Source organism: Rhodamnia argentea, chromosome 3, assembly GCF_020921035.1.
Source record: "Rhodamnia argentea isolate NSW1041297 chromosome 3, ASM2092103v1, whole genome shotgun sequence".
In the NCBI taxonomy this organism is placed as follows: Eukaryota; Viridiplantae; Streptophyta; class Magnoliopsida; order Myrtales; family Myrtaceae; genus Rhodamnia; species Rhodamnia argentea.
The window spans coordinates 18563109-18635197 of NC_063152.1; the positions used below are offsets into that span (position 1 = coordinate 18563109).

The 72089-nt window shown below is 40.6% G+C and overlaps 3 protein-coding genes across 4 annotated transcripts in view; 1 reads left to right on the plus strand and 2 right to left on the minus strand.

Moving 5' to 3' along the window:
- Nucleotides 1-217: 217 nt before the first annotated feature.
- On the minus strand, nt 218-1906 carry LOC115727123 (berberine bridge enzyme-like 13). Its single transcript, XM_030657282.2, has one exon. The coding sequence runs from the start codon at nt 1880-1882 to the stop codon at nt 233-235; it is 1650 nt and encodes a 549-aa protein (XP_030513142.1). The 5' UTR covers nt 1883-1906; the 3' UTR covers nt 218-232.
- A 16727-nt stretch (nt 1907-18633) lies between these two features.
- Nucleotides 18634-29184, plus strand: LOC115727124 (berberine bridge enzyme-like 13). 2 transcript variants are annotated; one of them, XM_048276590.1, is made up of 2 exons: nt 18634-18659; nt 27537-29184. In XM_048276590.1, the coding sequence occupies exons 1-2, from the start codon at nt 18634-18636 to the stop codon at nt 29137-29139; spliced, it is 1629 nt and encodes a 542-aa protein (XP_048132547.1). In that variant the 3' UTR covers nt 29140-29184. The 2 variants fall into 2 exon arrangements, with proteins under 2 accessions (XP_048132547.1, XP_030513144.1); XM_030657284.2 differs by lacking the exon at nt 18634-18659 and having other exon boundaries at nt 27523-29184.
- A 40348-nt stretch (nt 29185-69532) lies between these two features.
- Nucleotides 69533-72089, minus strand: part of LOC125314131 — a 2698-nt gene continuing 141 nt past the window's right edge. Inside the window, exons 1-2 of the mRNA XM_048275611.1 lie at nt 70671-72089; nt 69533-70471 (exon numbers count right to left, since the gene is read on the minus strand). The exon at nt 70671-72089 is cut by the window's right edge and continues 141 nt beyond it. Of these exons, the coding sequence (XP_048131568.1) occupies nt 69533-70471; nt 70671-72089 (2358 nt within the window). The remainder of the gene's footprint in view (nt 70472-70670) is intronic.

Consider the following 72089-nt stretch of genomic DNA (forward strand, 5'->3'; position numbering starts at 1 on the left):
TGATGAGCTCCTTTATTTATTTATTTATTTTTCTCTCTCTCTAGGAATTCTAGAATTTGCCTTTTAAAGCTTAGGAAGGAAGACATGAGATAAACGTAAGAAAATAAAAGTGATAGCCGTGAAAACAACAGTCCATTTTGAGCTATAAATAAAAAGACAAAAGGAGTACAACCACCAGCCATCAAACTCCGAAGTGGACCAAGCAAGTCTTGCCCTAGTCAATTGCTACTCTCTAATTCCCTTTCTTCATACGAAGATGAGTAGGAATGCTCTGCTCGTGCCTAAAGAAGTTATCGGGGTCAACCTTGGTCTTGACCTGAACCAACCTGTGGAAATTGCTCTTGTAATACCTCAGCCCCCAAGAGCTCGCCTCCCTCAAGCTGTTGAAACCTTTCTTGTTCATGCCCAAATCAAGGTCCCTGTAATTCACGTAGGCCTCTCTAGGATTCTTGGACACGTAAGGAGCCATGTAGTCATACAGCTTCCTGATCCAGCTCATGTGCCTGGCCGCGTTCTTGGTCCCGTCCTGCCAGGCCGTCACATATTGGATCTTGAACAGCGTGCCACACCGGTGTGGAAACGGTGTTGCCCACTCCGGTACCCGGGCCATCGCCCCGCCGTACGGGTTCCATATCATGAATGGGACCTCCTCCTCGAAGTATATCTTCCACAGTCCCATAAGGCCCGTCTCGGGGATCGGGGTCCTCACGAAGTCGGACTTGGCCTTGAAGTAGTTCCGGAACAGGGCCTTCCCCTGGAGGAGGACCTCCGGGGCGGTCGTGTTCGGGTAACCCGCGATGTACAGGACGGACCCGATCCAGCTCGTTTCGACACAGTCGGACCGTGTCAGGCCCAGCTCTGGGAAGCCCTTGCCTGTGATCCCAAGGAGGGTGTCCGGGTCTCCTAGGAACAGGGCGTTGTATGAGGTCGTCACCGTCCGGTTCGCCGTCAGGTCAGTGCTCGAGGCCTGGATGATCACTCTGATGAAGAGCCTGTCGTCCAGCTCCGGTGCTATCTTTTGCCATTTGTACAGGATGTTTGTCGCGCCCTGTTCGAGGGTCTTGGTGACTGTAAACACAGTCACAGTCTCAGGCACATCGACCAATTTCAACTTCCAAGCCAGGATTATGCCGAAATTGCCTCCGCCACCTCCCCTGAGTGCCCAGAACAGATCCTCCCCCATTGCCTTCCGATTGAGAATCCTCCCCTTGGCGTCGACCATCCGGACGTCGACCACGTTGTCGGCGCCAAGCCCAAACTTCCTCATCATTGACCCGTAGGCCCCGCCAGTGATGTGGCCCCCGATGCCCAGGCTCGTGCACAGGCCCATTGGGAACCCGTGGACCTTGCTCTTCTCAGCGATCCGGTAATAGACCTCCCCGGTCGTGGCCCCTGCTTGGGCCCACACCGTCCCCCGGGGGATGTCCACGTTGATGGCGCGGAGGTGGGCCAGGTCGATCACCACAAAGGGGCACTCGATCTGGGACACGTAGGAGACCGCCTCGTAGTCGTGGCCTCCGCTCCGGACACGGAGGGCGAGCCCAAGCCACCTCGAGCAGATGACAGCGGCTTGGACATGGGCCTCGGACAGCGGGGTGAAGATGATCACGGGCTTTGGCACCGTTGGGAGCAAGTACCGGAGGTTGTTCGCCGTGGAGTTGAGGACGGACGTGAAGGAAGAGACATTACCCGGGGTGTAGTACGAGGAAAGAGGAACAGAGTTCCTGGAATTGGTCGAAAGGCAACGAAAGAAGGTCTGCTGAATCGGATGAGTCGCAGATGTCCACGAAGACGATGAGACCAAGAAAAGCAAGAGAATCTGTGAGAGTAGCAGAGAGCTATGAAACGCCATTTTTGGGGTCGGTTTTTGCTCTGCTCTCATCAATCGGTTCAATTGAACAACCCTTTGGTGGGGCGAGTCTATATAGTGGATTTTCATGGCATACACAACGTGTGGATGATCTAATGCGAACATCACTTTGGGTATCCAAGGCCTTCCATCAATTAAGCGTGGGGTCGTTTAATGTAACTATTGCCAAAAACTTAGCGTGAAAATGCATCATTTGATTGATGTCTAAGCTTCGAACCAAGTAAAAGGTCACATGCCTCCCAAGTTTACGTGTCGAGACGAAGACATGACATTCTTTAGGTGATTATGAAACTTTAATATGTTGTGAGCCCACGTCTTTTTAAGAAAGTAAACCCATAATAATTTTTAGTTACTTATCATTTTTTTTGCTCAAAGCGAACTCTTAGTTTTATCGTCACCCAATATAATCAATTTTCTTTTCCATAATCTACAGTTTAGGGGTTATTCCAGAAACCACTATGTCCTTTACTCTGTGCTTTTCCTGAAAAAAATTAGTTGCTAGTTTGTACTAACATTCTTTACGACTCGTGCTTTTTCAGACTTTACGACTTGTGCTTTCCCTCAAGCAACCTTCAACAACTAAATGTCTAAATTTCTACGGATACCTCATTAATGGTGAATACATAAATTGTCCTTGAACTTTCATCCACTTTAGCTCAATGTATAACATAATCCTTAAACTTTATATTTGTTTAATATGATTCATGAACTCTAGTTCAATGTGTAATGTTGCCCTCGAACTTTTAATTTGTTCAATATAATCTTTAAACTTTTGGTACATATTCAACTGGAAAATGCTTTCCCGACAGTATTATTACGGACGGTATAATCTCAACTGTAAATTCACACACCATCACCTCGTGTTTTACATAAAACACTCATTGATTGGGAGATTGTGTGATTAGAAATAACTATCGATCTTGTTAGATTATCAAGCTAGCAGATCCATGTTCAATTTGCATGAAAATGTCAAACAGTTCATGGACTAAAAAGTCCATGATCACATTGGACAAATTTAAAGTTTGAGGATCACATTGCATACGACTAAAGTTCAAAGACCACACTAAACAAATTTAAAATGTAAGAATCACATTATATATTATGTCAAAATATGAACCATTTATATCATTATCTCGTTGTTATTTGATGGATTGAAGACGCTTCTAAGAAAATGTCTAGTGTTAAAAGTTCTTTGATTTCCCCTTTGAAAATGGTGAAGCAGATGCCATTTATTTGACGCATTCTCACAGGAGGCTTTACATTTTGTTCATTACCATCTCCATTCTTCTGCAATAATAATGCTCCCTATAGGGTTTTTCCCCTCAAACACAACCGTCGCTAGCACCTTCACTGACACCCACCTACCATTCTATCTCGCTAGCTTCCAATTCAAAGAGTCCTTCTTATTAGGATGAGCACGGTTTCAAGATAGAACCTAGAACTTGAAACCGGACTGGTGGGGAACTAGTCCAGTTTTACATTTCAAGGTATGCATGGTATGTTCTACATTTAAAAATATGAAACCTATTCCAATGGTGGGTTCTAGGTTCTAGGTAGATGGAAGTTGAAATCTGAAACTTAGAACTTGAAACAAGTTTTTGTGTTTATCTTAGTAGATGGTTTCACGCAATCCTGCGATATTCCATGGTGTTTGATGATAAGTGTATAAAGTAAAACCATTAGTCCGAGGTTTCATTTTCATTTACTTTGTTAATGTTCCGCATTTATTTGTGTCAAATATGAATTGTTGTTAGTGGATTGTAACAGTAAATGGTTGTCATCAAATGTGATGATTTACTGTAATTGTTCAATTAATAATACATGTAAAACCTGAATAAATCTTGGACACTATTACGGGGTAAGTTTCAAGTTTCAAGGCATGTAAGGTATGTTTCATGTTTAAAAAAAATGAGGAAACTATTTCGATGGGTACGTTCGGGCTCTAGGTGGAACTTGTACGGAACTTAGAATGACTCACCCCTACCTCTCATTATATGTCCTACCATTACTAATTTTAATTTTTATAATTGGGCATGTGAATATAGGTCTTAATTTACTTCAGTAACTAAGTGAGTTTTGGCTTAAAGTTGATCGACTAATTAAGTCACGTGTACTCTAAGGGTTATATATCAATAAATTCAGTCTTGACAAGTTTAGTTTTCAACAGTTAACAAGGGCTTATTTAGCAATAATTCTAATTCTCTGATTCTGTTCCCTAGAACCAAAAAGGAAAACGTAAATAATTCTAATTTTGATTATATTCTCGAGAATAGTTTTGGAGCAAAAATCAGAATAAAAAAAGTTAATTATGAAAAAAAGAATTACTTTTGAGAATCATAAAAAGAACAAAGTCTCAGTTCTTTTAAAAAGATTAAATCCACGTGGACTTTCGAACTATAAAAATAGTTAAAATGTGATTTGAAAATTTACTAACAACTATTTTTTTTTAAATTAAATTTAAAAATAAGCTTTAAAATTTAAAAGGGGGGAATTACAAAATTAAAAAAATGCAAAAAACTTAAATTTTTTTTAAAAAAAAATAACTGGTAGTTCCCAAGAATAGAAATTTTGTACAGTTACCAAACGCGTTTATGTTTCGGGAATAGAAACTTTATGCAATTACCAAACGTATTCTGACTATCTAAAAATTATCTGGAAAACGGAATCAGAAATTGTGATTCTAATCAGAATAACTTTTTCGGATCAGAATCGTTGCCAAATAGATCCTAAGCTTCTCAAACCATTACTTTCGTTAGCAAAACTAAATGGAACAACATCTCACAATGGTCCCAACTAGGGCATAGGGTTAGACTAGGAACAAGATTTTCTTGCCAAATTGAAACTTGTCATGGAGATTTCTCATCCCAAGATCATATCAACCTAACAAAATTCCCACAAAACTAATGGTGGAGTAATCATGGGGGCGGAACGGGTAATTGGTATTAATATTACCAATCTCACACAGTAGTAGTAGTAATAATAATAATAATAATACTAATAATAATAATAATAATAATAATAATATGCGAAGCCAAAAAATGGAAAACAAAATAATGTACTCGAGGCGGAGTATAGAATCCATTTTCTTTCGTGTCCCATGAGGTCGGGGCAAACATTTAACCTTCCATCCAGTCCTCGTTCCTCGCACAAAGCGAGCTCGGGCCGTCCCAATATAGGTGAGACTCAGCCGCTAGGCCTCGTGGGGCAAAGAAAAAATTACTGTCGCCTTGTGGTGGAGAATTTTCGCACCCTTAACGGGAAACACAACTTATTTTGGCTTTTGTTTTTTCTTCTCTTTTAGACGAAGATTTTGCATGATGAGAGAAACCGATTGTTGACACTTATATTTTGGCTTATATAGACCTAGCATTTGCCGCATAAAGAAATTTAGGACTGAACATGACCCTGAAATGAAACTACTAATATTCTTTCTTCTTTTGATTCCAACTTCATTTTGACCACATCATTTTTAAAAAATTAGGTTTGGGGAATAGTTATTCGCAATTTACGGCTTTTCATGCCCAAGTCGAATCAAAGTACGAATTGAGGCTTTTCTAGCCATGTTCTTACTTTGGATCAGTTTTGATATTTGATCCATAGAATTTTAATTACATTTCAATCAAACCAATTTCATGAACCGAGCACATTCGAATTTTCACCTAATTATGGGACAATTTGGACCAAATTTGGGGCTTTTAGTGAATTGGTTGTTTTCATGCGACACCAAATCATTACCCAAGTGCAACCGACCTTAACAAACACACTGGCAAAGTTTGATTTGCACAATTTTGACATTAAGGACTTCAATTGGTCAATTTACAAGTACATTTGTCAAGAAATTTGGGGTTTTCACACACAATTGGACCAATTGATCGAAACCTCCCTAGACCCAAGCCCTAGACATGTTCCCAAGTCCAAGTCCAATTTTAATTTTAATTTCATAAAAATAGGTCAAATGGGCATTGAATTGGGTCGAAAACACGAAACCGGTCAACTATTAGAGGGGCTCAAAATACTAAAATACCCGATCATCATCATCATCATCGGTCGTTTGTCACCTAATGTTTCTTTGGTCTCCATAGGAGGCTCGCTATGCTCCGTCGTGATCTTCGGCTGATCAATAAGAACAAGTGCTTCTTGGGAGGAAGGGAGAGTAAGTTGATGAACCACCGGTTCTTTAGGACTTATACCTTTGATAGCCACTGGAGCAGTTCCATCTTCTTTGGTTGAGGATTTTTTAGGAGATCTTTTAGGAGAATTTTCAGGAATATCGGGAGGGAGAGATGACTGATCAATATCACGTTGCAGCAGAGTGTTGAGATTTATTTCTCGAGTTTGAGTCGTTTACAACTCGATCCGGTTAGAGGATGTAAATCAGTTTGCTAAACTATGGGAAACAAATCCAATTAATTTCTTGAAGCACGTGTAGAGATGTATATGTTGGGATTTGTTGTGATTGAATTGGATTAGTATCCAAGTTTAACCGCGTAAAGAAGTTCAAGAGAGGGAGCTTCAATCACTATGAAAGAAGAAGAAATCTCTACCACTACAAGAGAGAACAATGGACTTCTTTATTCTATTAATGTTTATAGTATTTATAAAAAGGGAAAGAGCTCGTTGTTTAACAAGAAAGAAAGAAGTGGACGCGAAAGAGATTTTTCTAGGAAAAGTACACTAGAAGTGCCATAACTTTTGCACGGCGTTCACTTGAGTGCCATAACTTTCAAAACGTTCACTTAAGTGCCATAACTTTCAAAAATCGTTTACTTGAGTGCCATATTGACCTGGCCACCGGAAAAACTGACGTAGCACACCGAAAAAGTTATTGTAGTACGCCGGAAAGCTGATGTGACAAGCCGAAAAGTTACCGTAGCATGCCGGAAAACCGACGTGGCACGCTGAAAAAGTTACTGTAGCACTCAAGTGAATGATTTTGCTCCGACGTAACACTCAAGTGAACGATTTTTGAAAGTTATGGCACTTAAGTGAACGTTTTGAAAGTTATGGCACTCAAATGAATGCCGTACACAAGTTATGGCACTTATAGTGTACTTTTCCCGATTTTTCTTGAAGAGTGGATGGTCAACAAGGTTTGACTGTGAAAGGAACACATGCAGAAATATTCTCTGTTCTTTTACAAGCGAACAATCGACTCTTCCATCCGAAGTCGTCGCACGAAGAAGTACAAATAAAATGTGAACGTCGTTCTTAATTCAGCCGTGCATAGAGAACACAAGATAAATATCGATTTTCTTTGTGAATTTTCTAAGTGAGTTCTCCGTGAGAGATTGTGAAATATTACTTATGAGTTTGCTTGGATTTAATCTAGGTATGAAAAATACTCGAGTGTATGAACAATTGTAACTTTGATTCTCCGATAGTGGACTATTTATTGCTGATTCTCCCATGGATGTAGGTATCGATATTCGCATTGAACTATGTAAGTCTCTAGTGTATTTTATTGTTCATCGTTTATTTGATTTTGGATTGATTTATTTGCAAGATTCATTAGCATTTCCATATTTTTATCACAAAAACTTTGGATTATGAAGTGTCAAGATGGAAGCGTTATTAACGACTCAAGGTTTGGTTAAAGTATTGGAGGGAAAGATGAGTTACCCGAAACAATGAAAGATGTCCAAAAGGACGTGTTAATGAGGAAAGCAATGAGTAAAATCTTGTTGAACCTATCGGATGAGGTGTTGATAGAGGTGGTTGAGGAGAAGGATGTCGCAGCACTATGGGCTAAACTTCAAGCACTCTATGTAATGGAGGGCTTGAACAATCGCTTATATTTGCTGAAAAGGATGTTTCAATTCCGAATGGTTGAAGGCACATCCATAAGAGCCCACTTACATGGGTTTAACAAAATCATGATGGACTTGAAGAATGTCAATGAGGTATTGCCTCATGAGAAACAAGGTATGATGCTATTAGTATCTCTACCGGATTCTTTTGAGCACTTTATGGATTCATTGGTATAGGGGCGTACTACGATTACCTCGGAAGAGGTAAAATCCGCTTTATTTTCTAAAGAGTGTCAAAAGAAGTTAAGAGAAGATAATGTAGTGCATAATAGTGCACAAGGTTTGGTTATCTGAGGTATACGGTGCGGGACATATATCCTCTAACTCAAGGTTTGAAGAGCCGTTTTAAATCGATGTCGAATTGTCGAAACCATTGATGTTATCACTATAGTAACGTAGAGCACTACAAGAGAGATTGTTTGAAGTATAAGGGTAAAGGAGTTAAGGTGAAGTCTGTAGGCGATGGTAATATTACTACCACATTAGATAATAGTTCTAGTGATACCGATGTCATATTAACATTTGCCATGAGAAATAATAATTTGGGATTTATCGAGATTAATGCTACGAACTTTCGGAATCCAATGGGATGTCCGTAAAGTTGATCATTATGAATGTGATAACGAATTGGATGGGGAAATCCACTAGCAAAAAGAAGGAGATTCCTTAGCTCGCTATTTAGTCCGAATTGATGAAACGACGGAATCCATAAAAATTAGTCAACGGGCTTCATATACACTGGTTTACTATCTATTAGTGCATAGAGGGTAGTAATGTGCTTATAGGCGACATTGCTACTTGTGAAGTAGTGGGGTTCGGAACATCTCAGATTACGATGCACAATGCAATGGTGCGAACGTTGACAAATGTAAGGCAATGCTGGAACCGAAAAAGAACCTTATCTCATTGATTGTTCTTGACAAGTTTGGATGCCGAATTTCCATTGAAGGTGGAGTTATAAAGGTCTCTTGAGGTGTACTTAAAATTATGCGGGGGAAGATAGATTGTGGGATATATATCCTTTAGGGAAAGATAATGATTAGCTCATATGCTAGATTCTCTTATACTTCGGGTCAGGATACAACACGGTTATGGAATATGAGACTTGGATAAATGAATGAGAAAATGAGTGAGACAAGATGGTTGTTTTGAGTCAGAGGAGTCTATTGGGAGGTCATTAAATTAAGAAGCTGAAGTTTTGCGATCACAACAATATGGGTGGGCAGCTAGCGGAGAGTGAAGTTTAATATGACGGTTCACTAGACCTCAAAGATTGGGCTGCATACACTCGGACTTATGGATACCCTCTCCGATTTCATCCTAGGGTGGTGCAGGTATGTATTGTCTTTTGTTGATGATATTTAAAAAAAAGTATGGATTTGTCTTTTTAAGCTCACGAGCGAGGTGCTTAGTCTGTTCAAGTTGTAGAAGGCAATGATCGAAGAGCAGATAAGAAGGAAGATCATATGCTTGTGGTCAATTATGCATAGAAGAAGACATAGTGAGACACCGTATCGTTATCGATATACCATAGCCGAATAGAGTTGTAGAATTGATGAATGAAATTATATTGGAGAGAGCTCGCTCTTTACTCTTCAAGCTGGATTAGTTGAAGATTTTTGGGTTGAAGCAGTGAATACCGCTCTTTAGTTATTGAATAAATCTTCATCACCAGAAATTGATAGGAAAACTCCTAAGGAAACATAGTCAAGTAAGTTTTCTGATTGCACAGGATCGAAAGTGTTCGGTTGCTCTGCTTATGCTCGTGTGAGTGATAGTGTGTTGGAGTCGGGCGTAAGGAAGTGCATATTCCTAAGCTATGCATATGGGGTGAAGGGATACATGTTGTGGTGCACCGAGGAAGATTTGCCCAGTCTTATGTTTAGGAGGGATGTTACCTTTGATGAATCTACTCTGTTCGGAATAGGAGTGAGGAATCAACAGTGGAGAAAGATTTGGACGATGTTTAGAAATATGTGGAGCTTCAGGCAGAACCTAGAGATGTTCAGAGTGTAGTAGATGTGACAAGTTTGCAAAATCGCTCAATTCCACAGCAATTGATAGTTGTTACGAGGTTACAAATGATGAAGCTTCGAAGGTAGATGAGATAGACTGATAGTTGTATGCAGACATTAAAATAGATCATTTCGTTGTAGTAGAGATAGCTTTGGGTATGAAGAGGCAAAGAGAGCCCATTGGAATATTACGAGTGACTTGGAAGAATTACGTCGAAAAAACGTCAAGGCACTTCAACATGTAGTTGAGAAATTCTATAAGAACTTTACTTACTGTATATTATAAATTTTCTAGTTTGTCACCATGTACTTGGATGAAGGTGGAGTATTTGTCCTATGCTTCACATGCCAGTATTGCTGATTGTCATAATTATGCCATGGATAGTACTAAGCTTGATCTACCACATGCAGTTAGGAAAATGTACACAATTAATCTATTGAGAAAAATTCCTAAGTGATTTTGAAGTGGACAAAACAATTCATAATCTCTTATATCTGAGTTAATGCGATGAAATACTTGTTTTTTAGATCATCCAAAGGTGTGAGATACACATGATTGAATCTAGCAAAAAGGCTCGGGCGTTATTCTGAGGAGTTCAGATGCTGTATTGAGCTCGGACGTTGAGTAGGGAGCTTAGACTTTGAAGTGATGCTCAAGCTCTGAGAGAGTATTTTATGCACAACGACCAAAATATCAATAGACATATTTAAGATGATTTAATTGATATATTGCAACGGTAGGTAATTGAGCTGAATTGTTCTTGAAGATTCTCTATCTTGAAGATCAATCAAGGACACGGATTAAGGGAGACGAACGTGACTTTTCTAATGAAGAACCCTATCTATGGAAACTCAAGATCACAATTGTATGGGCGATTTGATCCAACGGGTAACTCTTTCCTTTGTCGACCTCAAGGGCTACAAGATCTTCTTGAGATACGTAATCATCCAAACAGGGAGTTTTGGAGAGCGATCCGCTAGGGGCCTTGAATGGGTAGTTGGAGATGAATGACTATAAAAGGACATCTCAAGGCCGAAAAGAAAAAGAGGAAGCGGAGACAAGCCCGAATCAAGAAGCAAGTATGCTAATCCCATAATCATATCATCAATGTCAAATGTATGGAGACAGAATCAATGCACCTCCCAATGAACTCCATCGGATGTCCGAAGCTTGGCCATTCTCTATGTGGGGGATAGATATTATTGGACCAATTAACCCAGCTGCTTCGAATGGTCATCGCTTTATTCGGGTTGCGATTAATTATTTCACTAAATGGATTGAAGGTAATTCTTATGCAAATGTCACTGCGAAGAATGTGGTGAGATTTATCAAGAAGGATATAATCTCTTGCTATGGGTCTCACCAAGCAATTATCACGCACAATGGGTCCAACTTAAATAACAAGATCGTCGATGATCCGTTGGATCATTTTCGTATTCGACATCTTAACTCGTCCCCTTATTACCCACAGATGAATAGAGCAGCTGAAGCGGCAAATAAGAACATTAAGAAAATCCTATCAAAGACAGCAGAAAATTATAGGGTTGTTTAAACCGTTCGAAAGGATGTTTGCTCGGACGAGAGGTAAATCTGATCCAAACACGTCCTATACACACTTGAGAGATGAGTGGAATGAAAGAATAGTGAAACCTTGACCTACATACGTAGATGTTATTCGTAGCAATTACATGGATTGAGATGACGGAGGCATTCATTTCTCTATTATAAACACTATAGGCGACCATTGATAACCCCTTTGAGCCGTGGTTTCATTCTTTACCCCTATCAAAAGCCATCCCAAGTTTGGACCAAATGGAGGTAAGTTCAGCAGCATCGGGAGGAAAATGGTTAGAAATTTTCTTACTTGAACTAACATCAATCTTCGTGTGTTGTTTATGCGATGATTCAAGTACTTTAGGATGACGAAAAGCATTTCTTTCTCTATCCTATACACTTTTACCATTTGCACAACCCAATTGAACCTGCATATTCATTTCATGAACACCATTGGTGGTCATTACGTATTCCAAGGTGGAAGTGATGTCACTTTAGGAACGGAAGAGTTCAAGAGACAGGATTTACGAGAAATTCTTAAATGAATACTTGAGCATGCTAGAACTTCAAATCGAATGTTTAGCACAATCATTGAAAATCCAATTTCCAAAAAGAAATAAAAGGGCGGGATTTTGACAAAAAAATGAAAAAAGAAAGGAAAAGATGATCCCAGGTATTAAGAAAAAGCAAAATGCCTGGTAAAAGCAAGGCCAATGCCAATTCAAATACTTGTGCATTTATGAATCATGTGTTTGATCTTGTAAGTGTCAATAGATCGCAGGATATCTATATATAAGATTCTCGGTGAAATCTGGCCATAAAAAGAGAAAATTCCCAAGGGAGTAAGACCACAAAAGGTACTCCCTAGTTACGTCATATTCAGGAGACAAAAACATAAACAAGAGCTTGACATAATCTTAACACGATAAATGTGCACTCTCGGAAGGCTGATGATGCTCTCCAGAAATAAGATTGAAAACGTTCTTCGAAGGATAATCCAGAAAGGTCAAGATCGGTGATAAATCTGCAATGATCACCAACGTCAAACCCTTTCACATATTCTAGGCCCAAAAATAAGCCTTTTTTCGATCCCCAATCCTCACCTACGTTACAATCCTGAAAAACCTTTTCCAATTAAGGCACTTGGATTAACGTAGAGCTTAGTTCGAAGAAGTATAATCAAGATTATTTCTTTCTCATTTTGCAGGATTCTTGACTTGTAGACTTGAAGTAGATGTTGAAGATTTTCGTTCAATAGCTTTGACTCACTTGTGAGTCCCACTTGAAAACCATTGTCCAAGCCCAACATTACAGTCCTTCAAAAGACCTCCCGATCGATCGAGATGCATGCGTTGCGAATGATCCCGAATCTTAAGCATAGGTTCGATAGGAAGTTCGAGTGCTTTATCCACGAAAGACCATTATCTCAACGCGATGAGAGGTCCTCTTTGATGAGAATACTCCAATGGATGTTTTAAACAAACTCCTTTGGAGTTTTCAAATTGTCGAATCCAAATTTTCCCTACAAGGAATTTTTTTATCACTTCTACATGTTGCAAGATGTTTTGGATAGCCTCTAGCATCATAATGCATTCATTCAAACTCTTTCACGACTTAAGTCTAAGTCGTAAAGTTTTGTCGATTTGACAATGGATATCACTTGAAGATCTCTAATGTTCTCTTGGTGAGAAAAGAATTTGTAGGTTTGAGCTTTTCTAGGATTCCTAGTCGCCCTAGATCCTAGAATAGTACCTTTCGATAAAAAGAATTTGCAGGTTTGAGCTTTTTCGGGATTCCTAGTAGTCCCGGATCTTAGAATGGCACCTTTCAATAAAAAGAATTCGCAGGTTTAAGCTTCTGCAGGATTTCTAGTAGTCCTAGAGCCTAGAATGGCACCTTTCGGTAAAAAGAATTTGCATGTTTGAGCTTCTGTTGGATTCCTAGCATCCCCGGATCCCAGAATGACACCTCTTACGTTGAGAAGAACTACCCAAATTCAACTTTTTGCAAGATTTCAGGTATCTCCTAAATCCTAGAATTGTTTCCTTTAGGTAAACCTTTTGTTAGGTAAGCCTTTTCTAAAGTCCTTTGGCGAGTCTCGAAAGTGGGATAAGTCACCTTTTAGGTAAACCTTTTGGTAGGTAAACTTTTCTAAAGTCCTTTGACGAGTCCCAAAAGTGGGATAAGTTATCTTGTAGGTAAACCTTTTGTTAGGTGAGCCTTTTTAAAGTCTTTTGATGAGTCCCAAAAGTGGTAAGTCATCTTACGGGTAAACTCTTTAGTAGGTAAACCTTTTCCGGGCTGATCCACTATAAGGATCAAATTCTCTAACGAATCCCATAGGGGATAAGTCATCTCCAGAATCTCTGCAAGTAGGAATTCTTTTTTGGGCTGATCCACCATATGGATCAATCCATAGACGAATTCCACAAACGGGATAAGTCATTTTCACATCCTATTAGTAAGGAATTCCATCATGGTTTGACCTATTATATGAGTCAGAGCTTAAGCCACCTAGAATACTCGGGAGACGAGTTCCTATGTATCTTTTTTGATCCATTCATGTCAAATGCCGTACAAACATCGATAAGGTGAGTGTTAGGTAAGCTTTTCTACCCTCGACTCTTTTACATCAAAAGGAACATAATGAGCATATTTCCTTTCAAATCAAAGCGTACATTGATGGGCATGAAAGTTGAGTGTCATGAGTTGTTTTCTTTTATTTTCCTCAATCAAGTCGATTAAGCCTCGGGTGTTACCTTGTCTTTGAGAGAAACCTCTAACAAGATTCCTCTCAAAGAGGAGTAGCTATTGACATATTATTTTTAATTAGTCTTTTTCTAGTTTATTTTTTGAAAAATTCATAAAAAGTTGGAAAATTGTAAAAACCAACTTTGGTAGCCTTAGCCAAGCTTAGGGAACCATTTTTAATGAAAAAATAATTTTCATAATTCTCTTTTTTTAATATTTTTCGAAATTAGGAAAATGTTTGAAAAAATTTAGAAAAATAGCATTTGAGGTCACAAAAATACCAAAAAATAGTTTGCATTTTTCTTTAATTCCCTTTTCATCTTGACCTCTTGAAAATTCAAAAATCAAGTTCAATTTCATATGTTCCTTCATTACACATATGATTGGATTTGTCCAAAAATTATCGTTTGAGTCCTTTAATTTGCATTTTTAGAGTCTTGACATTCAATGGGATTGCCCTGCAATGTAATTTGATCCAATTATTCACATAAATTGCAAGATTGCATGAATTGGGCAAAATTGCCAAAGTTTCTTTCAATTTAGTCCTTGGATCCTATTCAAAGTGAAATTAATCAAAATCTGGGGACTAAAGGTAAGACCTCTACCCTATGTTTTTCAACCTTCTGAAGTGATTGGCATAGGTTTTTTTTTTTTTTACCTGAATTGGTCCCTTAGGCCTTCAATTGCTCATTTTCAAATTTCGGATCTTATGTCTAAATTGAGGTTTTCGTGAAATTCTTGAATTTTTTTTTTTGGAAAAATAGCATTCCCAGTAGAATTGGTGCCCTTGATTCCAATTATGTGATTTAATTTGATAATTTTTGAGAAATTTCAGGTCAATTTCAAGAAATTGAAAACTCTGGGTCCGCCGGGTCGGACTAGGTTCGACCTAGCGACTCGGTCGAACATTGTCATCCCCAACCTCCCATTCGTGCCAATTTTAAATTTTGCAAGTCAAAATTGCATCAAGAAATTGGGGGCTCAATTGGACACAATTGAAGGAGCTTATGTTGGCGTTTCAATTGTTACATGAAAACCTTTCGATCGGAATCGGTGGCTCCGCCAATGACTGCCGAAGGAGCTCCGACGAAACCAGTCAACCTCTGGGCTTGTGAAAGTCAACAGAATCAAAAGAACGAGCCAAATTGGCTCTCATTTGCGCTCATCGGAGGACTTAACAGACTGGAAGGAATCCCCAGCCATTGTTGACGCTGTCGACGTGCCATTTTGCACATGGGAGGCACATGACAAGCTTGACGACACCCCCCTCGGCCGTGGGAAATTTTGAAACGGGAATATAACAACCGAACGCGTATTCTAGAAGAGAGGGGGGCTCATTCTATTCTGGGCGTCTAACAGAGAGAGAGAGAGAGAGAGAGAGAGAGAGAGAGAGAGAGAGAGAGAGAGAGAGAAGGCTTGGTGGATCATCACCGTTCGAGCTCGGATTGAACAGTCTTGGTTCGGCCAATCTAGAGCAAGTTAGATTGCTAGATCGCCACTGGAAGCATCCTTGAGTCTCGGTGAAGTAATCGCAGTCAGCCATGTCACCTGAGACTTCGAAAATCAGTGAGTCACAATCTCGAGATTTGTGCTGTGCTCGCATGGTGTTGTGAGTCTCCGAGCCTCATTTCTAAAATTCTAGTGTGCCTTTTGTTTCTCATACATCGCTAACCATCATTGTATAATTTTCTTGCATTGATTTTTCTCTGAAACTTTGTGTCTGACCTTCCAAACCTCTTCATCATTATCAAGCCTGTTAAAGCTTGCCTAGGCAAATCTAGGCCAAACCAGGTCAATCGGACCTATAGGTGAGCTTCCCGAACTTCAATTAAGTGTTCTCTATGAAGGAATTAGCCTGATATTGCCTGATTTGCTTGATTGATGTACTGTGTATGTGTTCTGTGTGAAGTTCATTGCTAGTGATTCTATAGATTAAATGCCATGAGATTCAGATATGTTGTCCCCGGCGTCGAGACTAGTTGAACGACGCCAGTTTCATCAAATTTGGTTAGGATTTCACTGTTGGATCGTGCCGGGAAGATCTCGGCCATTCATTCCGTCATAGGCTAGAGGTTGAAGATGGTGTTGACGTGGCTCGGTCAATGGGTCAAACCGTCAACCTAGCGCCGACGTAGCATGCCATGCCAATGAGACCGTTAGAGCCGTTTAGAATCTGTTAGGCGGTCGGACGTCCCGTAGGTGGCCACGTAGAAGCAGTCCAACCGTTCGATCAATAATTAGAATTTTAATATTATGATAATTAGAAAATATTTTTGAATTTAAAGAAAATAAAGTTTGATTGGACGGTCGAGAATTAGTCTCGCCATACGGTTGTGGCCGTAGGATTAGTATGCAAATTGAATGGATGCAATCTAGTCTCTCCATTCAATCTTGACTGTCCTTTTTGGTAGTTAGATTAGATGGTCTAGATCGAGTTTTTGTTTAATCTGAGCCGTAGATCTTAGTAATCCGATCCGAGGGTCGAGACTCGACCATGTGGTTCATTAGAACCCGTAGGATCAAATGTCGAACGGCATTGTTTTGGCGCTTGTTGTCCGCGCTGTTTGAACCTAAACCGGATCGCGTTGACCGGTTCGACTAGGAAGTGTTTCTTTCTTTTAATAAAAAAAAAATGTTTTTTAAAAAATTCTGAAAATAGTTTTAAAAATCCAAAAAATAGGAAAAAATTGCAAAAAAACTCCTAGAAAATTTTAGAAATTCTCAAAAATTGAGGAATGGCCACAGTCAATTGGCCAATCCTATTTTTGAGATTTCTTTTCCCGATCTTTCCAAAGTGACATTTTTACCCTTCATGGGTAATTTATCTCCAAAAATTCTTGAGATTTTCAAAAAAAGGCCGAAAATTAGAAGATAGGTCAATTTAGGTGGCCAATCCTATTTTCGATGCGTTTCATTCCATATTCCTTTCAAAATGTTGATTTTTCCCTTTTTTTAGCAAATCGTTCCTAGATTTTCTCAAAATTACGATTTTGCCCCTCATGGGCAAATCGTGTCCAAATCATTCATGTTTACCCTCCGAGCTGTGATTGATTGTTCTCTAAGACAATAGGGCTTTACTAGGAATGCCATGTTGATTTGATGCAATTTATCTAAATGATTTGATTTCTTGATTTGTGCACTTTTTTTTTTACCGATTGTGTTTGTTAGGATAATTATTCCCATATGCATGAACTTCTAGATTTAGGATTCGTACCCCACTCATCTGCATGAAATGTGAGGTTAGAAAATTCATTCAGTTTAGGTATCAAAAGAGAGTCAATTAAGGCAATTGGCGTAACTAAGTCCCCGAACCCTCTTCTCTTGTTCTCGTAGATTCGAATAGAAACTCTTGATTAATCGATAGGGTTTTCCAATCATACCCTCCAAGAAATGAGTGGTGGCGACTCTGAGACATGCACATGTATTACATGTCACTAGACCAAACTAAAAAGTCAACTCAACTATATCTTCCATTGTGATTTGGGCAATGGGCATTGGGAGGGGCCCGCGTTCGAGATCCACAGACAGCTAGATCGAAAGATGACCCATTAGCCCTCGCACTCTTGAGATTGGGCTTGAGGAGGGTCGCGACACTAGGGACCAAAGATCGATGATCGATGAGCGATGATCGATGATCGGTGGCTAGTGGATGGCGAATGATGGTAGGGATGTGAGAGAGGCAACCCATAGATGGCGGTCGGCAACTAACAAGCGGCCATGGGCGGATGAAGATCAAAGACTAACGACCTAGGGTTGGCTGATGGTGATTGGGATGTGAGAGAGGTGATCGGCAGTCAACAAACAACGACCGACGACTAGCGACGGGAACACGAGAGAGAGGAATTGAGTAATGACAAGAATTTTTATTTCCCTTTCTGTTCGAGAAAATAAAAGTAAACATTTTCTACCTCTCATTTTTGTAAACCTATTTCTAGGCCATTTTTTTTTAGACATAGAAAAAGGAAATTGCATTGCCAAATGGATTTTTATTATAAACTTGTTTTCCGGAACTAAAAAATAGAAAAATTGAGAAATAGAATTGTTGTCATTCACATCCTAACTAATCGTTTAAAAAAAAAACTGACATTTAAGTAATCTAAAAAAAACTTTTTGCATTAAAAAGAGTGTTGTACACAAACTGTCTCCAGTATTAAAATTGCAATTAGCTTCTCTGACGATAATGGCCACATAACTTGTCCCTACTAATAAAATCGAAAAACTACTTTTGGTTAAAAAGATTTTGTGGTAGAGTCAAATTCAACGAAACAAAGATAACATTATTGAAGTGATCGCAATTACGAACGCGCATATATCCTCTGTCCTCGAAATTATATTTTCGATTTCAGTTGCCTTTCGATATCATTGAAGCAGCTTATTGAAACTTGAACTTCTCCTTTTGGGACGTAGTGGGAGAGCTAGGTCAGTTGTATTGTTATCACATGTTAAGTTCCCACTCCATTAACTGTTTTGTGAAGCAATTCATTCATAGAAATTGGAGAGAATTGTAGTTGGAGAGATGGGCTAGGAAATCAATAGCATTGGCTCTGATACTATATTAAAAAGTGAAACACAAAAGTTAATTCGTGGAAAGAAACCATATAAATAGAAAAAACATATATGACCCGTTGTTAAGCGATGTTGGATAATACTTCAACATTAGGGTCGCAATCCTTTAAGTTGTTTAGCGAAATAATTCATTTATAGATTTCAAAAAGGGCAAAAAATAATTCACACTATCATACTTTATTAGGAAAATTTTAATTAAGGGTCTAAAATGCACCTATTTTCTTAAATAAAGATTTGAAGTGAATCTTTTTTCAAAAAAGGGCCTGAAGTGATTAAATAATTTAAAAAAAAAAGCCTAACTAAAGGGCATTTTCTTCCTTTATTTATTTTTTATACTTTTATACTTTTTTTCCTTTCTTTTATTCATTTTTTCTTTTATCTTCTTTCTATTTCCTCCTCCCTCCCCTTCCCATCTCCTTCGCCATTGCCCTCTCCGTTGCCACCTACCAGTCTTGCGTCCCCCTCTCCCCAGCGTCACCGCCAACCACTATGGCCCCGGGATAGGCCCACCTCCTGGAGCATGTCGGCCCTGATTGTCAAATCCGCCGTGCTGGCGGGGAGCCATCGAATTGGGACCAGTACCCAACCGCGTCGCACGATTAACATGATGGAGCATTGTCGGCATAAACGGCAGGCTGGGTTCAGAAAAATTCAAGGCGGAATTTCGCAACCCTTGAAACCAAAAGCTTTCCCATACTGAAGTCTGGCAATTTGCCAAAATTAATATACACACCAGAACAAAAAATGAATGAATGATTTTGGACACCCAAAAAGGGCAAGAACAGAACAACAAATATTCAGCGATAAGTGATACCCGCACTGATCTTGACGAAGATCAAACCCTCAGCTTCAAGTTCAGTTCCTCCTCCGACCACTTCTTCGATGACTACATCGAAAATCCCATCCATCATGAGCCCGACTACCCGGTCCCTGGTTCTCTCGCCTCATTCCAGGCCCCACCGAAGAAGCTCCCGAAGCTCCGCGCCGCACTCCACCTCTTCAGCAAGAAGTGTTCCAAGTGCCATGCCATGCGTAGAACGCACCTGGTTGGGACGCTCTTTGGTGACAGGCGAGGCTATTAAAGATATCACCGTCTACTCTAGAATCTTCAATAGCGTGACTCTTCGTATGATTGTCGATAGACTTTGCGGATTTCGACAGACGTCTATCGACGCACGTGTTTAGTGTCATTATTACTTTGTAGTTTTCTAGAGTCATTATTTGTTGTGTGTCTCGAGAGTCTTTTAGTATTCCGATGTGTAATTATTGCTATGTATCCGGACGGGTTTTTTTATGTACCTAGGGTGTATGTCGGGAGTCTTGTCTTTTCGCCTATATAAAGGCGAGTCTTGTAATCGTTTCTGCAAGGTGAAAGTAATGTGAATACAGTAAATTGTAGAGTCCATCTCCTCCCTTGAACACTTCTCTTGTGTGAAGAGAACCTTTCACCTTCGATAAGTCTTCGATCATCTTGAGGATCGAGACGTGCTTTGCAACTCTGAGATTCAACATTTGGTATCGGAGCGCGATTACCGGGGACCGTGAATCAAGTCTTTCGGAGTGTGGTTCGTGAAGACGGTGGTTAGCGACCATTGTTCGTGTGCAAGCGGTCGAGGACCGGAGTACATCGAAGTTCTGCCGGAGTACGATCGGGGACTGTGATCAATTGATTGGGACCAAGCCGGACACTTTTCTGCAATCGGATGGCAGACGTATCAAGTTCGACGAATGGTATTGAGAAGCTGAACAATTCCAATTATAATAATTGGAGTACCCGCATGCAGTTTTATTTGCGGGGTCAAGATTTGTGGGATATTGTTGGCGGCAGCAACACCACGGCACCCACTAATGATGGTGATCTGAGGAGATGGAACATCAAAGCGGGTAAGGCTCTTTACGCTCTTGCTGTGACTGTTGAAGATGACTTGTTGCAGCATATAAAGAGTGCGCATACTCCCAAGGAGGCATGGGATAACTTGGCAGCGTTGTTCGCGAGGTCGAATGATGCCAAGTTGCAAAGGTTGGAGAACGAGCTGCTGTCGATGTCACAACAAAATATGACGGTGAGTCAGTATTTCTCCAAAGTTAAGTCTATTTGTGACGAAATTTCGAAGCTAGATCCAAATAATGCCATCTCCGAAACGAGAATGAGAAGGATTATTATTCACGGGTTAAAGCCGGAGTATAATGGTATTGTTACGGCTACTCGTGGATGGGCAACACAACCAACGTTGATCGAACCGGAGAATATCTTGGCCAACCAAGAAACTTTAGATAATCAAATGTCTAAGGTTTCGATGAAGGGAGATGAGAGTGCCCTCTTCGGTGATAAGAGAGGGTTCAAGGGCCGGAGGAGAATCGGTGCTGACAATAGAGATGACAAGCCGGGAAAAAGTCATGTCAAAAGGCAAAAGCAGCCAGCTCGTGGAGAATGGAAAAAGCGCCCTGGAGAGATGAGCCTTCGATCGGGAGGATCTTGGCAGAATCGTTATGGGAATGACAAAAGGCGTAGTGGACGATGTTGCGTACGTGGCAAAGAAGGTCATTTTGCCAGAGATTGTCGAACAAAGAGAGTTGAAGGAAATGTCGCAGCATCATCGAAGAGGAGTGATTTCGATGACAATGTGAAATGGGATTTTCATGCGTCTGTTGCAACGGAGGTGCAAGACGAGCTCGTTGCCTCGTCCATTGCCGAGTCGAACCATTCGATGACTTTAATCACTGTAAGTGATAAGTCGATTAATTATGATGTTGACTGGATTGTTGATTCGGGGTGTTCGAATCACATGACCGGAGATCAAGGCAAGCTGTCGAATACGCTGGATTATACCGGTGGACGTGTAGTCATTACTGCAGACGGCTCGAGGTTGCCAATTTCTCATATTGGTGACACGGTGATAACTCCTCGACTCAATTCACAGCAAGTTGAATTGAAAAATGTGTATCACGTGCCGGGAATGAAGAAAAATTTATTGTATGTGTCCCAGCTCACGGACTCGGGTAATTATGTTATATTCGGTCCACGAGATGTTAAGGTGTACCGAAGTGTGAAGCCCACTAGTCGACCAATTATGGAGGGACGTCGACCGGAGTCCGTTTACGTGATGTCCGCTCAAACGGCATACGTAAACAAAACTCGGAGGAATGATACACCTGATTTGTGGCATGCGCGGCTTGGGCATGTAAGTTATCACAAGTTGAAAGTGATAATGCAGAAGAATATGCTGAAGGGCCTTCCTCGGTTGGAAGTTCAAGAAGATGTGGTTTGTGCCGGATGCCGGCACGGAAAGGCACATCAGCTTCCTTACGAGGAATCATCATTCAAAGCTCGTACGCCTCTCGAGCTCATTCACTCGGATGTGTTTGGTCCGATAAAACAATCGTTTATTGGTGGATCAAAGTATATGATCACATTTATCGACGACTTCTCCAGGTATGTTTGGGTTGATTTTATGAAAGATAAATCTGAGGCATTTATCAAATTTAAGGAGTTTAAGGAGAAGGTAGAAAGTGATGTAGGCAAGAAGATTCTTTGTCTTCGTATCGATAATGGGGGAGAATATACTTCTAATGAATTCACGAAGTATTTGCTAGAGTGCAAGATACGTCGACGGTTTACGTGTCCGTATACGCCACAGCAAAATGGAGTTGCCGAAAGGAAGAATCGGCATCTAGTAGAGACATGCGGGAGCATGCTACATGCGAAGAATGTTCCACCCAAATTTTGGGCCGAGTGTATGAAGACAACGGCTCATGTGATTAACAGATTACCACAAGTAAGGCTTGGTTCTATGTCACCATACGAGAGGTTATGGAAGTGCAAGCCTGTGGTAAGTCATTTCAGAGTTTTTGGATGTGTATGTTATGCATTTGTGCAGTAACACCTTCGCAGCAAATTCGACAAGAAGGCGGTTCAATGTATCTTCGTGGGCTATGATGATCAACGAAAAGGGTGGAAGTGCTGTGATCCTACAACAGGGAGGTGTTATATTTCGAGGAATGTGGTGTTCGACGAATTATCGTCATGGTGGTCACCTCAAGCCGTCGAAGTGCCAGATTCACAGCATATCGAAGAAGAGTTTCAAGAAAGGTTGAGAGAATTCGATGGGGATCAGCCTATCGAAAAAGATGTCAAAAGGATGTCGAATCACAGTCACAAGATTCGACAAGTTCTTCCGGTGAGCATCGAATAGTAACAGAGGAATTTCGACCAAGTCGGGTAGAGGAACTCGAAGAAGAGGAGCCTCGACCCCGGAGATCACGGAGGCAGAGGAGGGCAAACCCCAAGTATGCCAATGCAGCGTTGATCGAAGATGTTGGCGCAGTGGAGCCGTCGACATATGAGGAAGCATCGAAGGATGCAGAGTGGAGAAAGGCCATGGAGGAAGAGATCCTCGCCCTAAAGAAGAATGAGACATGGGACTTGGTGCCGAAACCCGAAGAGGTACGTCCTATATCTTGCAAATGGGTTTATAAATTGAAAACTCGACCGGATGGGTCGATAGAGAGATGTAAAGCACGTTTAGTCGCTCGAGGTTTTTCGCAAAAGTATGGCGTTGATTATGAAGAAACCTTTAGCCCGGTGGCCAAAGTTACTACTGTTCGAGTTATGTTGGCACTTGCGGCAAGCAAGTCGTGGAATCTGTGGCAGATGGATGTGAAGAATGCCTTTCTTCATGGAGAGCTTGATCGAGAAATATACATGGAGCGATCGGATGGTTTCAAAAGCAAAAATCATCCAGAATATGTTTGCAAGCTCAAGAAAGCATTGTATGGCTTGAAGCAAGCTCCGAGAGCATGGTATGGGAAGATCGCAGAATTCTTATTGAGAAGCGGTTATTCTGTAGCCCCAGCAGATTCGAGCTTGTTCGTGAAGGCGGAAGATGGAAAGATAGCAACTGTGCTGGTGTATGTGGATGATCTCATCATTACCGGAGACGATGAAGATGAGATGTGTCGAATTAGAGCAAATCTCTCGGTCCGTTTTCGGATGAAGGAGCTTGGAGAGCTGAAGCACTTTCTGGGACTCGAGATTGATCGAACAAAGGAAGGATTATTCCTATGTCAACAGAAGTATGCACGAGATCTCTTGGAGAAGTTCGGGATGCTCGATTGCAAGCCAATATCTACTCCGTTGGATGGGAATGCAAAGCTGTGTGCAGATGAAGGTCGAGAGTTAGAAGATTCGACCACATACAAGCAACCGGTAGGTAGTCTAATTTACCTTACCATAACTCGCCTTGATATCGCTTTTGCAGTGGGAGTAGTAAGTCGATTTATGGAGAAGCCACGGAAGCCTCACTTGGATGCAGCCAAGCATATCCCGAGGTATGTAAAGAAGACGTTTGATTTTGGCCTTTTGTACAAAAAGGTCTCATCGAGTGAGTTGGTCGGTTATTGCGATGCCGACTTTACGGGAGATCAATACACAAGGCGCTCGACCACTGGATACTCGTTTAATCTTGGATCAGTAGTAGTATCCTGGTGCAGTAAAAGACAGCCAACCGTGTCTCTCGTCGACAACGAAGCTGAATACAGAGCAGCAGCAATGGCGGCTCAGGAGAGTACGTGGCTGGTGCAATTATTGGATGATCTTCATCAATCGATAGATTATTCGACAACATTGTTTTGTGATAATCTATCTGCTATAAGTTTGGCAGAAAATCCAGTTTTTCATGCTAGAACAAAGCATGTGGAAGTACACCATCATTTTCTGCGAGAGAAGGTCTTGCAGGGCGAGATCAAAATGAAGTACACCAAGACAGGTGATCAAGTGGCTGATATCTTCACCAAAGGTCTTGGAGCAGCAAAGTTCGATGAGTTTAGAACTCAGCTGGGTATGGTCGCAAGATCTGTTCTAAGAGAGAGTAGTCGGTGAGGGGGAGTATTGAAGATATCACCGTCTACTCTAGAATCTTCAATAGCGTGACTCTTCGTATGATTGTCGATAGACTTTTCGGATTTCGACGGACGTCTATCGACGCGCGTGTTTAGTGTCATTATTACTTTGTAGTTTTTTAGAGTCATTATTTGTTGTGTGTCTCGAGAGTCTTTTAGTATTCCGATGTGTAATTATTGCTATGTATCCGGACGGGTTTTTTTATGTACCTAGGGTGTATGTCAGGAGTCTTGTCTTTTCGCCTATATAAAGGCGAATCTTGTAATCGTTTCTGCAAGGTGAAAGTAATGTGAATATAGTAAATTGTAGAGTCCATCTCCTCCCTTGAACACTTCTCTTGTGTGAAGAGAACCTTTCACCTTCGATAAGTCTTCGATCATCTTGAGGATCGAGACGTGCTTTGCAACTCTGAGATTCAACAGAGGCCACGCCCACTTCGTGTTCTAGGACGACCCGAGTTCGGCCCCGGCCTTCTTGATCCGGATGGCGATGCCGACGACCGTCCTGGTGCATGAGATAGCGTCAGGCTCAGGGGTGGTGCAGATCGCCCTTGAGTGCGATAAGAAGGCGCCCACAGCGGACGTCGCCAAAAAGAGGAATAAAAAGTATAATGACAGGAAGCTCATAGACGAGGCGGTGTGGAGGACATACTGCAATGGAAAGAAGTGTGGCTACGCACTGCAGAGGGAGTGCGGGAAGGACGAGGACAAAGTGCTGAGCGCGCTGGAAGTGGTCTCGATGGGGGCGGGGGGTTTTGTCAGGCGATAATAGCGACGTGTCAGTTCCTTCATCGATCAGGGCTTGGAGATGGAGACCGCTTCCTTGGCATCGATGGCACAGCCCCCGGCCAGCGCGGCGCCTTGGACGGTCAGGGCCAACATGCACGGGGAGGTGGGCCTGTCCCCCGGGCAATGGTGGTCGGTGGCGGCGTCGGAAGGGAGGACGATGCAGGACTGGCAGGTGGCAATGGAGATGCGGACCGGAGGGGAGGGAAGAGGAAAAAGAAAAATTTAAAAATCAAAATAAAAAAAAGAAAAAATTAAGGACAAAAATAACTTTTGATTAAACTCTTTTTTGAAATGATTTAAGCACTTCAAACCCTTATTTAAAAAAATGGGTGTACTTCAAGCCCTTAATTGAAATTTTCCCCACTTTATGCTTAATGCTCAGATTGGAGATGACAATTGAAACATCAATACTGGAAACTTTGAAGGCCAGATCTCTATTTTCGGCGTTCATTCTGTTTCTTTTCTTCATTTTTCTTCTTACCTCTTCTTCGCGCTGTCTACTCCAACTAAGCTTAGTACTACTCCAATCATGTTCACGTCCGCCAATATACCACCGTCGTCAACCCATAACAACTTCGAAGTGCGATGACTGCATTTAACCTTTTTCACAAAGTATGGCTGCATTTTGATAGGTAAGTCGTCCACTTGGTTGCTGGCGCGTCAACTATTGGAAGGTATAAACTTAAGATCCAAGTCTAACCACCTGAATTTTTAAGTTCCAATCCTTATTGTCCAGCCACATTTTGCTTGAAAAATATGAGCAAAGTGGTTGGGCTCCATTTTTAAAAAACGAGTTATTATTGCTTTAGTCTTTAAGCTGTCATACAAACAATAATTGTCAACTTTCAACATTATGAACACTTTCCAAGTTACCAAAACTTATAAGGATATTATTTATTCTATTTGACAAAGGGTTAAATTCCAAACGCTTCCAATAACAAAAGGGCAAAGAAAGCAAACATAAAAGACACTGCCAAGAAATAAAAGTGGCGCCAAAGTGACAAATTATAAGAGTTGTACTAATTATGCCCTTTTCTGTCTTTTTATTATTTCAATATTCTTACGCTGACTGCTTTACCATGTGCAATCTTGTTAGTTTCACGCATCAAATTGGACCACCATTTTGCTGGCCTAAATCGATGGTGTACCTAACACTGGCATGCGATTTCTTCCTAATCAATTCCATTGTTGCAGCCAAAAAATGAAATGAGAATGCTGATTCCGATGTCTATTTCTTTCGAAATTCCACACCAATCTTATCCCCACCTTGATTTCCTTGTCAAATAGAAAGTATTGTCACATAATTAAGCGAGCCTTTAGGTTATTAGGATGTGGCTCATACTCTCCATCGAAAAGAAAGTACAGGGTCTCAAGACACCATAGGAACTTGATAGTTTGGGCCCGTATTTCATTGATAGTTTGGATTGAGTATATGAATAGCTACTGCTATTTATAATCTTTTTCGTTTAATTGAGTAAGGTAATGGGAGGTGAGATGTACTAATTATAATGGAATCATCTGCTGGATGTAGTTTTAATTTAACAGTGAAGTATGATAAATATTGTATCTCGATTTCTCTTTCTCACATTTCACTCTCTCTTTTGTTATATTTGTGTGCCGAAATTCACTTAGGTGTGATACGATCTCGGGAAGAGAAATCTCCATCACTAGTTTCATTAGGAGAAGAAAATCTTGATCCTGGTCTACTTCTAAGTCCCAGTCGGACTGTTCTGAGATGTGAGATGCGAGATGCTTTTCCATTCAGTTTTGCTAACAGAAGGAATGGTTTGAGAAGCTCATTAACTGCTGGAAACTAAACTTGTCAACACTGATTGTATCGATATGTTTGAAGCCAGTGTGATAGAATCAAGGACAGATGGCGGTGAAGGTGCTAGCAGTGCCGCCGACATTGGTGCTTGTGGTAACGACAATGTTGGGAGCGTAGTTATCGCGGCATAACAAAAAAGTGAAGTTAATATTACTTTGTTTGAGAATGACGGTGAAGGAAAATTGATGCAGTTCTTATAGTTTCTCCAAATTATTGCTCTTATTGAAATCTAGAGTTTGAGAAACAGGTGGAGAACATAGTACGCAAAAAAATTTGGAGACCCGACAGTAAATTGATGGAACACCTTGAAGACACAAAGTGATGTTCGCAATGAGATCATCCACCGTTGTCTAGTCCATGAAAATCCACTATATATTACACGACCCACCAAAAGGTTGTTCAATAGTACCAATTGAGGAGAGCAGAGAAAATCGACCCAAAAAATGGCGCTTAATAGCTCCCTGCTACTTTCACAGATTCTTTTCTTTTTCTTAGTCTCATCATCTTCATGGACATCTGCGACTTACACGATTCAACAGACCTTCTTTCGTTGCCTTTCGGCCAATTCCATGAACTCTGTTCCTCTTTCCTCGTATTACACCCCGAACAATGTCTCTTCCTTCATGTCCGTCCTCAATTCGACGGCGAACAACCTCCGGTACTTGCTCCCGACGGTGCCGAAGCCCATGATCATCTTCACCCCACTGTCTGAGGCCCATGTCCAGGCTGCCGTCCTCTGCTCGAGGCAGTTTGCGCTCACCATGCGCGTCAGGAGCGGGGGCCACGACTTTGAAGCGGTCTCCTACGTGTCCCAGATCGAGTACCCTTTCGTCGTGCTTGACCTGGCCAGACTCCGTGCCATTGAGGTGGACATCCCTCAGGGCACTGCGTGGGCCCAGGCTGGGGCCACGGTTGGGGAGGTCTATTACAGGATTGCTGAGAAGAGTAAGGTCCACGGGTTTCCGATGGGCGTGTGCACAAGCCTGGGCATCGGAGGCCACATCACCGGAGGGGCCTACGGTTCAATGATGAGGAAGTTTGGGCTGGGGGCGGACAACGTGCTCGATGTCCGAATGGTGGACGCCAAGGGGAAGATTCTTGACAGGAAGGCGATGGGAGAGGACCTGTTCTGGGCTCTCAGGGGTGGCGGCGGAGGCAATTTCGGCATAATCCTGGCTTGGAAGCTAAAATTGGTCAATGTGCCTGAGACTATGACTGTGTTCACAGTCACCAAGACCCTCGAACAAGGCGCGACAAAGCTCCTGTACAAATGGCAAAAGATAGCACCAAAGCTCGATGACAGGCTCTTCCTCAGAGTCATCATCCAGGCCTCAAGCGCCAACCCAACGGAGAACCGAACCGTGACAACCTCTTATATGGCGCTCTTCCTAGGAGAACCAGACACCCTCCTTTGGATCATGGGAAAGCACTTCCCTGAGTTAGGCCTGACCGCTGCCGAATGCATCAAGATGAGCTGGATCAGGTCGGTCCTGTATATGGCGGGGTACCCGAACAACACCACCCGGGAGGTCCTCCTCCAGGGGAAGTCCCTGTTCCGAACCTACTACAAGGCCAAGTCCGACTTCGTGAGGACCCCGATCCCTGAGAAGGGCCTCTTGGGCCTACGGGAGATATACTTCGAGGAGGAGCTCCCGTTCATGATATGGACCCCGTACGGCGGGGCAATGGCCCGGGTCCCCGAGTTGGCCACACCGTTTCCGCACCGGCATGGCACACTGTTCAAGATCCAGTATTTGGTGTCCTGGCAGGATGGGACCAAGAATATGGCCAGGCATATGAGCTGGATCAGGAAGCTGTATGACTACATGGGTCCTTATGTGTCCAAGAATCCTAGAGAGGCCTACGTGAATTACAGGGATCTTGATTTGGGCATGAACAAGAAAGGTGTCAACAACTTGATGGAGGCGAGTTCCTGGGGTTTGAAGTATTACAAGAGCAATTTCTACAGGTTGGTTCAGGTCAAGACCAAGCTTGACCCAGATAACTTCTTTAGGCACGAGCAGAGTATTCCTTCTCTTCCTGTGAAGAAAGGGAATTAGAGAGTATTGATTGGTAAGTGCAAGATATGATTGGACTTATTCAGAGTTCGATCCGATATCTTCCTGCTTAAGCTGTAAAAGACAAATTTTAATCCCTAAAAAGAACTTATATTGGCGTGTATGTTGCTTCCAAATGCTTAACCGATGTGGCAAAAAAGGTTGGCTGTCAAATATGAACTAATTGTTGATGTTTAGATCAGAGAGAAAATGTAATTACAGAAATACCCAACTATACATATAAATTACCGTCACGACATAAAATTAGGAAATTCTAGATTAACGGATTATTAAGTTAATTAGATTAGCTAACCCAATTCGGACTCTCCCAAATCCTACCGAATCGCAACTTAGGTTCAATTACATGCAAAATTTATTAATTTGGAGCTGCCACTAATCTTTTGTGGTAGGTAGATCAGAAACCTAAGTAAATTTTTCAGGAGAAAATACTTTATTTCATGCAAACAGGAGATTAAATGAATTCGGGGGCTTGGTTACACTAACTTTGCAATTAATGCCCTTTTGGTACCCGATTTTTATGAAAAATCCATAGTTTGATGATTTGAATTAAACTTTTTTTTGGATTTTCTCTTATAATGCAATGTAAATTCAATCCATCTATATGACAAGTGAGATGTAATGACATGGCAAAAATGCATGACAAGGCATGATGACATGGCAAATATGCATGACATGAAAAATATGATAATGCAAACTAAATTATATGCTATGCACTGTGAATGTTATTTGTCACGCCCCGATTCTTGAGTACGTAAAGTCCCTATCAATAAGCATCGGGTCATACGAGACGACGTCCCAATCACATCATCGACTCATACTTTTTATCTTTTTAATACTCACATGCGGAAACGTAAACTCCCATACAACAACAATACGCATGGATAGAAAAGCAGGATAACCAACCACAACAGTCAACTCAAGAAAAGGGGAGAATTCACTTTCAGTAGCAAATAATCTTTAACCTACAAAGTTAAACATATACAACCCCATGCTTTGGGGTGGCTCCTTAGAAAAACAAAAGATAGGTGGGCTGGGTCGGGGTTAAAGTCATATCTACTCCAAAAGATAGGTCACAACACCCTCATCCACACGTCTCCACGAACCTCCATTACCATGATCTTGAAAAAGGTTAACGATAACGGGGTGAGAAATAAATCTCAGCGAGTGAATGTCTAAACTCGGCTGGGACGTTGATTCGTTCGAGCCAGCCTAAACAATTCATAAAACTAGCAGTATAAGATCACTCACATGCAAGCATACCTCGCCTTGGATCACACGTAATGCAACACTTGACACGACTCAACGGTCGCAACAACCAAGGTAAACAACTAGAATAACCAATAGCTTGCATGCACAGAAAACCACACAAATTTGGGTTATTAATGGCCATTCGGCCTGGCACACTAGGCGGTTGGAGCCCAACATACTAGTTAGTTAGTGCACATCACACTAGTCAATTAGTGTTCTTTTAGCAGGACCAGACACGGTTCCATTTCTTTGGCAATGGCAACCGATAGACCGTGTGATTCCGAACGTCACAATACGGACTTATCGTGCATTCCTATAAGGAGCTTTAGTCCGTTATAAGCTACAACCAGCATCCGATCAACCCGGTGTTATGGATTGACGTGCATTCGACAAGTCGTGTAATTTCGATTGTCACGGCACTAGCTAGTCGAGAAACCATTATATGACCACACAAGCACATACGATAATCAGTCAATTCTTATATTTTGTATTTTGGTCGAATGCTCATATAGACGTGCTCAAAGACTTGGCCCATGACCATTTTCATGTTAAAACATGCGGTTTGGTTCTACACATGGTCATATGAATGCACAAATTGTCCACCAGACTTTGCATCTAATAACGGGTGATTAAATCTCGTATATATATAAGATGAGCGAACCTGGTAGAAAAGCACCTTGAGCACATTGAGGTAGACTTGTCAAGCCGATCGAGGAAATCCTAGAGGAAGAAAGAGTGCATCGTGCTACTAGGCTTAACGAGATGGGGCAGCAAGTGAGAAATTAGAACTTCTTTTGCTGCCGCACTGCTAAAGCTCCACTTGTGAATCCACCAGCTCAAGTTGCGAATGATGGACGCCGAGGCTCGAAATTGGTGGAGCAGTTCTTTAAGTTGAAACCGCCTAAGTTCGCTGGGAGTGGAGATCCCGAAGCTGCCATCTCTTGGATCGAGGAGTAGGAAAAGGCATTTGACCTAGCGAGGTGTATCGATGAGGATAAGGTCACCTTGGCTATCTATCAATTACAAGGGAATGCAAGTACATGGTTGAAAACTTCCAATGACAGAGTCTTTTTCGAGAGTATGGTCCCGACGTAGAATGCGTTCATGGAAACTTTTAATGGCAAGTACTTCTCGGATACCACGAGAGAATAGAAGATGGTCTAGTTCTTTTGCCTTCGCTGTAACCGGTTGATAATGGATCAGTATAAAGGCAAATTTGCTAAGTTGTCCAAGTACGCCCCAAGACCGGTTGAAGACCATGTGGATAGGGCAAGGAGGTTTAGAGATGAGCTGAAGCTCGAGATCAAAAGGATACTAGTGCCGTTCAATCTAAAGGATTATAATGACCTCGATGATAGAGCCTAGATGGTAGAGCAAGATCCGGTTGAAAGGGTTGTTGCTTCTAGATCACGATTTGCGCCCTTAAGTAGGTTTGATAAGCGGTAAGGAAAGAGGCCGATGAATGGCAATAGGCACCATATCCCACCTAGTCACCGAGGAGTGATCGGTAAGCCGATGTCTCATCGAGATGATGTCTGCTGCCTATGTCACCAAAGGCATGGGTCTACCTCGGTCTACCGCTAATCCGACCTCCGCAAGCCACCAGATATCGCTCGAGACCTCATCATGCCATCGCCACCCGGAGCTCATGCCACTAGCCCCCAAACCGAAGTAAACCGAGGACCCGAGAACCCCGAGCCGTGAGATTTGTAAAGTTTCGAAAGTCATAATCACCCATTTCATTGTCGCCCGAACTCATTAGGTTGTGAGTTAAACTCTTAAACCCCGATTAGGATGCTAATTGCGCTTAGGGTTAGCTAATTAGTTTGTTAGGGTGTTTAGGTAGTTCAATTACGGTCCGATTAGTTAGAAATATGGTTATGCTAAATGACCGTAATTGGTTAAGTTTGTTGGATTAGCTAGATCGTCCGTGGCTAATTGAGAATTAGAATTAATTGATTGTGATTGTTTGATCACGAGCGAGCGATAGATTAGAAGTGAATGTATGATCAATGGTCGATTGGATTTGAAGTTGATAGCGAAATCGATTAGCTTTGGTTGATTAATCGTCTCTTGAATTGGTTGATTGAATATCTCAATTGATTGTGGATTGTTATGGATGGCTGTTTTGGGGGCTAATCTCCTCGAACTACTCGAAAAGTCGATCGATTTAATTATGCATCCATGTGACCACTTGTGAGATCAAATTACATGTTTTAGCATGAAAACGGCTTTGGGCCAAGTCTTGAGCATGTGTGTATGAGCATTAGACTAAATTTGGGAAAAGAATTGGCTGGATGTCGAATTGCTTGAGTGGTCACATAATCGAGAATCTCGACAGTCATTGTCTTTTGATTGGTCCGTCCCGACAATCATTGTCTTCTGATTGTCGATTATACATCGATTATTCTCTTCTAGCTATTCATTTATCGGTCGCAGCTTGTGAAGTATCAAAGGCCTTATAGGGATTCTTGTTAGCCCGTCTTGTGTCGACAATCATTGTCTTCCGGTTGGTCGAACGGAGTCACATGGATTATTATAAGCCATTGCCGGAATTAAGGGACGATGCCTGGTCCTATTAGGGGAGCACTAACTGATTAGTGTGCTGGACCTAAGGGTCGTTTTTGATAATAAATTAACTATGTGTGGTGTCATGTGCATGCAAGTGGTGTGATGCTTTACCAATAAATTGATTGAATTGATTGTCATGTCATATATCCATCGCATTATGTGTGGCTTCCTGGCGGATAAGCTTGCATGTGGTTGAGATATCTGTTCCGTGATGATGTGATTGTTTGGTAGGATGTTCTAATCAATCAACGCCTTAGCTGGGTTTAGACATTAACTCACTGAAATTTATTTCTCATCACGTTGTCTCACTATTTCGAGTCCCAAGTGATGCAGCGTCCTGTTCGATTCAACGTCCCTACCGACTAGCATTTTTATATTATCTACCATGAGAAAGTGCCCTCGGGGCGGGTCCGGGAGCAGCATATCACTCAGATATAGGTCGATGAAGGGTTGCTGCACCTAGTGCTCCACCTCTTCAAAGCCCGATTTTTGAATGACCATGGTGTGCTCCATGGCCCACTACGAGGATTTGAGGGACTGCCTAACCCCCCTCTTGGGATCCCATGGACTTGGATATGTCGGATGGGGAGGTAGTGGACCCCGAGTCCGACATGGAGCCAGAGCCAGAGCCCTCTTTTGGCTAGGGTTTTAGGGCTTAGACATGATAGCCCTCTTTTTGGAACCCCATGGTTGCTAAGGCATGGGTAGTTGTGGGATTTTTTTTTTTTATATTTTTATAGATGAGGGTTAACCTTACTCGATCGTGTATCTTTTTGAGGTCCTAGAGAGCTGCCCCGAAGTATGAGATTGTATATGTTAGTTGGTAGCTCAGTAAGGTTAAGGATCATTTATTCTTGTCATGAAATAAAATCGTCTTTTGCCCGAATGACTGTTGTGTTTATCTCCCGCTTTACTATCCCTATGTGTTGGTTTGTCGGGAAGAGTTCATGTACCCCCATGCAACATAATCGAGTAGGTCGATAGTGTGCTTGGGACGCTATCCCTCGTGACCTAAAGGTATTTTAGTAGGATGTCGCAAGCTTGAGAGTTGGAGCGTGACTCAAGGACAGCGGCGTTGATGTCGGCCATTCTTTTTACGACCGATCGAGTAATGTGCGGAGGATCCATGATAAAATGTCTGCAAGGGATGATCATACGATGAGTACAGGGTGTGAAAGACATCGAGTTGATCCATGGCTAAACTAGATCGACGAATACCACTCAAACTTGACTCGTGACCCTGACCGGAAATTCCAGTTTCGTCAAATTTCAGAAAACAATTTGTGGAAAACCACCAGATGATCTAAATGGTGTAAAAATTTATGAGCTCGTAGCTAAAAGGATATTGAAAAACTTTCATTTTTGGTGATCGGGTTAGAGATGAACATATTAGCTCAGTGTAATGCATTTTCTCGAAAAATCATGTCTAGAAAGCTGCCTCGTCGGCCTTCTGTTAAATGAATGAATGACCCCTCTAAAATGTGAATTAAAATATGAAATTTTGCAACCAATTATTTGAAACATGAACCTACGACTTTCGTATTTTGTGATTTAGCATAGGAGGTCATTTACTAAGGATAATCCGCAAAATGGTTCTAGAATCTGAAAACGTACGAAATTCTAGCCTGCTCCTTTCCAGCTACTAATTCTATAGTAAATGGAAAACATATTGGATCTCCTTGAAAATGTTCGACGTGATAGCTTAAGATCTTGTGAAAATTTTTCATTTGAAGTATAAAAATTGAATCCAACTCAAAAGAGGTACAACAATTCGGACAATGGAGCGAGGTCAGTATTAAAACAAAATTGAATTATTGACTGAAAATATAATCAAAGGGTAACAAACCTAATATCCGATGAAAATTCCCTAACAAGAGGCCTAGGGAAGAAAAATAAACAAATAATAGACTCGAACGACCAATAGCCTATCACTTCGAGGGTCCGGCCACATTCTTTGATCTCTTAGCTTGGGGACCGGCTTGAGCCTAATAATCTTCTTTGCCATGGCGATCTCCTCATCCGCTTCGGCCAGCGACTGCCTAAGCTCAATGTTGACGAATTGGGACGGAGTAATGTTAGGGAGCTTTGGTTGCCATTCCTCAGGGACAGAGTGCTTTAGACGATATTCCTTGGCGAATTCGTAAGCCTCCTAAGCAAGTTCCAATGGCTTCCTCGAGAAGGAGAGTTGGTCGGTTGAGAAGTCACCCATAGGTAGCGGGTGGTGACGAATGCTTCTTCATGATTCGGGATGAGGTTCTCAAAGTTCAACAGGATTTGATTAGATGGTAAGGGAGAAGGCATCTTCTGAATGCATCCGAACTATCGGATGACTCGAGACAAATAGTACTCAGCTGCTCCAGTAAAACCCAAGAGAGGGACCGATTCAGACCGGCTAGAGGTAAGACGAGCCTTCTTACATTGGAGCCAACTAGTGTGCCATTGGAGGGACTTGGCGGATGGGTTCCTCACGAGTTTTAGCCATTCAGAATAATGATAATTAGGGCACTCACTTTGTTTCTCTCTAAAAATGACCAACGGGGGAGCAAAATTCCTCAATGTGTCAGTCCACACAAGGTTTTGACATTCCTTAACGTGGGACAGAAACCACACTTGCAAAGGTTCATCGGGGACTTACAAGACCTTATTTTTGGTCCGTTGAAATTTGTTCAAAGAAATGATGATTTCAGTCAAGATAGCATTTACAAAATTTCTCTCCTCACAGACTTGTTGGACAAAATGGGCCGGGTGAGGATGGATAGAATTTTTGTGATGAGGAAAATTGATCAATCCGGAAAATCCTAGTAAAAAGACTTTGCCCCTTTGCAAGGAACGGGCTTTGTTAAAACAATCAATGAGAAAAGTGAAAGAGCAATGCACATAATTTGCTTTTAAAACCCTTTGCACGACCGACAACTCAACCTTTAGATACTCGGCTAAAACTCTAGAGGCATCCTCCTTCAAGTATGGCCTAATAAGTTCATCGTCAAGAGACTTACTAATGAGCACGCTATACTCCTCCAAGGTAGGGGTGAGCTCGTGCTTACCAAGCGGGAAAGTGGCCGTCTGAGGAACCCAACAGTGAGCGAGAGCCCGAATCATCCCGATACGAACCTTAATATCCAACAATAAAATGAGCTTCCCCAGTCTGCTTTCCACATAATTTCGTGCAACCTAATCTAATTGGGGGAGCTAGTCGATCAAGTCTTCCTTAGTTATCTCCACGATACGAATGTTGCGGTGCCCCATGAAGTGATAGGTTGAAGTAATGACACCTTAATAGCCACGGATCGACTCAGGAAATGCGAGGCTAAAACATAATAAAAATTGGCTAAATAGAAAATTACAATCGAAAAGATGAAAATGCCACTAAAATCATAAAAAACGCCCGAAAACCCATCAAAATGACTCTGAAACGCTAAAAAATGACATCGATCACAGCAATGTAGTGAGTTTTGATCAGTGGCTGTTGATACCAAAATTTTGATTATTTATTTTTTAGTCGCTTATTTTGCATTAAAAAAATTAGGACTAATTTTAGATCTAAACAAAAATAATCAAATTAAATTTTTATTTTTTATTTTTTAGCACACATGCAACACATCCGCATTAATTCTGACTAATGGTGGATGGACTTAAATGAGCAATTTCTAAGTTTAATAGAATTCATTAGACTTAGCAAATTGAAAATTGGTCTAAGTTGAGAATCGCATTGAGTTTTGCTCGGATCAACCGAAGTCCACATTTTATTATCATAAAAGGCAAGGAAAAGACATGGCTAGGTCATACGTGGCCAAGCATCCAATGCAAGAGGGGAAAAATATATTTTCATGGTCAAAAGAGGAAAGAATCCAAGCAAATTGGGTAAAGATTTGATTCTTCAAGCCCAATCTTCTTCTGCATGTGAAGGGAGAAAAAACAAAGATATGTGTTCATGGCCTGAAAGATTTGCCCTATGGAGATTATGTATCCGACCATGCAAGGGTGTGATATTCATTGAAAAATATATCTTTATGTGAAGAAAGGAATTTCGGTCAAGGACGAAAAAGCAAAATTGTGATATTCTTTGAAGAAGCCCTAGCAATCCACTATATAAAGACGCATCACACACACATTCTGGCAGTCGGCAATTTTTCTGCTCACATACATAGCATTCACGTGAGAAAAGAGAGAGGGAGGGAGCTTGGCAGCTCAATGTTTGTGCTACTCCAATCACTGCTCAACCTTGCTGCTGTTTTGAGTCCTTTGTTACTGTTCAAAATCCCTGTTTACTGTTCAGAAGTCCCATGCTGCAGTTTGGCATCTCCACTTGATTGATCGAAGTCCCTGGCTGCTGTTTGGTGCCTTCGCTCGCTGTTCAGGATCCAAAAAACGCTGCTGTGTACACTGGTTTCAACTGCGATTTGATTCGAAAATCTTTGCTTCTGTTCAAGGATAATATACTGCTGTTCTGGACTTATTTTGCTGCTGTCCAGGGTCAAAAACAGCACTGTTTCAGTGGTTTTACTCATTGATTTGGTGCAGAGTTTTGCTCATCGTTTGCGCTCTTATTCCGCTTTGTTTTGTGCAATATCCTCACTGTTTCGAGCTATTTTCCTAGGTGAATTGGTGCTCAAGCGGTTGCTGTGAATCGAGCCTCCTCGTAGCTGCAAAACCACCCCGACGGAGCTCCTAGGCGTGCTCAATACTCCTTAGCTGATCGGTCTGACAGATTTGCTCACCAATATTTTTTGGCTCAAGCTTTGAATTAGGTAAATAAAAATTCTAATTTGTCGTATCTTAGAATTCGTTATCTATGTGATTGATTCCTTGCCTCAGTGATTTATTTTTGCTACATTTCAATCACTAATAATAGTCCGGGTTACAAGAGGTCATCAAATTGAAAGCCTGCATGAAAAATTAGGGTTTTACTCTTGATATTGCTAGATCCAAAATTCTAAACAAGTTTTGAATAAATTTCACTTTGTCTCATTTATCTTGATTGGTTTTGGACTATCTTGTATGTTCTAAAATTAATCGGGTAAGCTTAATTTTGACAAGCTGAGGATAGTAATATTCAATTGAGATTTGGTGGATCATTCATGGATAAGGATTGATCTTTGCTTATCAAATTTGAATTTTTTTGTATATCTCTTAGCTTGTGGATGATTGTGTATATCTTGAGGGCGTTTTCTCCCTAATTTGCAGCATATTTCTGGATATTTGATTTAAATTTAGGATAATTTGAATCCCAATTTTGTCTTTAAGATATTATGCACATCTTTTGGAATATTCAAGATTAGTTTATGGTCTGAATTAAAATCCTCTAAAATTTTGATCATATCTTTTAAAATTTGGATAGTTATTTGAAAATTATTTTCAAATATCAAAAGATAATTTTCCAATTTTAAAAGATATGAATATTCTTTGGGAATAGGGTCATTTGCCCTTTAAAAATCTTGGTAATCCCCAAGGGATTTTCGAAATTCATGTGCCCTTGATTGATTGATTTTCACTTCTATGTTTAGCATGTTTATTATTGCATATTGCTTACAATTTATTCTTATTGTCTTTGTTATAAAGTTTGAGCTTTGGTAAACAATATTGCCCATAACACATGCTCTCCAATTATGCATTGTCCATCCGAAAATGTACATTAAAGGCAACATTTGACTTCGATCTCGAAGTACGATCGTGCCCGTACGTGTGAATTAGATATCAAATCCTCGATCTCAAGGAGCGGATCGCTAATTCGTAAATAGAATTTCAAGGTTTGCTCTATGTATATAGGGATGACGGTAATTCTATAATATATTCACGTGCTAACCCTAATCTAGGGGGATGTTGTGAATAAAAATTGAAATTTAGGATTTAAAGGTGTTTTATGGGCAATATTGTTTACTTTTGTTCAAATTTCGTCATTTTTATGGCTTAAATAAATTCCTAAAAAATTCCAAAAAATGTCACGTTTTCTTAAGTTAAATCATGTTCTCTCGTACCTTTGTATGTAAAATAACGTCTAATAAAAATTGGAACTTTGAGGAATCAATTTCTTAAATTAATTTTGGCTGTCGCGATTGCCTCCCCAAAGTCATTCTGGGGACTATCCCATCCATCTTTGGTTTTTGGTTTGCGGGTTTCCCTACTTGTTTGCCCGCTTGTTTTTGTTTTCTGTTTCCCTGTACTAGCTTGTTGGCCATCTATGAATGGTCTTCTTCTTGGTGTATTTTGTGACCGGCTCACCGTTTGAACTCTCCATGTCACACTGTGTGCCATTTTGAGTTCATGGTTCTTGCGTCCGGTATCTTACGTACCTAGCTTTTTGAAAGATTAATACATACTTGCCTTACCAAAAAAAAAATTCTTAAATTGAATTGGATGTTATTTCACTTTAGGGTAGTCTTTCAATTTAATTTCTCATAAATCCGAAAATACAAAAAAAAAAAAAACCAAAGATGTCATTCATTTTGCTTTCCATATAGTTTGGTCTCCATTATCATATTTTCCATGTCATGCATATTTGCCACGTTATTATGCCATGTCATTACATCCCATATGTCATATAGTTAGATTGCATTAGCATTGCATTTAACAAAAGAAAATCCAAAAAAAAAAAAATTCAAATCATCAAACTAAGGATTTTTCATGGAAATTGGGTACCGAAAGGGCATTAATTGAAACGTTAATGTAACCAAGTCCCCGAATTCATTTAATCTCTGGTTCGCATGAAATAAAGTATTTTCTCCCGAATACTTTATTTAGGTTTCTAATCTACCTACCATAAAAGATTAGTGGTGACTCTAAATTAATAAGTCATGCATATAATTAAACCTAAGTTGCGACTCGGTAGGACTTGGGAAAGTCCGAATTAGGTTAGCTAATCTAATTAACCTAATAATCCGTTAACCTGGAAAACCAATTTTTAGTTCGCGACAGCTTGGTGACTCATTTGGGGAATTTATTATTTAAAATTTTGAAAAAATCATGAGGTTAAATGAATTTCTCAAAAAATAAAAGACTTTAGGGACTTTAATTTTCGAAAAAATGAATTAACTCTTTGATTTTCGAAAAAATAAAAAAATTCTGGTGGACTTAAGCCTAAGTGATTTTCATGTTGATTCTCCTTGATTGATGATTTGGATTTGTAATTGTTTGGTTTTTCCTTTGGTGTTAATTGTTATATTGATTTTCTGACTATCTAACCTTTGTTTTGGATGATTGATAGTTGTGTCATATTGCAATTTAATATCTTGGGTATCATAAATTCTTGTACATGAATTTTCATATTTTTTTTGCACTACACCATTTTCAAAACCTTAGTAAAATTTAGGAAGGTATCGAGATGAGGAATCTCCTTAGCCTCGATCACGAGGAATGGGTGACCCCATCTTCGATCCCGAGCTTTGGTATGGAGGATCACCCAACCTGGCTATAATCTCATAGCATGGAATGGACCCTTGACCTAAATGAAACTCTTAAAGGCCGAGCATTGACCAATCTAATTTGGTACGGTTTGCCTTTAAGATTTCGAACTTTTTAAAAAAAATCATAAAAAAGGCACACACCTGACACCCGTCACGTGCATGTCTATGTATTGTCATAATGTTGATGCGTAAGCTTTTTTATCCTTTTCATGCAAATTACTTATCCTCGTATGCTATTTCGATCGATCCATGGTAATTAGGTTGGTTGTGTCTTGATTTACTACTTCATGGAGCGCATGGAATGCAAGAACATCCGAACCGTTCCAATGCCCAAGAAGAGACTAGGCAGATGGTTTACTCAGCTAGACAGCATAGCTCGAGATTATGTGGAGCGTAGATTGGGGCGTTTGGCACACTTTTGCGAGATACGGGTCTGCACCGGGCTTATTCAGGCGATTGCTCATTTTTGGTGCCCCGAGACCTCGATGTTTGTATTTGGTAAGCATGAGCTTACCCCTATTTTAGAGGAATATAGTATGCTCATTGGAAAGTCTCTAGATCCTATTAGTCCATATATTGGTACTGATCTTCCACTCTTGCTTGCTGAATTTTTAAATGTTAGAATAGCTGAAGTTCAAAGAAATTTAAAAGCTAATTACGGGAATTGCTCATTCTCGTTCTTGACCGAATGTTTTAATCAGGCTATTTCATTGCAAAAAGGAAAAATTTTCTTGCTGGCTTTCTTTGGATTAGTAATCTTTCCACATTGTAAAAATTCGATTAACCCAAAGATAGCTTACTTCGTTCAACAAGTTTGTAAAGAGACAAATTTCGTCAACGCAATATTGACGGAAACTGTTATGTCTTTGAACAAGTATAAGCGAGATAAATGTGGTACTTTTAAAGGTTCGGCTGAGCTTTTGTAAATATGGTTCCTTTTTCATGTTAAAGGATGTAAAAATCTTGTAACAGTTGAAAAGCTCAGAAAATTTTCTCCCCCGATCATGGTTTTCAAAGAAAAATAGGATAAAATTCCAGATCACCATTTTTGTGAGTGGATAGGATTGCTAGAGGATCCGGAACCTAGGAGTTTCCTATGGCAGGCTAGTTGGTTCAAAGTAGGTATGGCTCGACTTGCAAGTGCCGGCGCAAAACCGATTCCTTTGCTCGGGTTCACTAGGGCTACAGAGTATTATCCGCTACGGGTGGCACGTCAATACGGAGTTGTTGAAACATTGCCACCATCCCTAGAAGCCAAAGGTGCTCAGCTCGATTTCACCATCACGGTCCTAGAGGGTGAACAATCAGTAATTACCGTCCGCTCATTGTGGGATTTTTGTTTGCCGTCCAAACTCAAGTTACCAAGGAAGGAATTGCTGGGAAATGAAAAGATATATCATGCCACCCCTCAATATATCAAGAAGCATTCAATTCCTGAAGCCTTATGGCCGATAATCCCAGAGGTGCGGCCTACGACTACTCTTCATGCTCAAGTGGAAGACCTCACACAAGAATTGGAGCGAGCAAAGAGGAAAGCGGCAGAGGCGACACGGGGCATTGAAACGGTTGAAAAACAAGAACGCTCTCTTGAAATAGTAGATCAAGATCGTATTGTCATTGAGTCGTTTGATTATTCATCTTACAATTGATTATTTTTCTTTTCGATGTCTGGTCATGTTTTTTATTTTCCTAGTTACACTGTCAGTCAGTAATTCAATTATGCTTTCATTCTGGCCTTGTTGGTTTGTTCAAATTTTTGTACCTCATTGGAGTTTGATTCAATTTCCGTACTTCAAATAAGAATTGTTTGTGAGATCCTGATCTATCACGTAAAATAAAATCACTGCAATCCAATGTATTTTCTATTTAATAAGGAATTAATGGCCGAGATGGAGCAGGCTGAAATTTCACCCGTTTTCACGACTCCAGAACCATTTTGAGGATTATCGTTAGTAAATGTCTTCCCTCGCTAAATCACAAAACATGAAAGTTGTTGGTTGATGTTTCAACTGATATCATGTAAAATTTTAGAGTTAAATTCTCACTTTAAGAGGGTCCTTCCTTCTTTCAACTACAGGCGGACAGAACAGTTTTATGAACACGATTTTTCAGAAAAATACATTAAACTGTATTGATCCGTTCATTTCTTTCCCTATCACCCAACATGAAAATTGTTCATCAGTCTCTCAGCTATGAGCTCGTAAAATTTTACACCATTTTGACTAGCCAAGGATTTTTCATGAATTTTTTGCCGAAATTCGACGAAACTGGAATTTCCTGGTCAGGGTCATGAGTCATGTATGAGTGGTGTTCTTAAGTCTAGATTAGCCATGGATCGACTCGACGTCTCTCACACATTGTATTCATCACATGATCATCCCTTTCAAGTAAATTATCACGGGTCCTCCACATGTTACCCTATCGGTAGCAAGAAAAATGGCCGACAGAGCCGAGATCAATGCTGCTGTTCCTGAAGCTTTGAGTGAACGGCTCGACACTTTAAGCGAGTGCTTTAAAGGTATGATGTCCCAAAAAATGGAGCAAATGATGGCCGGTATCGCAGCTCGGTATCAGTCATCAAGCTCAAACCCTCCACTAGTCATTCCTCCTCTGCCCCCTCCGGTGGACAATGTTGATAAGGTCTTGGAACATGTTCCCATCAATACCACGCCATTGGAAGATGTTATCATGACCGGTTTTGGATCAAGCCCCCCACCATTGTTTCCAGTTCTCCAAGCTAGCCTTGTAGCTCCTGGACCAAATGATGAAACAGCCAAGCTGTTGGCCCGGATGGAACAAAGAATACGAGAAATGGAGGGTACCCATAATATACCCCAAGTTGATTTCTCCGCCTTTTCGAAGGTCAGTATGTCTAAAAAGTTCAAAATCCCTGATTTTGAAAAGTACGATGGCACTTCAAATCTGATGCGGCATGTCCGGATGTACCAAGCCAGGATGAGCAAGTATGCGACTAACGACCCTTTGATGATTCAAACCTTCCAGGCCAATCTGAAAGATGCAGCTATGAGATGGTACACGTATTATAAGATTTACAGTATGGATGATTGGGAAAAAGCAGCCAATGAGTTCATCCAGCATTTTAGTTTTAATTTGGACGTTATCACCACCGGAGAAGACCTGGAGCAAGCGGAAATGAAAAAGGGTGAAACAATCAAGCAGTATGCCACCAGGTGGAGGAATGTTGCATCTCTGCTTAAACCGGTTCCACCCGAGCGGGAACTCATGAGGTTGTTTGTCTCCACCTCCCCCAAACAATGCAATCATGAATCCTCGGGACCGCTGCAACATCATTCAGACACCTCGTTGCAATGGCTGAAGAGGTGGAAAGCGGCTTGAAGAAAGTGTGGTATGGAGACAGTAGTACTTGTGCCAAATGATTCATAGCAAGAAAGGACAAAGAATCTGCTCCACAAGTTAATGTCACTTACACTCAAAAGCGTCGGGTCTAAACGTCCAAGGTTCAAGTCCCTAATCTGCAGCAGGAAAATTTTAGTACTCAAGGAGAGAGAGGATACAAGTGCAACCGGCGGTTTACTCCTTTACCAAGTACTCTCTCTCGGGTCTTGGCCGTCCTACGCAAGAAGGACTTGTTGTCAAGTGAGCCCGTGTGGCCGAATTATGCAACCTTTGCGAGGAACGACCGGACTAAGAAATGTGACTACCATCGAGGTGAACCTGGGCATGACACGGATGGTTGTTAAGTGCTCAAGAACTGCATCCAGGATTTGCTTGAATGCGGGGCATTCTCGTTTCAGATAAACAACCAGCCAAATGTTCAAAACAACCCTCTACCGAATCATTCGGGTGATGTTTGAAGAATCATCATTGAGGATGGGCTCCGGCCCTCAAGAGTAACTATCTTTCAGTCTTTTATTTCCCCATGTATGGGTACTTTTATTATTTTCTAGGATTTCCTTTTTCATTCCATGTTGCACTTTAGGATTTTAATTTCAATTTCAATAATATGTAATTCGATTGATTTAATATCAATAAAATTATAGATGTTTTTCATTATCTTTTGAATCTTGTCGAAGTATCTCAAACTAACCCGATTACGATAACCAACGATCAAGAAATATGTCATCTATGATAAGCACTGAAGGTTGGGCTTCTTCAAGATATCTCATCCCGAGGTTTTCTAAAATCAAAATGTTTTGTAAAATTTTCAAAATAATGCTATGTGCTTAACCATGTTTATCTATTTGACTCCTTTATTAGATGTTTTCAGGAATTTCCAAGGGGCGGGCATCAAACCGTGTATCAAAACATTAGACAATCGAAGCTTAATCATTGGACCATGTCCTGACATGCATCCCAATCTTAAGAGGAACCTAACTCTCACCAGGATCAACGGAAGAAGCAGTTATCATGAACTCCTAACATGGGGCACATCCGGAGGCACTTCCAATCCCCAGTCATGGCAATGCTACGATCATTGGACATGATCCATTTCGATAGAAAATGGGGCAAATCGACAGCAAACTCCGACTTAGAAAGGGAAGTATCTCTTTCTTTATCTTATGTTATTCTCAATGTGACACTATTTTTCCTCCTTGCGGGAGCACATAATTAACGTATGATCATCTTTGAATAGTTGGAGATCTCGAGTCGTCGATTGACCGATCTCTACGCATTTCTCTTTAGAAGGGGGCAATCCACTATCTCCCCATTCCTTGAGATTTCTTTCACATCCGAATATACTTGTGTAGTTTATGCATGTTTATACTTGATTTGCACTCATTTTTTTTTTATGAATAATCAAGTCAAATTGAATTGCATCTCATCATATCTTTGTCTGCATTGCTAATCTTCATTGTGAGATAATTTCAATCGGGCAATCTACGTGGTCCAACTATCCAACGAAATGATCATATTGAATGAGAAAACCTCGGAACAACGAAAGGCAAGCCATTTCAATACACATCTTGGATTTCTAATCCCCAATGAGCTGAGTGAGAATTTCTATGCCCACAAGGTAAAGGGTTATCTCGCGAAAAGTATGATGACCAAAATGATGAGAGGCATTCATTTTCTCTATCCATACACTACAAGTTGCCCTTTGCTTAACCCTTTTGAACGGTGGTTTCATTTCATACCCCTGTCAGGAACAACCCCACATTGGGGCAATTCTCATGAAAGTCCAAAGAATTGTTAAAATTTTCTTGCTTTCACTTGCATCAATCTTCAAGTGTATTTATTACATGCAAGTTCTATTTTAGTTCAAGTGCCCCAGACATGACGAAGAGCATTTCTTTTCTATACCATACACACTTGATCCATTGCTTAACCCAATTTAAGCAGCGAATTTATTTCTTATTACCCGATTAGGGATCATCCTCGTGACGAAAATGGAAGTTACCTCAACGCATCCGATGAACAAGGAACAGAGTGCCCTAGGGCATATTCGAACAACAAAATATGTAGAGCTTAAGATGAGGCTCTTCCTTCCTTTAAAAAAAAAAGCTCTCAAAAGAGGAAAACGGGAGTAGGGAGTAAGAAAAGCAAAGGCCGCAGCCTGAAAGAAAAGGGGCCCACTCCCATGACAAACAAAAAGAATCTAAGAAAAAATCCTTGGGAAGGAAGGGAGGTCTCAGCTGAAGTTGTTCACAAAATGCTCCTCAAGAAAGATCATTTTTTAAGAAGATTGATAAAGTTGCTCATTGGCAACAACACCCATGCTCAAAGTGTCAAGGATGGATGATCACCAATCTTATCATCTTACTCCCTTTATTGTAAATAGGCCTTTCATTTATAAGCCTACCCCGAACCTACGTTACAACCCTCACCAAAAGTTTCTTCAGATTAGGGCACTTGAGTTAACATAGGATTTCAAATGTTTATAAATATTGCTTGAAGAAGTGCGAGCAAGATCATTTTATCTCATTTTGCGGGTTCCCGACATGTAAGCTTGATGCAGGTGATGAAAATTTATTCCATTTTATGGCCAAATGACTCACATGAGTTCCCTTTGATGAACCTTTAGCCAAGCCTAAATTACGGTCCTTACAAAAGACCTTCCGGATTAGTCCGGTCATACTAATTGCAAGAATACCCGGACCCTTGTTAAGTGTAATGATGACAGTTTTGAGTGATTCTCATGCCCGCATTAACGGTCGGGTTTTCAAAAGTTTTTTTGTGAAAATAAGTGAAAAGTCCTTTCTGACTGAAGGTTTCTCATTCATTTTGATCCGATTTGTCAAAAAGGTTGGACATATTCCCTTATTGATGAATTTCCCAGTGAAGTTTTATGATGCAAGCAAAAGCTCACATAATTTGATAACTTATGATGTTGCATTTGCTCATAATTGCACCACAAGTGGTTAAGTAGGTATGATGCGATCAATCTGGCCCCTTCCCGATCATTGCTAAGAAAATCAAGGTAAGTTTTTTCGAACCCTTTTCAAAATTGACATTAGTTGTCATTTTGACCTTTTGTGTATTGTCTTGACTCATCTCTCGCGATACATTTCTTCAACATCGATTCAGTTCGGGTAATACACCTCTTATATTTATGCTTTTGGTTCACGATCGACCTTGCTCTCATGATACCTTTATCCAATTCATAATCGAACTGCTCTTGTAATATGGATGTTTACCCAACTCATGATTGACTTGCTTTCATGAGATATTTATCAAATCGGGATGGATTTGCTCTCGTGGTTTTGATAAATCTTTGTCAAGTTCATTAATGGATTTGCTCTCGTGTTCTTGATTTCTTTTATTCGGATCATAATCTCGATTTGCTCTTGTGATCCGAATATTTTTCCAGCCCATAATCTCTATTTGCTCTTGTGGTCTGGATATTTATTCAACTCATGATTAACCTCATGTGATAATTTATCGAACCAGGATCGATTTGCTCTCATGGCCTCGATAAATTTTTATTAAATCATAATCTCGATTTGCTCTTGTGGCTTTAATATTTATTCATATCATAATCTTAATTTGCTCTTGTGATCTGAATTTATTTCCAATCCATAATCTCGATTTGCTCTTGTGGTCTGGATTTTATTTAACTCATGATTAACCTCATGTGATAATTTATTGAACCAGGATCGATTTTGATGCACTTAGGGCTCAGAAACTCGGAAAGAGCTGAAATTGGTGAACTTGGAATGGGCTGAAATTTGGTTGGTTGCATGGAAACGGGCTGATGATTGAAACTCACTGCTATGTTGTGATGAATGGCGTTTTTTAGCATTTTGGAGTCATCTTCATGGGTTTTTGAGTGTTTTTGTAGTTTCAGTGGCGTTTTCATAATTTTATGTTCCTTAGTGTAATTAGGGTTAACATCATATAAAAGGGTGTTTTAGGGTTTCGAAGAGGAGGCTTTTTGACAATATTCTATTGATTTGATAATCGTATATGAGAGAACACATTGTTCATCATTATCAATTCCAATTCTCCTATTTAGCGAGTTTCCATTGCGTTTTGGCATCAGATTGCTCGCGTGGGCTCGATAAATTTTTATTAAAGTCATAATCTCGATTTGCTCTTGTGGCTTTAATATTTATTCGGATCATAATCTCGATTTTCTCTTGTGATCCGAATATTTTTCCAGTCCATAATCTCGATTTGCTCTTGTGGCTTTAATATTTATTCAGTTCATAATCTCAATTTGCTCTTATGATCTGAATATTGTTCCGGGTTCATAATCTCGAGTTGTTCTTATGATCCCGAAAAGTATATTTTCAACACTACACATATCTTGCGCTGTCTCGCGTCGGGGAGAGGTCTTTGATAACAGATTGGCCTAGTATCTTGAGATTCTCGCGTCTGCAAGAAGCTTGGAAATTAAGGGAATCATCAGCATTATGAGATATTTGGTGAAACAAGTATTTTCATATGCGATCCATGTGCGGGTTTCTCTAGTCCATTTCATGGAGGAAGGGGACTTTGACACATGTTATTTACGATCTTGCATATCATGCATCGTTCCTCCTGCATTAGAAAATGGGATCAAAACTCCTACAAAAATTTATCATTCATAATTTGCATTGTCAAAGTTTAGGCTTCAATTTTGTCTTTGATCGAAACCTCTACGAGCCTCCTCTCAAAGAGGGGCAGTTATTGATACCTAAATTTTGATTATTTATTTTTTAGTCGTTTATTTTGCATAAAAAATTTAGGACTAATTTTAGATCTAAACAAAAATAATCAAATCAATTTTTTATTTTTTATTTTTTAGCACACATGCATCACATCCACATTAATTCTGAATAATGGTGGATGGACTTAAATGGGCAATTTCTAAGTTTAATAGAATTCATTAGACTTAGTAAATTGAAAATTGGTCTAAGTCGAGAATCGCATTGAGTTTTGCTCGGATCAATCGAAGTGCACATTTTATTATCATAAAAGGCAAGGAAAAGACATGACTAGGTCATACGTGGCCAAGCATGCAATGCAAGAGGGGAAAAATATATTTTCATGGTCAAAAGAGGAAAGAATTCAAGCAAATTGGGTAAAGATTTCATTCTTCAAGCCCAATCTTCTTCTGCATGTGAAGGGAGAAAAAAAAAAGATATGTGTTCATGGCTTGAAAGATTTGCCCCACGAAGATTATGTATCTGACCATGCAAGGGTGTGATATTCATTGAAAAATATATCTTTATGTGAAGAAAGGAATTTCTGTCAAGGACGAAAAAGCAAAATTGTGATATTCTATGAAGAATCCCTAGCAATCCACTATATAAAGACGTATCACACACGCATTCTGGCGGTCGGCAATTTTTCTGCTCACATACATAGCATTCAGGTGAGAAAAGAGAGAGGGAGGGAGCTCGGCAGCTCATTGTTTACGCTACTCCAATCACTGCTCGACCTTGCCACTGTTTTGAGTCCTTTGTTACCGTTCAAATTCCCTGCTTACTGTTCGGAAGTCCCATGCTGCAGTTTGGCATGTCCACTTGATTGATCGAAGTCCCTGGCTGCTGTTCGGTGCCTCTGCTCGCTGTTCAAGGTCCAAAAAACGCTGCTGTGTATGCTGGTTTCAACTGCGATTTGATTCAAAAACCTCTGCTGTTGTTCAAGGATAATATACTGCTGTTCTGGACTTATTTCGCTGCTGTCCAGGGTCAAAAACAGCTCTGTTTCAGTGGTTTTACTCATTGATTTGGTACAGAGTTTTGCTCATTGTTTGCGCTCTTATTCTGCTTTGTTTTGCACAATATCCTCGCTGTTTCGAGCTATTTTCCTAGGTGAATTGGTGCTCAAGCGGTTGCTGTGAATCGAGCCTCCTCGTAGCCGTAAAACCACCCCGACGGAGCTCCTAGGCGTGCACGATACTCCTTAGCCAATTGGTTTGAGAGATTTGCTGACCAATATTTTTTGGCTCAAGCTTTGAATTAGGTAACGAAGAATTCTAATTTGTCGTATCTTAGAATTCATTATCTATGTGATTGATTCCTTGCCTCAATGCTTTATTTTTGCTAAACTTCAATCACTGATAATAGTCCGGGTAACAAGAGGTCATCAAATTGAAAGCTTGCATGAAAAATTAGGGTTTTACTCTTGATATTGCTAGATCCAAAATTCTAAACAAGTTTTGAATGAATTTCACTTTGTCTCATTTATCTTGATTGGTTTTGAACTATCTTGTTTGTTCTAAAATTAATTGGGTAAGCTTAATTTTGACAAGCTAAGGATAGTGATATTCAATTGAGATTTGGTGGGTCGTTCATGGATAAGGATTGATCTTTGCATATCAAATTTGAATTTTTCTGTATATCTCTTAGCTTATGGATGATTGTGTATATCTTGAGGGCGTTTTCTCCCTAATTTGCAGCATATTTCTGGATATTTGATTTAAATTTAGGATAATTTGAATCCCGATTTTGTCTTTAAGATATTATGCACATCTTTTGGAATATTCAAGATTATTTTATGGTTTGAATTAAAATCCTCTAAAATTTTGATCATATCTTTTAAAATTTGGATAGTTATTTGAAAATTATTTTGAAATCTCAAGAGATAATTTTCTAATTTTAAAAGATATGAATATTCTTTGGGGATAGGGCCATATGCCCTTTAAAAATCTTGGTAATCCCCTAGGGATTTTCGAAATTCATGTGCCCTTGATTGATTGATTTTCACTTCTATGTTTAGCATGTTTATTATTGCATATTGTTTACAATTTATTCTTGTTGTCTTTGTTATAAAGTTTGAGCTTTGGTAAACAATATTGCCCATAACACATGCTCTCCAATTGTGCCTTGTCCCTCAGAAAATGTATATTAAAGGCAACATATGACTTCGATCTCAAAGTACGATCATGCACGTACGAGTGAATTAGATATCAAATCCTCTATCTCGAGGAGTGGATCGCTAATTCCTAAATAGAATTTCAAGGTTTGCCCTATGTATATAGGGACGACGGTAATTCTATAATATATTCACTTGCTAACCCTAATCTTGGGGGATGTTGTGAATAAAAATCGGAATTTTGGATTTAAAGGTGTTTTATGGGAAATATTGTTTACTTCTGTTCAAATTTCGTCATTTTTATGGCTTAAATAAATTCCTAAAAAATCCCAAAAATGTCACGTTTTCTTAAGTTAAATCATGTTCTCTCGTACCTTTGTATGTAAAATAACGTCTAATAAAAATTGGGACTTTGAAGAATCAATTTCTTAAACTAAATTGGATGTTATTTCACTTTAGAGTAGTCTTTCAATTTAATTTCTCATAAATCCGAAAATACAAAAAAAAAAAAAAAAAACCAAAGATGTCATTCATTTTGCTTCGCATATAGTTTGGTCTACATTATCATATTTTCCATATCATGCATATTTGCCACGTTATTATGCCATGTCATTACATCCCATATGTCATATAGTTAGATTGCATTAGCATTGCATTTAACAAAAGAAAATTCCAAAAAAAAAAAAATTGAAATCATCAAACTAAGGATTTTTCATGGAAATTGGGTACCGAAAGGGCATTAATTGAAAAGTTAATGTAACAAAGTCCTCGAATCCATTTAATCTCTGGTTCGCATGAAATAAAGTATTTTCTCCCGAACACTTTATTTAGGTTTCTAATCTACCTTCCATAAAAGATTAGTAACAACTCTAAATTAGTAAATCTTGCATATAATTAAATCTAAGTTGGAACTTGGTAGGACTTGGGAGAGTCCGAATTAGGTTAGCTAATATAATTAACCAAATAATCCGTTAACCTGGAAAACCAAATTTTAGGTCGTGACAGTGGCTTGTTTTGATGCAACCAACCAAATTTCATCCTATTCCAACTTCGCCACCTCTAAGTGCACCAACTTGTATGGGGAAAAAATATGATGATCATGAGTTCAAAGACACGCGGAATGACATATGCATGCTTTATTAGCCAAGTTATCGGATCTTTCAAGGGCAGATCTGACCTAATGATGTAAGCCGTACCTAACACCTCTTAAGCTTGGGAGATGTCAAGAAATCCTCTCATGCCAACAGATTTAGGCCAAAGCGGGGAATCCTTAACACAATTGAGGTTAAGGGCAAGGTCATCTATTCCTCCATTCCGAGGCTAAGAAGAATCTTACTTAGACACCATCCTAGGTTCATCTACATTTTAAGGTTTGATGCAATCTCATGAGTCATGCATAATAGGTATAATCACTTAACCATGGCATTTTGTGATAAAATAAAACAATTAAATTGAATGCCAAAAATCAAGTAATCCTACATAAAACCATCGAAAAAATCAAGTGCGATGGAGCATGATGATCTACAAAAATTAAACTAGAACTCAAGAGGTATCCCAAACAATTGGTCTTCAAATTATATTTTTCTAAAACTTGCCTAATTATTCTATAAATATTATTGGATGTATGCCTTTCATCAATCACTTGAAATGCAAGTACTCTTTTTTGAATGTTCCAATCGTCACATGTCCAATGACATGTGATACCCATATAAGAATGAATTTACCAAGGATCACTCCAATATTGCTACCTATATGCACACGTCCATTGAAATCCGTAAAAAAGTCTTGCAAAGTCTTTTTTATTTTTATTTTTGATAAACCCTAAAATGTTCGCGTTTAAGAGTAGTCCTTAGAACAGGTTTTGCTTGCGGAGTACATGCAGTGTTTATCAAAAAACTCAAACCAAAATTTTCACCAGTAGTAAACGGCAAATGCTCAATGGCAACATATTGAGCTAATGTTTCTTTATAAAGTTCATCACTATAACAAAATAAAGGAGAAGTGTTAGGATTAGTGTACCCGAAAATTTATTGTTGCTTGGTGTCGATCCCTGCTTGCGTTGCATGTTTTTGCGTCGGATGCCGACGGTATGTTCCATAGCCATCTCCTTTATTAAAATTGTATGAGTTCGTACAATATTTACAATTTATCTTGTACTCATCTCCACTTACATGTACCTTGTCGAAGTGTTGTCATAAGTTGGATGTACTCTCCCGAGCTTGCCATTCCGGCTCCTTTATTGTTGACATTTCTTCGACACCGGTAGGAGGATGAAGACTTTCTTGCGTTGGAATGTGCTCGATGTTGGGAACATAGTTGATATTATTATTATCGTCTACCTAACATGTAAACTCACGAGGATCATATTGATCATGAGGTTGAGGATAATCGGATTCCCTCATCTCCATCGACATCGGGCTCTTTCCCCTATCACCAGCTCTACTTTCACTTGCCATTTTTGTTAGAGAATTGAGCGAAAGCCGATTCAGAAAATTGACAGAGTTGAGCTGGGATTGAGTCGATTGAGAGAATTGAGAATTGAGAGAATTTGAGAGAAATTGTGAGAAAAAATGAAACGGGGGAATGGTATTTATAGAAAATTTAAGAAGGAAAAAAAAAAGGGAGGGGATGTTTGGCCGGACCGTTGGGGGGGGGAAGAGCCAACACCCTTTTTTTTTTTTTTCGTTGTTCATAACCAGCCTAGAATCGCCGGTTTCGGGCTGATTCCGAATTTTTTTAAACCATAACCGACCCGTGAGGGGCCGAGCCGGTTCTGGTTTGGAACCGGTTGTCCTGGTCAATGGGCCGGTTCCGGGCCCAAACCAGCCCATGGCCATTCTATGCGGCAGCAACCAAGAACCCAAACAAACTCGAACAAGCCTCAGAAACAAGCTTGCGGTGAGGCAAGGAACACTTCATGGCTGTTGACACCTAAATTTTGATTTTTAGCAAATCATTTATTTAAGCATAAAATGAGAATTAGCCATAATTCTTGCAAAAATAATTTCTCATGCATTGCATATTTATTTTTTGCCAATCATGTCAGAGGTGAGTCATTGAGCTTAATTTTGACATGTGGCTGGACCAAACTCAACTTGCAATTTTAGCCTATGGCTAGAGGGAGTGCCGAATTTTTGTGAGCTAATTGGACTCATTTTCAAGCTTAATCTAGTCCATTTGAGCTTAATTAATAAGGCTTGTAGTTTGATGTCCATTATTTGAAATGAGCCCACAAGAGCACATATTAATTCAGGCAAGCCCATTGCATATATTAATTAGCTGAAAATTGCAATAAATGCCAAGTTGGAAAATGTTAGATAATTTAGCAATTTGGTTTGAATATATCTCTTGGGCTCTAGATTAGGAAAATAACAGATTTTGTTCTTAAAGAAAACCCTAAATCTAAGCCTATATAAGCATAACTTTGCTCGCAATAGAGGGGGATTTTTCACAGTTTATACGGCCACAAGAGAGAAGTCTTCTCTTCACGTTTTTCTTCACGTTTTTCTTTGCAGGTTCTGTGAGCCACCATGGAGAGGATACTATATTGAAGCCACGGTAGACTTTGAAGAAAGGTGACAAAAGTGGGGGTTCTCTCTCTTGATTACTAACTTTGTCTTCTCTGATTGACAGCCGCACGCAAAGAAGGGAGGCCACATTAGTTGAAGACACGGCAGATTTTAGGGGGGTACTTCAGGACTACACGGCCAAGCAAAAGGAAAGGGAGAACTCTATTATGTACGTCCAAGAAACGCTCTCCAGAGGCGAAGCTCGTTGCCCTGTGGTTTCCTCCAACAAGTGCGCCCAGCACTTCTCACGATCGAGCCATCCCTCTCGTATCCAATACTCATAGGCGAATTTGGATCATCCATCCTTCCTGAGGAGTCAGGTGGAGGTCAAGGGAAAGCAATTGGTCAGAGAGAGAGAAAAGGCCCAAATTGGAGAGTGCAGAGGCAAGATCAGTAGAGAAACAAACAAAAGAAAGAAGAAAATTCAACTGAGGACACAAGTTGTCTTCGTGTCCTATTCGCTGCTGTCTACTTAATCCCAACTGCTGTTTGGCGCTATTTTAGGCCACTGTCCAAGGCGATTTTCCTTGCTACTGGCCAGTCACGTTTGCTCTGCTCTCCGGGGTTGTTTCGTCGTTATTTGATGCTGTTTTGTTGCTATTTTCGGCGCCAAAACAGTGCTGTCCACCCTGAGTTTGTCTACAATTCAGTGCAGAATTTTTCTGTACTTTTTAAGGTGACTTCACTGCTGTTTGGTGCCCAAACCCACTGCCGCTCAACCCAGTTTTCCCTGTTGTCCAGCTTGCTTTGTGCCACTGTTCAGCACTATCTTTGGGGTCGGTTAGCCTGGTTTCGTTGTTATTTGAATAACTAACTTAGCTACTCTTTGTGTTAGATTATTCAGGTATATCCTCGTGGTAAATCAAGCTCAAACGGCACAGTTTTGGACGAAAATTCCAGCAAGTGCGCATGTGCAGAATTTTTAGCTTGGAAAAGGTAAAAGTTCTCAACTTTCGATTGCTAATCTATGCTTATTAATTTGGTAACTTGCATTGTTGTTTTTAGATCTCTTTGAACACATTGATTTAGCAATTAAACTGAAAAGTTCAAACCTTTTCCTATCAAATAATGGCTAAACTGAAAATCACCCGTTTGTTATACAAAGTCCTGATTTTTCCCTAAGAAATTTAGCTTGTTCATGAATTGGTCGAATCTCACATGCATCCTTAAGAATTGATTTATTTTGATTGGGAAGTATCCTTTCTTAACGTAATAAATCGTTTGGATTTTCAGCTCACATGCTCTCATGGCGGAGTTTGATATGCTAATGGATGAGCCTCCTTTGATCTTGCTCTTGAATTGGTTGAATTGCATTATCCTAAGATTTCCCATTAATACTCGCATGTTATGGATAATAATTGAGCTAAGTTAGATAATATCTAATTTGAGAGCTTCTTAATTGGATAATATCTAACCCCGAGGGATATGCTTCTTGATCTCGATGATTATCTCTAATACGTGGAGTTGGTTGGATGATTTTATCTCTTGTGGATATTCAATGCCATGGATGAGGTTTACTTGAATCGGCTAATTATTCGAATTTTTGAGGATTAACTGAATTAGATAATATCTGATCTCTGTCTTGGATAATATTTGCTTTGAATTGTTATCTCGTTATCATTGAGTTGGTTGACTTATTTTATCCGATCGAATGGACTTATCTTGTGGATTTCCCGATAATGTTTGATTTATAGATAATGTCTGATTGGGTTTGGATATATATCCAATTTTTTTTTGGGAATCATCTAAAATAAACTTTCAAATCTTAAAGATAATTTTCTCAAATTAAAACTTGGATTTTGGATGAGGAAAGGTGGACCCCACTTGAATATTTTCGGCAACCCCTCTCATATTTTCGAAATTCCAAAACAAATTGACTCATTTTTATTTTATTTTTGTCGTGCTTGTTTGTTTTGATTTGTTGTAAAATTTGCACAATTTTAAACAAACATGCCCATAATATATGCTCCCCTATGTGCCTAGACCCGTCGGAAAAATAAATTACACGCTTTAGCCACGATCTCGTGGAATGAAATGGTGATTTAGCATAGAAATTCGTGTTACGCCCTTTTGTGAAAGGGATGTTGTTTTTCTATACACATATCCGCATACTGGCTCGAATCCTCGAGGATATAGCGGATAAAATCTCGCTCTAGCCTAGATCTTTGGGAATGAGAGGATTTTCGAAAAAAATCAAAAATTAAAAGGTATTTTATGGGCATTTTTGCTTAATTTTGTTCAGATTTTTTATTGCTTTTGAATGTTTTCTTTTATTAACGAAAATACCAAAAATCATCCTCTGGGCGCATAATATGTGATCTCATATTACAATTTTCATGAAAATCAAAATCATTCAAATCACATCGGTCAATCAAAAAAGGATTTTTCATGAAATTGGTACCGAAAGGGCATTAATTTTTCCAATTAATGTAACCAAGTCTCCGAACCCATTTTTTTCTGGTGCTGAGAAATAAAATAGGCCTCCCTCTATTTTATTAAGGTTTCTAATCAACCTTCCGCAAATGATTAGTGGTGGCTCCAATTGAATATTTTTTCATGAATAAACCTAAGATGCGATTCGGTAGGACTTGGGAGGGTCCGAATTAGGTTGGTTGATTTAATTGACTTGATAATCCGTTAGCCTAATTTTAGGTCGCGACAATGGCCATCTTGAGCGCACCAAAAATCATAGGCGTAAAGTATGACGCAATAGCCGGCACTCGAGCACAATTGGCTGCCGCCGGATTAGTCCATGCTTCGCGAAAGGAGCCCAAGTAATGGAGGATCAATCACTCAAGTAGCGTCCAAGCAATGTGGGTCGTTGTTTTCAGCATCATTACCATCATTGGAGGAAGTGTCGTGGCAAGAATCCCTCCTCTTGCCCAAGGGCTCCAGCGCTTCCACCTTCTTGGCTTCTCACTCTATTTTTCTGACCTCAGTTTTTTCCTTCTTCTTTTTTCTTCTACCTTCTTCGGAATGCCCGTGTGCTTCCTCAAATAGCTGAGAACGTGTGCCACATATGCAAATGGTGATTGAGATTGTATGGTCCCGATGTAGTAGTACTGTCAGAGAAGCATTTCCCATACAATTTTCTCCTATCTTGAAAAAAATATAAATTGATGGGGATTCACCGGAGCCAAGCCTTCCCATGTGGATCTCTATGAAATGTCTTTGGAAAAACCAAAAAGGCCAAGTATATTGATGATGCTAACGATTCCTTAATGCATGTCAACTCCATTTCCCTAGTTGTTGCTCTCCTAATAAGTCTATGATCTCCCGATGTGAATGATTTTTCTATTACGTCTAGACATGTAAATTGCAAAGTTATTGACGTAATGAACATTCAAATAGATAATAACATGCGAATGACGTTTATCCAACAAAGTACTGAAAAATTTCTAAAGTCATTATATTTGTGTCAATTCAGTTTTGAACTTTTCAAGTATGCGAATTTGGTCCTTTACTATTAAAAATTATTTAAGAAAAATTTCCAAGTTAGCGTCGGCCGTGTCATATAAGACCGTCGTCGTCCATGTGAGCAATTCTTGGTCTAAATTACCCGGATAGACTTAATTAGCAAAATATAAAAATATTTACGGTAAAATTGGCATAGTTAAAAGGTTTGGTACTAAATTAAACACAAATGCAATAGGTTTAAAAAAAAAAAATTTGGTACTTTTCCCAAGTTTATTCTATTGTGTCATAATCACGTGATGTAAGCTGATGCGACTCTAATGAGAAATGTTTTAAAATACGTATATGAAACTATTCAATATCTATGTTTTTAGGGTCAAATTTTATCATTGTCAACGAATTCAATCCGTAATTCTATGGAGTGCATTTCTAAAGTCTTCTAGCCCAATAGAATTCCAACCCAACATTTGCATTTCAGCATTTTCGGAATATTATAGGTGGATTTTAATGAAGTTCATCTCCCAATCTTGCCGTCTCAAAAATTTTCCTATTATGTCTTTACTTTTTGTTGAGGACACAATGGCTAGGATTCACGGAGGAGTGGGAGGGAGATGCCCGCGTACAAATCACCCGGGGTCGTGCGACCTTGACAACTATCGCCTAGGGCCGCACGGACAATCGAATTATAGTGGCTGGGATTGGTAGAGGAGCTAGAGACATGCTGACATGGGGTCACGTTACCTTGATAACCCATCACCTAGGAGCACGACGTTAGTGGCGTGGCATCCGACACTCTCCTCTGGTTCAAATCTAGCTCGCCTGAAGTTATCTCGGCGTTGCATCACGGACCTTAGCGGTTCGACGCGTGACGCTCATTGCTGTTCCCGGATCCGGGTCACCTCTATTTCCGGGTCCCAACCCTTGAAATTCTTGTATTGAGAAATCCTACCAATGTCTCACCGTCACCGATTGATTGAGATGCATTAGATTAAATATTAAAGTGGGGTCCACAGGAGATACGGTGTGCGCCCATGCGGGCAACCACACCCCATTGAGCGATTATCCGCTCAAACGTGAAAGATCACGTTGGTTGGTTTTACGTCAATAATCGACGTGCTCTCCATCGTTCTCTCCAGTTATTTCATTCTATCACTTTCAAGAAAACAGAGAACGTAGAACGCTCCTCCCCATTATCGATTGTCGTTTGACAGAGAAAAATTTCGAGATCGCAAAGGGCTTCTAATCGGTGATCAATAAGGTATGTCCTCGTGATGTATCTTCGTCGATCGGTGAATCTGGTGATCTATTGGGCATGTTTCCGCTTTTAAGTATGTATTAGATCGGATTATGTATGCTACATTGGTATCGGAGCGATGATTTACTAGTTTCCTAATCGTTTTTGGTGTTGATATGCTGTATTTTAAGGTTTATAACCCTAATCGCGAAGTTACTATTCATAGCCTTTTGATTATGATTTGTTCGTCAAAATAGTAAATTGAACATACCATTAGAACGGGCTCATCGAGACGATCGTTTTAAGTGGTCGCCGGCCCCGAGGGTTCGCCGGACACCGCCGCACGCAAGCTACGCGCCGCGAGGGGGCGGAGTCCGGCGAGGCCGTGGCGTTTCGTCCTTTTTATGTCCATTTTTGTTCGTCGTTTTTGAGTTATGAATATACCATCGTGTTCGTCTCGAAAAGACGAAAATTTTGGTGAAAATTTGGTCGCCGGAGGAGACCGGACGGCCGGCCACGCGCAAGCGCGCGCCGGCGGACCCGCTGCGTGCGGCGGACCACGCGCCTCACGTGCGGCGCAATTGGGCAGGCCCGGGCCTCGCACATGGCCGCGGCCCGCAGGGTATTGGGCCTGGCCCAGCCCAATACGAAGCCCTTTATTATTAAAAAAAAAAGGGGAGGCCGTCCGGCCCATTTGTTTTACAAAGCCCATTTCGTTTTTACTAAGACCGGCCCGCGACCCGAGCCCGTTACTGGACCCGACCCGGTCGACCTTTGACCCGCGACCGTTGACCCGTTGACCGTTGACTTTGACCGTTGACTGTTGGCTTTAACCGTTGACTCGAAAAAAAAAAAAAAAAAAAGGGTCTTGTTGTTCAATACTAAGGGGTCTTGTTTTACCTATTATTTTATTTGTTATGATATGTTCATAATAGTTACAAAATAATTGGATTTTCGTAATCCATTTGTGTTCTGCATTCGTTGCGGGAACAATGTAGTGGGTAAGACAAAATGCGAGAACACCCCAAAGGCCAAGGAGAGTTGAAGCTCAGCAAGCTCTAAAGGAAAAGATTACAATATTGGGTCTTTATAAATTGGATAATGTTTCTGACATTATAACCCATGTTATTAAGGTCAACGAAATGATCCAAGAAATCGTATGGGCTGGACAAGAAATGACTCCAGTAGATGCATTTTATGCACTACTGAACACTATACCCGTAGAATGGCATGGTTTAATGAATAGCGCGTGGTGGAATGATGCTGCCACATATAAGAAATCCGTGCTACATTTCTTACACGATTTTATAAGGATCGGAGCGATGAAGACGTCATCGCTTGCAATGAATATGTCTTGGCGCAGCCAGAATGCGCCCTAGCGTAAAAGCAATGGTCCTCAAAGGTTTTGTCCAAAGGAGCTGATTTTGGCCCCCGATTTGATTCATAATCCTCCTCGAGACCTTAATTATTCTTTTCCTTGTACCAAGGAAATTACATATGCTCATGTTGTAACCGGAGTTAGGAGGATCACACGTTATTATATTTAGATTTTTATTTTTAGCTAGTTTCTTTCCTATATATCTTAGGAGACTTTTAGGGACTTGTGATTGTTGTATTGATGATTTCTGTATATGCATTATGTTATGTGTATATATTTCGAGTGGGAGTGTTCACAAGTTTTAGTAAATGTATGATGAACACAAAGTGATGATTGTATTGGTATTAGTTTTAGATAAGAAAATCTGGATGATGATGGGGAACTTAGTGAACTGTTGATTTTAGAATTTTTTTTTTGAAACTATATACCAGTATAATCAAGATGCATGAATATGATTGCATTTGTTGCATACAAATAGACTTTAAACACGTGTTAAATGTTATACTCAGATACTATGGCAACGGCATCTAAGAATATTGTTGCTGAGCTCAACAAGGGTGAGAAATTGAATGGAGAAAATTATGAAATCCGGAATATGGAAATCCAGTATGTGCTTGAAGAACTAGAGGCACTGGAAGCTCTTAACCCGACCATGAGCGAGCGAGAGGATGGTAATACTGCACGGCACTGAAGAGACAAAGAAGCCTTCGCTGCTTGGAAGAAAAAGAACTCAACTGCTCGCATTACGTTGTTGAGTAGCATGGATAATGACATCATGCGGGAGCTTAGGCAGCATGAAAATGCTAAAGACATGTGGGATGCTTGGAAGGTTAGATTTGGACAGACTTATGTCACTAAGTTGAGGCAGCTTACAATCGGGTTCGACACTTATAAAATGCCACATGGGTAGAATATAAAGCAACATTTAAGGAAGATGTCGAACATGATTAGTGAGCTAAAGGATGCTGGACATGTATTGTCTGATGAACAACAAGTGCAGGCTGTAATTCCCTCTTTGCCTCACAATTGGAAACACATGAAGGTGAACCTGATCCATAATGTGAATGTCACAACCTTTGAGGATGTTGTGCGCCATTTGGAGCTAGAGGAGGACCGCCTTATGGCGGCTAAGATACAATCTGATGTATATGTTCTTGGATCTAGCTCACATGGAGCTTCGGGCTTCAAGCGCAAGCACCCTGGAAAGTTCAATAAGTGGACAGGCAAAAGAGTTGAACCATCTGGCAAGAAACCAAAGTTTGAGAAGCATGGAAAAGGGAAACGCCCCATGAAGAAGAACATTTCGAGGATGAAATGTTACAACCGTGGCAAGAAGGATCACTTCGCTCGCGACTGTGGCGAGCCGAAGAAGGTAGAAACCCTTAACACACTTAAAAGTGTTTGTTATGTATCAAGTTCTGTATTTTTAACTGAATCTCATTCTTTGTGGACTGTAGACTCGGGAGCTACGGACCATGTAGCCAGAGATCGAAATACGTTCGTGGAATTTCGACGAATTCCAAGTGGAGTGAGATGGATTTATGTAGGAAACAATTCCAGAGTAGAAGTGAATGGAATTGGCACTTGCCAACTTATCATGCGTGGTGGACGCACTTTATTTCTACATGATGTTCAGTACGCTCCGGAGATTCGTCGAAATCTTGTCTCTGTGTTGGTATTAGTCAAACTTGGTTTTAGTATGAATTTTCACAACAATGGTGTGGATTTGCTATTAGGAACAACTTTTTATGGTTCCGGTTATTTCACGGATGGCTTTATTGCATTGGATATCGAACATACTAGTGTGAATATATATTATTCCCTGTTTGCATCTTCTAGTTCTAATAAGAATGATGTGAATACATGGCATGCTAGACTTGGTCATATTGGCCAACAAAGAATGAATAGATTAGCCAAAGATGGCTTATTAGGCAATATTGAGAAAGTTGAATTGCCTACCTGTGAGCATTGCCTAATGGGAAAAACAACTAAAAAGCCATTTGGAAAACGGACAAGAGCTGAATTCCCATTGTAATTAATTCATACCGACATCCGTAGCCCAATGAATGTTAGGGCAAGGCATGGTGCTATTTATTTCATCACATTTATTGATGATTATACTCGATATGGATATGTCTATCCGATATCTCATAAATCAGAAGTATTTAGTTGCTTCAAGAAATTTATGACCTTAGTGGAAAATCAGTTAGATAAGAAAATAAAAGCTTTGAGATCCGATCGAGGTCGAGAATATTTATCCGATGAGTACAGAAATCGATGTGATGAAAAGGGAATAGATAGACAGTTATCTATTCCATACACTCCGCAACAAAATGGTGTTGACGAAAGACGAAACAGAACCCTACTTGAAATGGTTAGGTCCATGATAGCACAAACTAATTTACCGATTGCCTTTTGGGGCGATGCTTTATTAACTGCTGCCTATGTACTTAACCGAGTGCCTTCCAAATCAGTCACTTCTACCCCATATGAATTGTGGACAGGTCGAAAACCCGATTTAAGCTTTCTCAAACCTTGGGGTTGTCTTGCCTATACTCATGAGTCCTCACATAAATATGGAAAATTAGGACCAAGAGGCAAAAAGAGTATCTTCATAAGATACTCGGAACACTCAAAAGGATATGTGTTCATAGGTGAGCAAGAAAGTGGAAATGTGACTGAATTTGAATCGCGAGATGTCACATTTTTAGAGAATGAATTTCCAAGAAAGGGCGAAATAGGTGAAGATTGTTCCCTATTTGAGACATTGGATCAAGATAATGAGACTGTTGGAAATAATGATCCAAGTGGAAGCAATGTGAGACGTGGGGAGTTGAATACAAACCAATCTCCATTGCAACCACTTGATGAATCAATGCCATTATCCGGTCCGAGTAGGAGCGTATTGGAGGACGAAGTACCCTTGGTACAATCTTCTCCATGACGAACTGGTCGCAAAAGCATTCCTCGACGACGCTTTGAAATTGAAGGGGAAGCTTTCATGATCGCTCCATTGGATGAAGATGAGTCAAGAAATGTGAATGAGGCTCTATCTTGCCCTTATAAGGAAAAATGGATGAAAACGATGAAAGAAGAGATGGAGTCAATGAAATCAAACCAAGTTTGGGAACCGGTTGATCTTCCGAAAGGACGCAAAGCCATTGGGAACAAATGGGTTCTCAAAATAAAGCGCAAGGCTGATGGCTCAATTGAGAAATATAAGGCACGCCTTGTAGCGAAAGGATATAACCAACGGGAAGGAATCGACTATGAAGATACTTTTTCTCCTGTGGTAAGATTTACCTCGATTCGCCTCATTCTAGCAATAGTGGCTAGTTTGGATCTTGAATTACATCAAATGGATGTAAAGACTGCTTTTCTCAATGGAGAATTAGATGAAGAGATTTACATGGAACAACTCGTTGGGTTTGTTAAAAATGGCCAAGAACAAAAGGTATGTCGACTTTTGAGATCGATATATGCCTTAAGCAGTCTTCAAGACAATGGTATATACGCTTCAATAATGCCATAGTGGTATATGATTTTGAAATAATTAATGAAGATAATTACGTCTATATCAAAAGGTCCAAAGGTCACTTTGTAATTTTATCATTATATGTTGATGATATATTGATTGCTGGAAATAATATGGAGTTTGTGAAGACAGTCAAAAGTTGGCTATCTTCTAATTTTGAAATGAAAAATATGGGTGAAGCTACATACATTCTCGGAGTTAAGATTTCGAGAGATCGTTCGAAATGGTCATTATCTCTTTCACAAGAGACGTACGTCAATAAAATTCTTGAACGATTTTATATGCAAGATTGCAAACCCATTGACACTCCTATTGCAAAAAGTAATGGGTTGAGCCGAAGAATGTGTCCTAAGACTCCACAAGAGCAAGAACGTATGAAAAACGTTCCATATGCCGATGCTATTGGAGGTCTCATGTACGCTATGATGTGTATAAGACCTGATATTTGTTATGCAATTGGATTGATCAGTAGATACCAATCCAATCCAGGTCAAGCACATTGGATTGTCGTTAAAAGAATCTTGAGGTATCTAAAAGGAACCGCCGATTACTCGCTAACTTATCAAGGAAGTGATCTGCACCTAGAGGGCTATATTGATGCTGACCGGGGAGGAGATTTGGATGAGAGAAAATCCACTTCTAGAAATGTATTCTTACTGAATAATGGCGCCATATCATGGAGCAGTAAGAAACAATAGTGCATAGCCTTATCCACCATGGAAGCCGAGTTCGTGGCATTATCGGCGGCAGCACAAGAAGGTGTTTGGCTTAGAAGATTTATGGATCATTTGGGTGTTACGGGAGATGCTGCAAAACCTGTGAAGGTTTATTGTGATAGTCAAGCAGCAATGACTTATACTAAGGATCCTAAGTTTCATAGTAAGACCAAACACATAGACATTAAGTATAACTATGTCAAGGACATGGAAGCACGAAAGGAAGTGAACCTACGGTATATATCTACGCATAGAATGTTAGCAGATCCCATGACAAAGCCAATTCCTAGAGATGCTTTCTTTGGTCATATAAAGACTCTAGGACTGCATAGAGGTTAATGTATTGAATATTTGTATTTTTTTCCCCGAACGTCAATAATTTTTTTTTTTGGTCATATCCGAACGTTAATAATTGATGATGTTGTTTATCAATATTAAAGTCTATAAGTTTATTTGATATTCATGCATATTAATGCTTGGTGCACTATATGTTAAAAAGGTATGTCGGATAGATGAGAGGTTAGCCCACTCACACGGGTAACCACCTCTATTTATTATGTAGTGAATAGAGATGAGGTAATTTTAAGCTTATTATCTAGGTGATAATTGAGAGCTCAAGCTTAAAATACTAATACCGCCTTAACATGATGTTAAGATGAGGACTTATTACTTACAATGTCCGGAAGTGAAATAACCCATATATTTTGCTTTATCTGTCTTAAATGCCGGATGAGAGTTCTGATGAAAAACTCGTGGCTGGAGTTGTTACGTGAACTCAAGTTAGACATTAAGTGTGTCAAGATGGGCATCCGTACGGTATTAAAATAGAAAGACATACGCTCCATAGTGAAGGAGAACATACCGTAATACGTATTTCATATTACATATGCACTATCGACCAATGAGAGTAGGCAAGAGTTTTGATCTCAACTTCTCTGTGCCGTGTGAGACTCTCAAGGATAAAATTCTTCATTTTTGGTACCCTCATGACTCTTTATTATTCTCAAGGTCTCTATTTAGTATTTGCTATCTTAAGTTGTTGCCTATGGTCATGAAATTGATTCGATCTAAAGGGACATTTCTAGAAAAGCGAGCTGAACCGAGATTGAGAGATCTAATGAATGAAGAAGATTGATTTGGAGTTTTAAGTTACATTATGAATTATATTCACAGACCGGTCAATTATGATTATTTGGTGTAATCATAATTGTGAATATAATATGTCAATTTTAAAATGAGATCTAGTGAGAAATTTATATGTGAGTGATCGATCTAGGGTATAACATACAATTCATTTCTTTTTATGTCCAATTTTGGAGCTGTCATATACTCCCAACGGATATATGACAACGAGCTCTCGGTGTATGCTGGTCGCACGGGTTATTTGCCAATATGAACTTTACGAAGATAAAAAGTTTAGTTGTTAGTCCTCCGTGGACAAATAGGAGTTGTTTACCCTACATAGGCGAGTGGGAGATATTAGATTAAATATTAAAGTGGGGTTCACAGGAGATACGATGTGCGCCCATGCGGGCAACCACACCCCATTGAGCGGTTATACGCTTAAATGTGAAAGATCACGTTGGTTGGTTTTACGTCAATAACCGACGTGCTCTCCATCATTCTCTCCAGTTACTTCATTCTGTCACTTTCAAGAAAACAGAGAACATAGAATGCTCCTCCCCATTGTCGATTGTCGTTTGATAGAGAAAAACTCCGAGATCGCAAAGGGCTTCTAATTGGTGATCAATAAGGTATGTCCTCGTGATGTATCTTTGTCGATCGGTGAATCCGGTGATCTATTGGGCATGTTTCCGCTTTTAAGTATGTATTAGATCGGATTATGTATCCTACAAGATGCATACATCATGTCAAATGCAAGTAGCGCACTTGAGAACCAGATCAAGGTTTCAATAACCAGCAAAAGACAAGGAAAATCCATTTAGCCGCATACTGCTCGTGTGCTCGATGCAATGGACAGAAATGAATATTTGTGATGGCAGTTTACTCGGTCGAAGAAATTGGGTTTTGTTTATTTGCTTTACCAAAAACCCTAGTCCAAAGCAAATACCGTATACCAAACACTTTTAGCCTATTTTTTTTTTTGTTGGTAAAAGTAAGAATTATATAACTTTAACCAAGGCACAACTATACAAAGGAGGGGAAACCCGACACTACAAAAATAGGTCTTGCACTCATGATGACATTGGCGAATGTCATAACGAGTGCAAGAGTGTCGTGGTTCCAAAACAGGGTAAGGTCCCCGGCATGTACAAAGAAGCCCGGCCAAGCAAGCGGGGCCAAAAGAAAATAAGATCTACACAAGTGGGACGACCCTCTCTAGGCACAAAAGATTGTCGGATCAATACCCCATGTGGCTTGCATCCTTCTATTCGGAGGAGTGTCTTCCACATGTTTGAAGGTCAGATCTTTGTCCTTGACTAGCTTTTGCAAGTGTGTCCCGATGGTTGGAATGAAGATAGGTCGGTTACGAAATAAGGCGTGATTTCTCTCCCTCCATATAATATGGCATAGAGCAGCAAACGAGAAACGGGCCATAGCTTGGTGGAATGTGTGGCCGCCGAGGTGCTGCATGGCCCAGCATATGTTATCACCCCAACTTCTGTTTAACTAGGCTAAGTTACATTTGGCTGCCCAAAAAGAAGCCAAAGTACCCGTATGTCGGCAAGCAAAGTATAGATGATCCACACCGTCCGGTCTACATTGGCAATAGGCACAAGTAGCATTTGTTATGCGTTTGTAGTTCAATAAGATCACCTGGGTGGGCAAACGATTGATGGTGATCAGCCAAAGATGGAACGAATGGCGAGGAGCAAGTGTCTTGTTCCAAATGAGTGAGTGCGGTGGCATAATCTGCGCCTTTGGTCGAATGGAATTCCAGGCAGAGGCAATAAAAAAGTCACCCGAGGTATGGCCAAGCCACATAAATTGATCAACACGGCTGTGGTGAATAATCGGGAGCTGTTCGTGCCGGGAGTCCAAAAGTCGTGTTATCTGCAGCAGATGGTTAGAAGAGCTGAAGTAGTACGCCACTTTAGCATTCCGTGGAATGCCTGATCTGCATATGTCTATATCAGACATGAATCTATTAAGAGGTCCTCGAGGATGCCGGGGATCAAACTAGAAGGATACATCTCGGTCATTGCCAATCCGCCATCCGAACAAGTCTTGGAAATCCGAGCGGAGGGCCAATATCTTGTTCGGATGGCGGATTGGCAATGACCGAGATGTATCCTTCTAGTTTGATCCCTGGCATCCTCGAGGACCTCTTAATAGATTCATGTCCGATATAGACATATGCGGATCAGGCATTCCACGGAATGCTAAAGTGGCGAACTACTTCAGCTCTTCTAACCATCTGCTGCAGAACGTTGGCTTAGTTGCTATCCAAAAGTTTTTATTTTTCAAGAACGTTGAGTGGATCCAACGGCACCACAGGGATTCCTTGTCGGTGAATAGAATCCAAATGTGTTTGAGCATAGCTGCCCTATTACAATCATGCAGACTGCGAATACCCAGTCCTCCCTCCTCCTTAGATAGGCATACGTCATCCCAAGAGACTTTCGCTCCGCCTGGACCCAATCCCGGGCCTTTTCAAAGAAATTGTCTAAGTATCTGTTCAATGCGGGATATCACCGACTTGGGGAGTAGGAATACACTCGCCCAATATACATGAATGGCATGGAGGACGGACCTGATAAGCTGCAACCGACCGGCGAAGGATAGAAATCGCTAGGTCCACGACTTCGCTCTAGTTGTTATCATATTGACCAAGGAGTTGCGGTGTTCCTTCCCCAATCTTGAAGGGATTACGGGTACTCCAAGGTACCGGAAGGGCAGTGTGCCCTCCGGGAAACCGAGAACTTGGCCAACCCGGGTATGGAGTACCTCAATCCCCCTAGAGCAATAGATTTCGCTCTTATTCATATTAGGTTGTAACCCCGCCCAATCCGAAAATTTATCCAAGCCTTCCTTAAGTAAGCATATAGACCGCATATTTGTCTCCGCAAAAAGGAGCACATCATCAGCAAAAAATAGGTGAGAGAGCCTTGAAGCTTTGCATCTCCAAAAAAATTTGAACCGTGGCTGCATGGTCCGGCGATTCAATATTCCTGTGAATATTTCCATAACCAAGGTAAATAGGTTGGGAGACATGGGATCCCCTTGCCGAATCCCTCGTCCGCTAGGAAAGAAGCCGTGTAACTCCCCATTAATTGAAACCAAGAACTTCGGAGTACGAACACAAGTCATAATCAAATTTGTGAAGATTGGGGGGAAGCCGAAAGCTTGAAGGGCCGATTCTAAGAAATCCCAATCAACCGTGTCATATGCTTTTTGGAAGTCCACTTTAATAGCACACTTGGGCAAAGTATGGCTCATGATGAAAACCACAGAATAATTCCTGAGCGAGGAGGATATTGTCGCTAATACGTCGTCCCTTTACAAAGGCACTTTGGGGCAAACTTATGAGGGAGTGCAAGACATTAGCCATTCTGTCACCCAAGATTTTTGTAATGCATTTGTATACGGTGTTGCAACATGCAATTGGTCTGAAGTCCCTCACGGAAGAAGCATTGGGGACTTTGGGGACAAGGCACAAAATGGTAGCATTTATCTCCTTAAGGAGCCTTCCTTCCTCAAAGAAATCTTTTATAGCCAACACTACCGAAGGGCCAACTATGTCCCACGATTTTTTAAAAAATTCTGCATTGAAGCCATATGGACCCGGGGCTTTGCCCGAAGGTAACGAAAACATAGTAAGCCGAATTTTAGCTTCAGAAACAAGTCGGGATAGGAGTCATACCTGTTCTTCCTCAAGAGTGCATCCAATAACAGCTCGCAAGTCATGGGGGGAAGGCCGGGTGTGGGATACGATCGGCTTAAAGAGTCTTTCAAAATGAGAGACAAAAAGTTGTTGCAAAAGTTGTTGCATCACGTTCAGATCCGTGACAAGTTGGCCCGAGTCATCTACAAGCGACAGAATTCTGTTTCGGAGGTGTCTTTGATTGACCGAATGGTGAAAATACTTTGTATTGAGATCCCATTCCTTGAGCCATTGAATACGCTATTTCTGTTTATAGAAGCCTTCCTCCCGAAGACGAAGGTCAGAGAATGCACGAAGCTGATCTCTCTCTAGGGCAGCCAATACATGGTTGAAAGGATCCCGTACTTGGGCATCCCGAGTACTTGTAAGAACAGCTCTAGCATTGGCCGTGCGTGCTGAGATATCGGAGAAAGCATCCCTGTTAAGCTGCTTGAGCCCGACTTTGAGCAGCTTGAGTTTCCGAGTAAGGATAAACATGGGAATCCCTTGAACCCGAGTATTCCACACTTGAGTAAGCGGATCCATGAAGGAGGGAGGGGACATCCAAAAGTTGAAAAATTTGAATGGTCTTCTATAGTTCCCGGGAGCCGTAATCTTAATAACAATAGGAGAGTGGTCCGAGACCCCGGGGGCCAAGAAGGAAGCCTCCGAATAAGAGAAATCATTGCACCACCGGGCATTGATAAGAGCCCTATCAATCTTCCTCTGCTTACGAGGATGAGTCGAGGAATTTGACCATGTAAATCTGTGGCCAACATAATGAAGGTCCTCCAAACCAGCCTGTGTAATACACTCACCGAGTTCATTAAAGGAGGGGAGCCGGACATTCGAGCTACCGATTCTATCTGAAGGGTCTTTAATGGCATTGAAGTCACCTGCTACAAGCCATGGGGAGGATACAACCAAGGAGCTAGTGTGGACGAGATCAGCCCAAAGTGGCCGCCTAGAAACGAAGGTATGTTCAGCATAAATAACCGAGAGAAAACATGCCTTGTTGATATCCAGCAGACGTAAGTGTCCATGGATAACCTGAGCTGATGAAGCCGAGACAACAAAATCTGCATGACAAGGATTCCAACCTACCCAAATTCTCCCTCTAGGGGAGTACTCATAATTTGCAACCCATTTCCAATTAGGCACCGGACTTGTACTCAAGGTAGGAAACAAGGGCAATGAAACCTTAGTCTCAATAATGCCAAGGCAACAAAGATTGTTAGCATAAATCAAATTGCGGATCTCCGCTTGTTTCAAAGGGTTAACTAGTCCCCTAATATTCCAAACTCCTATATACATATGTACAAAGAAGGGGAAATAGTTACCATTTTTTCTTGCCGCCCCGCTTCTTTTTTTTGGAAGTCGGTTTGGCCACCTTAGTTACCGTGGGGCTGCTATCAGAACCGAACTGCGGAGAAGTATCCACTATAGGGGGCAGCTGAGTTTTTTCTTGCTTGACCGAAGGCAACTCTGTCCCAAAGGGGGTGTTGCCAATCTTTTGCATACTTGTGGGGAGTCGCGGGACTTCCACTTCATCCATACTCCCAATAAGGCTCGCCTCCTCTTCCACTTCATCCTCTGAATCGGATGAACCCAGTGGGACTAGACGTGCTGCCTGGGGCTGCTCAAGGGGTACATTCAGCAATGGTGCGGGATCAACCGGGGGCCTTAAATCCGAGGTTGCAGCATCTCCCCGTGGCCTAGCATCCGAAGACCGGCCAACTTCGGAGGTATATACGGCCTCTCCTTGGGATACCAAACGTCCCTTCTTTTTCACCATTTTCCTCCATTGTGCAAGTGGCATAGAGGTTCTTGGATCAGCTCGTTGGGCGGGAGGGGCGACATCACATTTTGCGGGGGCCTCTATATCCGCTTGATGAATCTCCACGGGATCGGGAAGGACAACAGCAGGAGGGCACTGGTGCCCAAATGTCCCACAAGTTACACATGCTTTAGGCCTCCATTCATAGTCAACCTTTATGATACGGGATTCACCATTCAACAACACCTCCACAAAATCTTTAAGCTGTTGATTGGCCTTAATCTCTACACTGACCCGAGCATAAGAGATCATCTTCATGCTTTCTGTCCTTTGATCAACATATAATGGCTTGCCAATCACACTAGCCAGGGAACTAATTCCGGGGGCGGACCACAGCGCGAATGGAATATTTTTCAGTCGGATCCGGACCGGCACAGACTCATGATCATCCCGCTTGAGTTCTAAGAGGGGGTGCCATTGTTGGAGAAATAGTGGGACACGTGCAACCATTGTCGGGCCACTATCTAGTATTTTACGCCGGAATACAAGATCCGGCACGTGAAAAAAGAAGAAACCATCCTCATTAGCCATGACTTCCAAGAGATGAGACCCCCAATACTCCTTAGTAACCGATTCAACAAGCTTAAATGGTAGGCGTTTCCCAACCAAGTACCCCACCAAGCACTCACTCCATTTCGGGTCCGTAGCCTCCAAAGTTTCATCCGTCAAGGTGGCCACAATTCTATTTTCGACATGTGAAGGGGGTATATAGGTTAGAGCATACACTTTAGTTGCCGCTTTCGCAATTGCAACCCATGATCGCTGCATCACGCGTGGGCCATCAGCCGCAGCTTGACTTTGAGGTTTTGGTGGTTTTGAGCCACCTCTACTCTGGCTCCTCCCTCGTCGAGGACGAGGGGCCTTAGGGATTGTGGCATTAGTCGTGGTAGCCTCAACATTGTTGGTGTCAAGCGCCTTCCCTTTCGCTGCACCGGATAATTTCTCTTTAACAGAAACTTCGAGCACCCCCGAGCTCAATCC

What these genes read in the sequence shown, in the direction of transcription:
- LOC115727123 (XM_030657282.2), bottom strand. Translation starts at nt 1,882, where the DNA reads ATGAGAGCAGAGCAAAAACCGACCCCAAAAATGGCGTTTCATAGCTCT.
- LOC115727124 (XM_048276590.1), top strand. Translation starts at nt 18,634, where the DNA reads ATGTTGGATAATACTTCAACATTAGG. An exon ending in GATAATACTTCAACATTAGG is followed by an intron (nt 18,660 to 27,536) that starts GTCGCAATCCTT and finishes GGCGCTTAATAG; the next exon opens with CTCCCTGCTACTTTCACAGA.